The sequence below is a fragment of the Ranitomeya imitator genome, chromosome 4, assembly GCF_032444005.1.
Source record: "Ranitomeya imitator isolate aRanImi1 chromosome 4, aRanImi1.pri, whole genome shotgun sequence".
Classification (NCBI taxonomy): Eukaryota; Metazoa; Chordata; class Amphibia; order Anura; family Dendrobatidae; genus Ranitomeya; species Ranitomeya imitator.
Window position 1 is genome coordinate 385,998,201 of NC_091285.1, and position 72,089 is coordinate 386,070,289.

The 72,089-nt window shown below is 41.7% G+C and overlaps 2 protein-coding genes across 4 annotated transcripts in view; both read right to left on the reverse strand.

Moving 5' to 3' along the window:
- Positions 1-3,702: 3,702 nt before the first annotated feature.
- PROSER2 (proline and serine rich 2) lies at positions 3,703-45,881 on the reverse strand. Its single transcript, XM_069765222.1, has 4 exons — positions 45,764-45,881; positions 18,166-18,363; positions 7,502-7,727; positions 3,703-7,208 (listed from the first exon to the last, which is right to left on the reverse strand). The coding sequence occupies exons 2-4, from the start codon at positions 18,295-18,297 to the stop codon at positions 6,205-6,207; spliced, it is 1,362 nt and encodes a 453-aa protein (XP_069621323.1). The 5' UTR covers positions 18,298-18,363; positions 45,764-45,881; the 3' UTR covers positions 3,703-6,204.
- Positions 45,882-57,536: 11,655 nt separating this feature from the next.
- Positions 57,537-72,089, reverse strand: part of LOC138676211 (oocyte zinc finger protein XlCOF7.1-like) — a 19,573-nt gene continuing 5,020 nt past the window's right edge. For all 3 annotated transcript variants that reach the window (XM_069765223.1, XM_069765224.1, XM_069765226.1), the window contains 6 exons: positions 66,843-67,010; positions 66,491-66,530; positions 66,216-66,364; positions 65,170-65,325; positions 64,144-64,261; positions 57,537-61,295 (listed from right to left, as the gene is read on the reverse strand). In XM_069765223.1, coding sequence (XP_069621324.1) covers positions 60,130-61,295; positions 64,144-64,261; positions 65,170-65,325; positions 66,216-66,364; positions 66,491-66,530; positions 66,843-67,010 — 1,797 coding nt within the window. In that variant the 3' untranslated portion in view covers positions 57,537-60,129. The remainder of the gene's footprint in view (positions 61,296-64,143; positions 64,262-65,169; positions 65,326-66,215; positions 66,365-66,490; positions 66,531-66,842; positions 67,011-72,089) is intronic.

Genomic DNA, 72,089 nt, shown 5'->3' on the forward strand with positions numbered 1-72,089 from the left:
CCAATATAAGATTTCACCTGATGAGCGCTCAAGTGCTTTGCTGGTTAGTCGGGTGATCAGCAGCCTGTTTAGACCTCACCTCTATCATGAAATAAATGTTCTTATGGTGTATAATAATCTCAAGGTGTAAATGCACCTTTATTCCCCAGAAATTCATTACCAATCTGATAGACGTTGCAGGGAGACAGTTACTATTTAGCATCTCTCCATGCACTTAGCTCCCTGAGCAGCGCTGAGAGTAAACTGCCAGTTCTAATTACTGAAGTTCCCGCTCAGCCCAGGCTTAGGCTAGGTTCCCATTGCGTTAGGGCAATCCATTTAGCGCATAGCGCAATGTATTTTTTGGGGTCTCGTTTAACGTATCTGGCCACCCTGGTGGGCTGCCACAGCCAGTGATTCATGCCATGTAACGTCTGTCGAAACTAGCCAGAGCCTGGTAAGCAATGGAAGAGCAGATGGGGGAGGTGGGGACAATGAGGGCGAGTTTGACCACTTTCTTTTTTTTTTTAAACCAGTCCAAGCCCATAAAATCTATCCTGTTTTTCCCCACTGGATATCTCCATTACAAACTGGAATGGACGATTGAAACAGCAATGGCAAGAGACACTGGAGTATCAGACACCAAAATAACACACTGCATTTACAATTAGTTTGTCTATAATGCAGATACAGTGAAGCCAGAAGTTGCACATGGGCGTTGCTCCTCTCAAAACTTGATTATTTCAGTCTTTCAACACATTCGTCTTTATTTTGTCATGGCAACCAAAATCCCTGAAATTCCTCCAACTCTGAGTGAGCTCTGCAACCAAAACATCCACTTTCTGCTTTAACTTTTATTTTCTGAATTCAGTGAGAATATTCAGCTGTAATCACATATGAAAGAAAAAGTATGTTCAATTATTAAGCAGGATGCATGTCTTCTCCTTCCACAATGTCAAACATTGATGACCTGCAATGGTGAGTTGGACCACATATACCCCCAGAGATACTTTATAACAATTAAAAGGAACCTGTCACCAGGTTTTGCTACCTAATTTGAGAGTAGTATGGTGTAGGTGCAGAGACCATGATTCCAGTGATGTGTCATTTACTGGGCTGCTTGCTGTATATTTGATAAAATCACTGTTTTATCAGCAGATTATTACTCCAGGACTAGTAAACCTGCTGTCAGGTAGTCCTCCATATTCATGAGATTTGCATAACTCCACCCCCATCACTGATAGGCAGCTTTCTGCCCATACACAGTGTACGCTGAAAGCTGCCAATCAGTGGTGTGGGTGGGATGTATAAAGTTCAACATTCAGAGAACAGGTAAATCTATATCAGATAAAACAGGTTTTAATCAAAATTCCACCAAGCAGCCCAGTAATGCTAGGTTCCCATTGCGTTAATGGGACAGCGCTAACGGACAGCGTTGCACGGCGAAATTAATGTCGTGCAACGCGTCCATTAGCGCGCCCATTGGCAGCAATGGGAACGCGCATCGCTAGCGCGTGCCATTTTCAGTGTGCGCTAGCGATGTGCCGGTGTTTTGTGACGCGCCTTGGACGCTGCTTGCAGCGTCCGCGGCACGCCCAGGGTCCGTTCCCCACTCTCGCAGATCGGGGATCTGCGCTAGCAGGGACGTTAAACGCGTCCCCGAAAAAGACATTGCGTTAGCGCAATCCACTAGCGCTTAGCGCTAAACGGATTGCCCTAACGCAATCTGAACCTAGCCTTAGGGACACGTTGCTAGAGTCAGTGACTCTGCCCCTCCACCATGCTGCTCTCAGATAATTTACCAAAAACCTGTCGACGGATTCCCTTTAAAGTGATGAAGGAGGCACTAAATTAGCATAGCTGGCCTGGGAAAATACAGGAAGATATTAGTAACCATGCGACACATCCAACCTAGTTATGACCTCTTTGGATAAGTCCCACCGTCACTTCATGACTTGGCTAATTATATTACTAAAATGCTGTGATGAAGCCAATTTATTACAAAAAATGTGAAACATTTTCAATCTTTATGAGCTGTGTATAAAAACTCAAATGACATGCTATGCTTCCCATAGTACTAACTGCAATTTGAGATAAATCGGCACCCCTTGCTTGTAAAATACAATATACGTCATGTGTCAACAAGCACTGTCAGAAGATCCAGATCCGCTTAGTAACCGAACAGAGACTGCACACAGAGTTAGACATATTTATTTAGATACTTTTAATGTGAGTGTAATAGCATTTATCGCAGTACCACATTATAAGTGCAGACCTCTCAAATTAGGAAATATCACTGCTTGACAAACCCATCATTTTTAACCATCCAGCGTTTGTTTGTTTCAGCCCTGGAGTGGTGCTACTAATCCAAGTTCCTTGACCTAAAGGTACTGTCACACTAGACGATATCGCTAGCGATCCGTGACGTTGCAGCGTCCTCGCTAGCGATATCGTCCAGTGTGACAGGCAGCAGCGATCAGGCCCCTGCTGGGAGATCGCTGGTCGGGGAAGAAAGTCCAGAACTTTATTTCGTCGCTGGACTCCCCGTAGACATCGCTGAATCGGCGTGTGTGACACCGATTCAGCGATGTCTTCACTGGTAACCAGGGTAAACATCGGGTAACTAAGCGCAGGGCCGCGCTTAGTAACCCGCTGTTTACCCTGGTTACCAGCGTAAAAAAACAAACAGTACATACTTACATTCAGCTGTCCCTTGCCGTCTGGTTCCTGCACTGACTGCTGGCCGTAAAGTGAAAGCAGAGCACAGCCACAGCGGTGAGTCACCGCTGTGTGACTCACCGCTGTGCTGTGCTTTCACTTTCACTTTACGGCCAGCAGTCAGTGCAGGAACCAGACGGCAAGGGACAGACAGCTGAATGTAAGTATGTACTGTTTGTTTTTTTACGCTGGTAACCAGGGTAAACAGCGGGTTACTAAGCGCGGCCCTGCGCTTAGTTACCCGATGTTTACCCTGGTTACCGGGGACCTCGGGATCGTTGGTCGCTGGAGAGCTGTGCGACGCTGCAGCGATCCGGATCGTTGTCGGTATCGCTGCAGCGTCGCTAAGTGTGACGGTACCTTTAGTCTTATACTTACCGGTCACTATCTTTAGATCTTCCTAGCAGCATTCCGGTCCCGCACCACTATCTTGTGACTTCTGACTGGAAGTCAAAGGTAATGGTCACAAGCTCTCTACGCAAGTCTATGAGAGCTTCATTCTGGCTTTGTTCTGGCTCTCACAGATTTACATTGAGTTATGACTTATGGATCGCCCAGCAAACACTGGAGCGACCTGACAGGTCACAACATGCAGAAGACAGGAGCGCTGCTGAGAACAGATGAAGAAGGCAGTTGGTGAGTATAAACCCGGGGGCAAGGAACTTAGATTAGTTGCACCACTCCAGAGGTGCAATAAAAAAAACTCCAACACTTGAGTGGTGTTTTAAACATGGCTGCTGTTTCGATAAGTGACTCAAGACACAAAATATACTCTTGATTTACTGTTCCAGGCAACCAGAATTTAAAACGTCTTCAAATACTGTTGTATTAAATTAAAATACGGTTTGCAAGTCCCTAATCTAGAAGTTGTAGATGAAACAACATCCAATAAACCGCAGCTTTTTTATAGAATTTGAAAAAATGCCATTTTGTGAAACACTGCTACAGAAAATAATAACATATATTTATTGACTATAAAGGTAAAAAATAGGCCAAACGTTGATGTATAAAAAGTTAGATAAACATTTTTATTGCTTTTTGTTTTCCTACATTTCCATATTTGCTTGTTATTTACAAGTCATTACACAATATTGTCAAATGCCACGTCGTCCAAAAAGTGTGTCGCCTTGTAAATTGTTACTCTAATTTTTGAAGAGAGGGTCCATGAAATCCTCATATTTCACACTATAATAACATTACATTTTGCAAGGGGCAAAAAAAAAACGTTTTTGCATGAAAATGATTTGGTCGCTATCACGGCTGCTCCCCTGAACTACAACAATAGGTGTAACAAAGAAAGTCAAGGAAAATCCTATGCTCAATTTTCAAGTCCCTTAACAGGGACTAAAGCTACCTACCGTATATGGTATTATTCGATTTTTCTCAGCAAACTTCACAGAAAAAAAATTGAATGGATGACATTTTGTAGTATACATTAAACTCAGTGTAGGCTAAAAGTGGCACAACAGCTGATATATGTGCTGCTATTGACACTAATTATAGTGATTTTTCACCAATAAATCTGTAAGGACAAGTCCATTGTATGTATTTCAAAAGAAAAACGTGAACATCTTAGTTCAAAAAGGCTTCGTCTCATTTTACCTTATACAGGTAAGTGTTGCGTTCAAAGAGCAAAGTGTGTCAAACCCGACATTTAAACTGGATTACGTATATTACACAGACGTGTAGGTGCCTGAGACGTTTCCATGAGATTACTAATAATCCAGCATTCATCTTTAAATACCTGCCATGGAATTAAGAATAACATGAATGATCGGAGCACATGTTCCAGATAACATATCTCAGTGCAAATGACAAAACAGAAAGATCTAAGCATCAGTTACAAATGTAATGAACATTTTAAGGGTTTATTGACATGTCAATAGAAAGAATATGCAGAAGTATGGAGTTCCGGATATACCGGATCCTGAAGGCTTCGCGTGGTATTTGGCCATGTCTACCAGTTTACATTCTCTGATGGAATTCTTCCAATCTGGTGATTTGTGTTTCCACTGAACACAAGGTTGCTAAAGGCATCAAGTGAATTATTAATCTATCTGAATACCGACATTCTTCAGATTCTGCTATCCTTGATGAAGTTTATATGAAACATCTGTGAACACAAACATTTTCCCACTTCTTTGCATTTCGGAATGTCTTGGAGAAGGATATCTGTTATAGGGTCAGTAAATCAAACGTAAATGGGCCGGGGCTGTGCTATTTAATCTGTACGGTTAATAATTCTGTCTTCTTTTATGGCCAACTAAAATAGGAACCTCTGCAACACTGACTTAAATATAAAAGGTATATATTGTTCCACTACAAATAATAATAACAACTATCTACTTTGTAACACTAATTATGTTAAGTATTCTTCAACTATTTTCCAACTATTGCCTTATAATGATTTTCTTTCCAAAGATAAAGGAAAAGGTACAAGAGTTGTTTCCAGCTCAAAGAGTTACTAGAAATATAACATGAGGCATATACTTTTCTAGAAGGTATTCAACTCTAAATGTGGCCATACATATTACATAACTGTTGGTCTGAATCCTTAGGCAGTGGCTTATTTTCAGTGAGAAAGAAAAGCATAAGGCATATTGAAATCTGGCATGCCAACCCAACTCTCCTCTGACATCTGATGAAATTGGTGATGCGCCCATATACATAGGATGAGCCACTTGTGCCCACTAATGGACATATGAGTTCAGAAGGTATGCACCACAGTCAGGATGGCTGTATAGGCCTCCGTCCAACATATGAACTCAATGTATACTGCAAACTATACATTTTCTCCAGGGGCTGTCTTTTTGGGAAAGTGCAGTCTGCTGTGTTTTCTTATATGGTAAAACAAACAGTATACAGATGCATACTGGCCAGGGGGAGGCCAAAAGAACAAACCTTTAGCTTCTATTGACTGGGGGACCTGCAGGAAAAGTTCCCAAAGTATACTGTAGGCTAAGTGCACATTCACTGTGTGCAATTAGATACAGACACGTCTAAATGGGAGTCTTCAGCTTACATTCATCTAATGTTTATGGCTACATTAAGCACCATTATGTTTCTTATCAAGTTTATAATGAGATGCAAAAAGTCAATAAATAGGAAAATAGCTCTTCATATATTACAATTATTGCTCCCAGGGAACAAAAAAAAATGAAAATCCCAGCTAAAATAACAAAATCAATTAATTGGTGAATTCTGCTAACATTTTTAAGAAATTTATAGTCATGAGAACATAGACTTGTTCTGTCCTATGAATCCACATAGTTAAATACATGTTGCATTTGCAGTGGTAGGTTTAATATCTGAACCTATACGTATACTATAATATGATTACATTTTGAATATAAAAAAGGTATAACGGAAATATATACATGAAACATGCTATACATATAAGAGGCAAGTTCATTCTCTGTTCTTATATGTTTTTGAAACATTGGTCTCCTTATGCGATACAGACATCTTAATTGTATGATAGAAGTGTCCTGGAAATGTGGAATTATTTCAGTGCCCCGACAGCAGGCCAAGTCTTCTCAAAGCGTCTTTTCTAGACTCCTCTGAAGAATGACGTCCAGAGAACTGCACTGTGATCCCTTGAGATCGTAAACCTGCAGGTCTTGGCATAGAATAAGTTCTTTTGACTTCCTGATGGTTAATTATCTGTTTTTTCTCTTGTGCAACTTGTATGCTACTATGTGGCTTGTTCCTTTCTAAAGAGGATGTTGGCTCACCTTTGATAAGAACAGTTTTCCCCAAAGAAACAAAGTTGCTTGGTTCATTCATCAAGATTTTGCTGATACTCTCATGCTCATTTGACTGATGTCTCTTTGTTTCTGGAGGCAAAATCTTTGATAAATGATCACCATTTGAGACTGGAGATTTGCAGACATCAGGTGAAGGAATTTCAGCTTGAACAGGGATTTCTTTAACCAAGCCAAGCTTAGTGAGAGCCTCGTATCTTGTCTGCTCAGATGGCACATGAAATGAAGGCCTCCGTCCCAGTTGTTCATGTCGATTTTTTGAATCAAATTCATCAGCAAGCAATCCAGGCCCATGTAAATTAGCCAGCATTTGAGCTTTGCGCTCTTGTACATTGACAGCTGCCTTAGCAATAGTTTTGTTATACTGTTTCCCAACTGGTTTAATAATTATGTTGTTTGGAAAACGACTGAGTTTGGCATTTGGTGATCCGGGAAAGATAAAATGTCCTTCATCGATAGGTGATGTACCTACACTTTTTTTCGGCTCAGGTGATTTTTCATCTTTCGGTGACAAGGGTGACATATTTATGTTGTCAGTTTTCTTCTCCAATATTTTTTGAGCAATAATGACAGGTGTTGGAACAGCACAAAGTAGTTTCCGATGTTCAGTGGGTTGGTCATGAAGATGCTTCTCAGTGTCCAGTTGTGGAACAGTCACAGGTGAACTTGCTGTCATGGTTGATTGTGAGGTCCAAGAGTCTTTTTGAGTATGATTCCAGCTGTTAAGGCTTAGTCCAATTCCAGAGTCTATAGAAAAAACAAGACATTTATATGTGTCAGTAAATTCCTGGACACTACAAAAGGATCAAAGTGAGGAATTGACAAACGTCCAGGGCTGAAGCCACCAAGCACATATTGTAAAGAGTAACCTACATTTACCTGGCTCCATTTATGAAAACTTGAATACATACAAGTTTTACTAACGCTTATCTGAGTAGCCATCAATAATTTACATTAAAAGAACTGAATAGTTCATTTTAATGTTGCTTATTATTTTAAGAATATAAAAGTAATTTAGGAAGAATATTTCAACAGCTTACCTTCTGCTGAAGACTCGATGTGGTTATGCTCAGTCTGCACAAGATCGATGATGTCATCAGCTTCAGAGTGGCTATCTTCTGCTGACCTTGGAGAGTAGTAACCAATACTTGAGTTAGCTGAAAATGGTGGTTCTTCAAAGTCATCTTCGAAAGCATCTAATGTTTCCTCCAAGAACATGAGGGCATTCTTCTCTTCATTTGTTAAGTATTTCATGTTTTCGTCTTCCTAATGAAAAAATAAGACAGAACTGATAGCAAGAGGCATCATGGTAAAAGTACACATCTTCTTGTCATGTTATAGCTTTGCTAAGGATGGTCACTGTTAGAGCTTATAATGACAGCTTATAAAACACAATAATGCAACTCATTGAATTTTATATACAATATACAATGGGTGGTACAAAGAAGGAAACATTCTCTACAAAGGAGACAGTTTATGCATTGAAGTTTACAGATAATTATTAAAGAACTTTACGTATGATTTCCTACCTCTTTAACTCCTTCTCCCCCAGCCCATCTTAGTCCCTATGTCAGAGGTTTGTTAAATCCTGTCCTGTCTTAGATAACAGGCTAAGTAATTAAAATTAAAACAAAAAAAGTCATAAAAAAATCCTACATTCAATTATCCTGCACCTGCACGAGATAACTGTTGTCCAGAACCTACACAAATGCAGATGACGGTCATGGTGTGTTTGTATGGAGGAGGCTGTATGACTTGTCTGGTCACATACTCCTAAAGCTACAGCCATCTTAGGAATGGGATTGTCATGTGAACGGCAATAAAGTTTGGGGGAGGGGTGGAGGTGGTTGGGTGGCTTCAGGAAAAGAATATAGCACAGAACTTAAAGAAGCACTCCCATCAGAGTTTTTATCTTCTTAATATATTGCAATCATCATATTATACAGTACATAACTGTATACTTAAAACTTTGCCTTTCTACTCAGTTAGTTTTTTTGTTTTCTATTCGTAAAAGACATCACGTGATTAAGACTAGTTGAACTCTTCTAACCTCTATGTAGAAACAGGAAGTTCGTTTTCCCTGCATGAGTCATCATTAGAACTACAATTCTATACCACTGAAAAGTCTCTGGCAGCCCAGCTCCACCTCCTCTTAAACTACTGACCCAGCTACTCCATTCCTCCCCCCGTGAGGGAATGTGTAAGTACACAATGCAATATAATAATATTATGGTTGCAATATATTAAGGCTATGTGCACACGTTCAGGATTTCTTGCAGAAATTTCCTGACCAAAACCGGACATTTTCTGCAAGAAATCCGCATGCGTTTTTTGAGTGTTTTTCTTGTGTTTTTACTGCATTTTTGGTGCGTTTTTTTTTGCGGATTGTTTCGGAGGTTCCCAATGCAATAATATAGTGGGAAATCCACAAAAAATTCACAAAATTAATGAACATGCTGCGTTTTTTACCGCAATGCGTTTTTTTGGTGGAAAAAACGCACCATGTGCACAAAAATTGCGGAATGCATTCTAAATGATGGGAAGCATAATGTATGCTTTTTTGTGTTTTTATAGCGAAAAACGTGAAAAATCTGCAACATGTGCAAACAGCCTAAAAGTTAAAAACTTTGATGTGAGTGCTTCTTTCAAAGATGGATATATTAGTAAGTGGTTATTGGTTAACATTAGCCATAACATGATCAATTATTTCAAATTCAAAATTCCCCTGGTTTCCTATTTCTATAACAATACAGATGACCTAACACATCAGATTAACGTCAGATGAATTTGCTGATTTAGGCAGGGACTAGGTAGCTAATGTGTATGGGGGTGTCCTAACTGTCCCAACATACCCAATCCTTTGTTTCACTTAGGCTAAACTAGTGCCAGAAGTAGTTCTGCATGTGTCTGGGGAAGCCTGGAGGAGTAGCGGGTCAACCAAATTACCAAAAGGTCAATACCTATCTAAGATGTATGGCCAACTCTAGATATGTCATATTAAAAAATGGAGTAAACTAAATATGTTTGAGAACAGACACGAAGAGGACCAACTTCTTAAAATAATAGACAAATAACCCACTTCTTTCACGGCTCTCCACATAACAGATTGGGAAAGAATGAAACACTTTCTGCCGACTGTACTACAATTACCAACAGAATATATTGTTGACTTTGCCACTGACTGCATAGTGAAGAAAACATTTTCTAGTAGAGTTGTTAGGTCATAGTCAGTACTGGTGCAACATTGTTTCTCCTGATCCAACTCACACTACACCCTACCAATGTGCTTGTGCTCAACAGTATCGGAGCTATAGCCATACATAATTGTTAGCGCTCACTCACATGAGCGTATAACATGGGTGAGTGCTATCGATGTTTTATCGGATAGCACTCAGCCCAATGTTATACTTTTGGGCAGTGCTGACTAAAAAATTAAAAATCGCGGCATGCTGCCAGTGCATCATAAATGGACCATGTGCACCCATAGAAATCTATGAGTGCGTATAAAACATCGGGCTGCACTGCTGACACAAAAAATGTATAAGATGGAGAAATTAAGTTCTCCATCTTCCCCACACTGTGCTGTGATTTTCTCATGGAATCGAATCACAGGAAACTGACACTCAATACAAACTCTGACCAGAGTTTGATCAGAGTGTCATTACTATACTTGGCACGAATCTTGCATTAGAGAAGATAGCAAGGCTGCTGTCAAACTGCTCTATTTAACACTCAAGTGATTTCTGGCCAAGTTGTGCAAGTTTTCCTATTCTGTTGTTTGGTTGAGTTAGGCCTGGCTTGTCACTCTCCACAAGAAGAAATGTTACCCCCTGGATCCCAGTCTTGCCTCTCACCTAGCAAATTCAGATTTGATACTTTGCACTGACAAGGGGCAAAGCCCTGAAACACAGTGTCTGCAAATTTAGATTCCGGTTTGGCTTTTATTCCAAGTCATATGGCAATACTCGTTAAAGGGTCGATAATGACTTTTAGGATTGCTATTTCCAATAGGTGGCACTAACATTAAAGTCCTCTTCCTATCTGATGAGGCAATTTGCAAGTGCAAAATTTGCCAAGCAAACATGAAAACATTGGTTTGTAATATACATTTCAATTAATGTCACCACAATAAATTAAAAACTGGAAGAAAAAGAGATCTGATAATTTAGCATTGAAAGGACAGAGAGAAGGAAGTAGGGTAATAAGTCAGGAGGCCTCCAGCCTGTGACAAGTGGAAGAAAACAGTGTTTTACAGCACAATACGAGCCATGTAGTGCATTTTGTTAATTAGTGGCTAGGGTTGCACATTCCTTTTAAGGCTTTGTTGTTACTCTAAGAACAGTGGTTTATCACGTACACACAATCTGGATATCACCGGTTATTTAAAGCTAAATTCCATGCATAGGTGAGCGACAATGACATAACTAACTAACGTGTCTCATTATTCTTATTATGAGTAAGCAAATGATTACCAAATGATTTACAAAACTCATGATTAAGAATGGCATATACTTGGGTTGGTTGTTTGGGGGGGGAGTTGGGGTTCAAGTGTTTTGATTTGGATGCCTTCTTACTCTTTTCTGTAAAATGTTTTAAAATCAATAAAATGTAAAAAAAAAAAAAGAATTACAAACTTTGTGAACAAATCTTCATAATTACGGTAGCTCTTGGCATTTATAAAAAACAAACAAATCTTCTTAACGTACACACAGCGGATTTCACAGCAAATCTACGGCAAAATCCGTAACATAAATTGTTATGCTACAGATATAAAATTCATGGATGACTTCCTGCAGTGTGTGGATAAGATTTGTTAAAGTCCTATGCACTTTGCTACTACTGTAATATGCTTGAAATTTTCTGTCTGCAAATCAGGATTTCGATCAGCCTTATGCCGTTTTATATGGCTATGTCCTTTTTTTATATTTAGTTTAAACTATAGCATAATTGATATTATAACAATAATAACATTACTGAATGCAAGACTAAGCCATTATGCAATGTTAATTTATTCCATTATACAATCATTAAACGTCAGAAGGTCTAATGGCGGTAGGGAAAAAACAGGTTATGCAAATGTAACTGTAAATCAATGTCAACTGAAGAAAATGTAAGTCACCTTGTATTCTATATATACTATAAGTGAATAAAATGGATAGACATTCTCCAAGAAAAACTTATATAATAACAAAAAATGCTGCTACTATACTAACCAGTCCAGAATGTGAGATGGAGTTCCTTCCAAAGGCCAGATCAGTGAAGACCCCTGGAAGTAAAATACAGGGAGGGCCCCTGAGCCATATGATACATAGCTAAATGATTTCGGACATAAACATTATCCATTGTTTGCTCAACCTCAGGATATGTTTTTGTTAGCAGCACAAGCAAATGCAGTGGGTCCATACAGGAGAAAAGATGGATGTCTCTTAAGATATACACATTTCATCAGTTGATGACTGAATGTTCGCTTGACAGGCCAGTCTTGCTCCCGACGTCTTCATACAGATGAGCTAAGTGTACCTATGTTCATGTGTTGACAACAATAAGGAAGGAGATAAGTGATGCCAAACTACCTTGATAACAAAAAGGTTGGCCACTGTAAGCTATCTGCCGAGGGTGAGTCCAGAAACCCTTATACACATAAGGCAGTCAAAAGGTCCTCCGAGAATCAGCAGTTTGTCCAACTTTCATCTATATTTGAGCAAATATATTAATAGGATATATATACCGTATATACTCGAGTAAAAGCCGAAGCACCTAATTTTGCCACGGAAAACTGGGTAAGCTTATTGACTCGAGTATAAGCTGGGTATGTATTGTCCGCTCATCATCCCTGTCTTGCTATGTGTGGCTCCCCCTATCCTGTCCTCTGTGTGGCTCCCCCTGTTGTACGCATGGTTCCCCCGGTCCCCTCCTTGTATGCATGGCTCCCCACTGTTCCATCTTGAATGCATGGCTCGGCTCCCCCCTTCCCATCCTTGTATGCATAGCTCCCCTGTCCCATCCTTGTGATCATGGCTCCTCTGTCCCATCTTGTATGCATAGTCGGCTCCCCCCCATCCAATGCTGTATGCATGGCTTGGCTCCCCCCGCCCCATCTTGTGTCCATGGCTCGGCTCCCCCATCACAACCTTGTATGCTTGGCTCCCTCGTCCCATCTTGTATGCATGGCTTGGCTCCCCCCGCCCCATCTTGTATGCATGGCTCGGCTCCCCCGTCCCAACCTTGTATACTCGGCACCCCCCCATCCCATCTTGTATGCATGGCTCGGCTCCCACCCCCGTCATACCAACCCTCCTCGCGTGGTCGCTGCACATCCCTGCATCTCTGTTGTCCCAGTGTGGCAGCTATTCCTGTACTGAGCGGTCACGTGGTACCGCTCATTAAGGTGATGAATATGGACGCCACGCCTATGGGAGTGGAGACGCGTGCATATTCATTACCTTAATGAGCGATACCACGTGACCGCTCAGCACAGGAAGTGCTGACGCAGCGGGACAACGGAGATGCAGGAACGTTCAGCGACGGAGTGAGGAGGGTGAGTATGATGTCACAGCTGCCGGCTCCTGCCACTGACTTCGCCGGTCCCCTCCCCCGCTGGCTTTCTGGGCCATAACTCGCGTATAAGCCAAGGGGGGTGTTTTCAGTACAAAAAATGTGCTGAAAATCTCGGCTTATACATGAGTATATACTGTATATATATATCCATAGATATATACACATAAATTTGCACAGCACTTTATATCTGTAGAATGGAAGCCCAAAGGTGCAAGGCTCTCTCCCCTCTGTACCTTTCTGTCACGGTTCGTTTGTTCACCATATTTTACATTTGTATTTTATATGTAATCCCTTCTCTTGACAGCACCATGGAATCAATGGTGCTCTAAAAATAAATAATAATCTTTTAACCTAGTTAAAAAAAAAAGAACAAATAACCTGCAGCAAGCAAATAAATAAAAAGCAATAGGTCAGCTGACACAGTGAGGTGAACTACAAGAGTTACGTAGCATACTGATTATGTACACCTTGTCGCGGTGGGATGGCTTTTATGCTCTTTTGATCAAAATAGTGTCTACTAAGTGTCCTATGTTATTTACATGTACTATTGTTATTTATATGTTTGCTTACTGCAAGTTATTTTCTCATTTAATTTTTATCGGGCCCGACAGTAGTACTAAAATTAACTTAATTTTACGGTGTCCCCTTGCCACCTCCCTACTTTTTTTGTGTGCAAATAAAAATAAAAATGCATCCAGCTACTTGGGAAAGGGGATAACTATTCTGGATGCACAGATTGCACATTACAGAGGGAGGGGGGGATAAATATCTGGATGCAAGTTGTGCACATTATCCTCCCTCTTATAATCTTATAATATGCAAACGTTGCATCCAGATATTTATCCCCCCCCCCACAGTAACGTACAAACTGTGCATCCAGATATTTAAATCCCCTCCCCCCAGTAATGCACAAACTGTGCATTCAGATATTTACCACCCCCCTGGTATACACACCTCTGTAAAAAGCTTGAAGGGGATAATGTGCAAAAAGTGCATCCAGCTATTCACAAGGGGGACGATGCTCATGTGCACCCAACTATTAAAGGGGCGTTAATGTGTAAAATGTGCATCCAGCTATTTACAATATGCCTGTCAACCCTGTTCAAGTGTACAGCACTCTGAAATTAAAGGGATTGTTCAGTCTTTAGCTACAAGTCTGCAGTCACTCTATGGAGTTGCAGACTTGTGAATTCTCACATCGTGTGCACTGCGTGCTGTGAGGATTCTCCGGGAGTGGGTGGGCACATAACCACAAGTATGCGATTGGAATACATGCCATCACAAGCCATCTAGATGAGTGTTGCCTGGCTCAATTCAAGTGAATTGAGCGCAGCTGGACACAGTCTAGTCAGAATGTGGCCGGGAGTATGCGTAGCATATACTTACAAGCATATGACTACTCTAATTAGAAATAAAAATCTAAATTGTCCATTTCAGGGCAATCTCTTTCTTGGATAATCTTTGGCCTATAACTAACGCATGCATGCTTGAAATTAAGAGCACCCGTTGATTATTTTATTATTATTGGATCTTATTTTTGAGATGGAGGAGGGGGGCTATTCAGAAGACTTGTGCTCTGGGGCCTAATGATTTCTCTGGACTCCCCCCCCCTCCCCCGCAGATGAGTGTAGCTGGGTCTCACTGGTTGCTGCCAGTTCTGGGCCGATGGCACTGCTGGACATTTTTTGCTTTCTAATGGAAGTAAGCATGATGCGTCTTTCATCTGCTTCACTAAGTTCCCTTGGCTGACCAATGCATCTAACGTTCTCACCTTTGCCTATTTTGAGTGTGTCTTCAAAATAATTTGAACAGCTCATCTTGATTCCCCAAGCCTGGTTTGAAAAACGTGCATGGAGAGAGACATTACTGATGTAGTATAACTACCTCGTGACTCATTGCTGTGCTTGGTCTTTATCTGATGTATGAACTGTGGCAAGACCGTCTTCCACAACACAACTTTTCAATCGTAGCAAGTATTGGCTGCTCCACATATACATATATATATATATATACACACAGTACAGACCAAAAGTTTGGACACACCTTATTTAAAGATTTTTCTGTATTTTCATGACTATGAAATTGTAAATTCACACTGAAGGCATCAAAACTATAAATTAACATATGTGGAATTATACACTTAACAAAAAAGTGTGAAACAACTGAAAATATGTCTTATATTCTAGGTTCTTCAAAGTAGCCACCTTTTGCTTTGATGACTGCTTTGCACACTCTTGGTATTCTCTTGATGAGCTTCAAGAGGTAGTCACCAGAAATGGTCTTCCAACAATCTTGAAGGAGTTCCCAGAGATGCTTAGCACTTGTTGGCCCTTTTGCCTTCACTCTGAGGTCGAGCTCACCCCAAACCATCTCGTTTGGGTTCAGGTCTGGTGACTGTGGAGGCCAAGTCATTTGGCGTAGCACCCCATCACTCTCCTTCTTGGTCAAATAGCCCTTACACAGCCTGGAGGTGTGTTTGGGGTCATTGTCCTGTTGAAAAATAAATGATGGTCCAACTAAACGTGAACTGGATGGAATAGCATGCCGCTGCAAGATGCTGTGGTATCCATGCTGTTTCAGTATGCCTTCAATTTTGAATAAATCCCCAACAGTGTCACCAGCAAAGCACCCCCACACCATCACACCGCCTCCTCCATGCTTCACGGTGGGAACCAGGCCTGTAGAGTCCATCCGCTCACCTTTTCTGTGTCACACAAAGACACGGTGGTTGAAACCAAAGATCTCAAATTTGGTCTCATCAGACCAAAGCTCAGATTTCCACTGGTCTAATGTCTATTCCTTGCGTTCTTTAGCCCAAGCAAGTCTCCTCTTAACAGTTGTTGTAGAGAGGTGTCTGCTTCTAGAACTCTGTGTGGCATTGACCTGGTCTCCAATCTGAGCTGCTGTTAACCTGCGATTTCTGAGGCTCGTGACTCGGATAAACTTATGCTCAGAAGCAGAGGTGACTCTTGGTCTTCCTTTTCTGGGGCGGTCCTCATGTGAGCCAGTTTCTTTGTAGCGCTTGATGGTTTTTGCCACTGCACTTGGGGACACTTTCAAAGTTTTCCCAATTTTTCAGACTGACTGTCCTTCATTTCTTAGTAATGATGGCCACTCATTTTTCTTTACTTAGCTGCTTTTTTCTTGCCATAATACAAATTCTAACAGTCTATTCAGTAGGACTATCAGCTGTGTATCCACCAGACTTCTGCACAACACAACTGATGGTCCCAACACTATTTATAAGGCAAGAAATCCCACTTATTAAACCTGACAGGGCACACCTGTGAAGTGAAAACCATTTACGGTGACTACCTCTTGAAGCTCATCAAGAGAATGCCAAGAGTGTGCAAAGCAGTCATCAAAGCAAAAGGTGGCTACTTTGAAGAACCTAGAATATAAGACATAATTTCAGTTTTTCACACTTCTTTGTTAAGTATATAACTCCATGTGTTAATTCATAGTTTAGATGCCTTCAGTGTGAATGTACAATTTTCATAGTCATGAAAATACAAAGAAATCTTTAAATGAGAAGGTGTGTCCAAACTTTTGGTAATATATATATATATATATATATATATATATATATATATATATATATATATATATATATATATATACATACATACAGTATTTAAATGAAGGTCTTTATTATTAAGGGCAAAAGAAATCCAAACCTACAGGGCCTTGTGTGAAAAAGTGATTGCCCCCCAATGACAGCTATCATATGTGCCATGGAAACATGAAACCTCATGACCACAGTGACAATGCGCATATGCCGCCTAACCAGCCTATAGGATGCAGGAGACATGTAGCCTGGAGGACTGATACTTATGTGATAAATACTGCTTTACTACTATGTAACATTCCTGCCTCTTTGTAGCCAAGGAAACATCTGCCGTCATATCCTGCTATACATAGCCCTGTAATTAATATGGCATTGCAGGTGCTTCATTACATAATTATGTGGCTCCTAAATCATTATTAGTTTTATACTATTGCAAGTTTTGAATGATTATTATATCATGATTTAGAAAAATCAGCAATGAGTACTAAGGCAATACATGCTGTAATGCTGAAAATAATACCATTCTAAATGAAAAAATAAAACAAAACTGAAATCTAAAAGTGCTAATAGTAAAATAACTAATGACATAAGGACACTATGAGCATTTGTAGATACAGACCAACTGCAAGAGAGTAGATGGTCCGCTCTCTAAATAGTCAATAGCTTTTATTGGAAATCATAAAAAAAAAAAAAATCAGGAAATGAACACTTTCACTTGACCAACTGAAAGCCATAAAGATCTCTTACTTCTTTCTCTTTAGGGTATGTACAAATCACATCTTTTCCAAGGAGCCTAAGCCAACAACATTTTAGGTGGAAACTGCTTCAATAAATGCCAGTGTTATACTGAAGGATACTGTGCGTTTTTCCTATGTTTTGTGAAGCAGTTTGTAAACTGCTGGCATTTTGATCTGCTTTATAACACACTGCCTGCAGATTGGAATGGATTTTCATGGTTATACGTTGCCTTTAAGCAATGAGTTTTGTGGATGTCTTTTTAGCATTCTCAATGACTTGTATTGTAAGTATGGAGAGTCTTCCAAGTGGAAAATGCCGGAAGTATGGTCAAATCACTCGTTTTGACTGCTGTTGATGACTACCACCATTAGTTAACCAAAGTTTAAAACTTTATTTTCATATTAATTACACAAATAATAAGTCAATAAAAAAAGTTCATACTGAAATGAAGACCATTAGGTGAGTACATGATTAAGTCAATGTTTCACATGAAAGGTAGTAAGTGCACATGGTAAGAACAACAACAAAACTCAATAGATGATCAACTTAATCTATATAACAGATAACATCTAAAGGATAAGTGCAAATATGCATATAATAGGTAATAATAATGAGATTCTCCATAATAAGAGCTATCATACAGACCACGTGTAATCAGTCATATAATAAATGATGGGTATAACCATAGTACAGAGTAATCATGTGAATAAACAAGCCCTCTGGTTGTAGGTATAAAGTACACAATGCATAAGTAATGTGTACGTATCAATTGGCAGGTATCACCCATAGTCACGAGTCATTTTTATTGAAGATTTATTTAATGTAATGTACAGTACTTACAAAGTTGGAGCATCTAGACCTTGAACGTTGGCTGCTTTGGCTATCAAAACTCCCACTTCTCTCAAAGTCACTGCGGTTATGGAAGTCTAACTCCATGCTTGAAGAACTCAGTTTCAAAAGGTTGCTCGGCATTCTCTTAACAGGATACTTTTGTGCTTAAAGGAACTGTGATTCTTCACACTGAACCATGCCCTTACTCTAAAAATAAAGAAAATAAATACATGGCATGAATGAATAAAGAGATAATGCAATTTTCTAGTTTTGTCATGTATTCTTTGGACACTCAAAAGGGTTGTCTCATTGTTTAGGAGAGCACGGCTTCTCTGCCTCCCAGCTTCTTGCTTGGCGGGGGGCAGTGTGCTCCTGATTGACAGTCCGGACCAGCATCATAGCTGCTCTCTCCGATGCTGCAATCACAGGCAACATTGCGTTTGCAGAACTGGAGGAGTACGGGGGCACTGAACCTGGCCAGATCACTGGATCAGCGCTTACAAGCTCTAAAGGAAAAAGTTTGTAAAAGCCATGGTCCTTGCCTAGGAGTATGGCTACCACCGATAGGCTGCTGCAGTAGCCAGCGACCTAGGGAATGAGCACAACAAAATAAAATTAAAAAGTCTCTCCACTCTTGAGAATAGAGATGATTTTTAATGTAAATGTAAGAAAATAGCAGAATTGCCCCTTTTTAGCTATTAATGATATTTGGAAAAAAAAAATCAAAGTTCCATAGATCTTTCTACAGAACACAGTCAAGTAAGCCTCATTGGTTATGAGGGCACATTTACTATGTAAACACAAAGGTTTGAGCGGGCACCATCAAAATATTCCAAAGAAGTGGGATCACCACATGCATACCAATAAACAGTAGCAACAAACAAGAGCAGGAGTATGCATAGAACCAGGGATCACCACAATGTTTATAAATGGAAAAAGATCTTTATTCACAGGACAACGTGTACAAAAACATTTAAAAACATCTAAAAACAAAGATACAGCAATGATGGGTCCACCAAAATAACAATATAGATGTTGACAAAAACATGCCACCCACACAGCAAGTACACATAATCACTCAGTATATAATATAAAGTGCAACTGATACCGACCGCACACACAAAACCTGTGTGCACATCCTAGAAATGTAGGTATTGCAAATCACTGGGCAAATAAATGATTACTCATCGGCCACAAACTGCCAAGGTACCCTACAAGCACCTCAAACTAGTGGGGATCTAGATCCAGAGGGGTTTACTGTTATAAGATGACCATGATAGTTACCCCACTACGTCCGCCTCAGTGGTCCACAAACAGATCCTGCCCAGTCCTCCTGCCAATACCGCTATAGACAGTCTTAAGCCAGCAGGCCTATAATGTCGGATCAGTCAAGCTGTGTGGGTACCAAGACCCACGCGTATCGACGCTCAGGGCCACACTGACCTTGAGGAAGACTCCCTGAGCGTCGATACGCGTGGGTCTTGGTACCCACACAGCTTGACTGATCCGACATTATAGGCCTGCTGGCTTAAGACTGTCTATAGCGGTATTGGCAGGAGGACTGGGCAGGATCTGTTTGTGGACCACTAAGGCGGACGTAGTGGGGTAACTATCATGCATTGGTCATCTTATAACAGTAAACCCCTCTGGATCTAGATCCCCACTAGTTTGAGGTGTTGTAGGGTACCTTGGCCGTTTGTGGCCGATGAGTAATCATTTATTTGCCCAGTGATTTGCAATACCTACATTTCTAGGATGTGCACACGGGTTTTGTGTGTGCGGTCGGTATCAGTTGCACTTTATATTATATACTGAGTGATTATGTGTACTTGCTGTGTGGGTGGCATGTTTTTGTCAACATCTATATTGTTATTTTGGTGGACCCATCATTGCTGTATCTTTGTTTTTAGATGTTTTTAAATGTTTTTGTACACGTTGTCCTGTGAATAAAGATCTTTTTCCATTTATAAACATTGTGGTGATCCCTGGTTCTATGCATACTCCTGCTCTTGTTTGAGGGCACATTTACTATTAGGATCTAGGGGACTGACACAAGGACCTGATTTTCCTTTTAAGGCCCCAGTTCAACCATGCATGATGGCTACTATTATTTAAACATTGTACAAAGATCAGATAGGAACCGGTTAGTTCTCTTGATATCTGGGTGTATCAAGTGTTAAATTCCGACAGACTTAACTTTTATGGCATGCCATTTCTGAAAGGTCAGTTGCTGGAAAACTCCTTTAATTTAACCATTTGATGGTATTTTATGGCTGTATTTAATAAACAGCAAGAAAAATAACAGCAAAATCTGTATTTAGTTTTCCCGTGGCGAGTGCTGACATTTGCGTATAATATAGTTCACTGGGGTTGAACATTACAAAAGGCATTCTAGACTTCCTATCTCACACAACAAAGCACAGATGGAGTTGCCTATAAAAACAAGCCATTGTTTATGATGAATGTCCAAAAGTGAATCATGCTTCAATAATTATATAGAACTAACATATTAATATGCAGGTGTGTTTATTGAAACCACACAGCTAAATGTATTTGACATGAACCATGAAAAAGAAGTGCCTATCCCAGCCAACAATACACAAAAGCCCAAAAGTCAGATGCTTCAAACTACACAATGGTTTACATGTTCCTCTTACTGTATAGAAGCTCTCACAACTAGTACAAAAATATGCATCCTCCATGTCCTTCAGAGCTGCGAATAGCTGGCATTCATGGGTTTAGTATTGTGAACAATGATCTCGGCAGGAAAACACAGAGTTAATAGATGGAATGCCAGATATTCACAATGAAAAAAATACAACTAAAATAACTCAGACCTGTTTGCCTTATAGTCAACATCAGTAAGAATTATAGAATCTATGGTCATCAAAACAGAAATATGTTTCTTCTCATACTGGGTGATCAATTCTCAAGTGTATAGGTGTCAAAATGCCTCTGATAATCCTAATTATTATTCTCAAACCAAACGTGACAATAAATAGACAACTCTACATGCCATGTTTTACAATTACATAAAGCCTCTCTAAACTTTCAAAAAACGTCTCACATCTGATATTCACCACATGTCAGAAGCTTTCTTTGTGGGGGTTTTGGCCATGAGACCTCCCTCAACTGATCAGTGAAACAAGGGGGTAAAAGCACTAAGCTGATCCAGGTTATATTCGTAGAGCAGAGTATGGACTCATAGACAGACCATGGTACTGCAGAAAGGTGGCACATTAGTAGGGTCAATGACAATGAAGAATGCCACCTCCTTCGTGGTCAGTTTGATTTTTGTGTACTGGACAAAGCGGCAGGGATAATAGCTACATAAGAGCCATATTGTGTCTCTCCACCGATTATTCTGTACACAGCACTACATACAGTGGGGGAAATACTGTAAGTATTTGATCCCTTGCTGATTTTGTAAGTTTGCCCACTGACAAAGACATGAACAGTCTATAATTTTAAGGGTAGGTTAATTTTAACATTGAAAGATATAATATCAAAAATAAAATCCAGAAAATCTCATTGTATAAATGATATAAATTTATTAGCATTTTGCAGTGAGAAATGAGCTTATGATTCCCTACCAAACATTAAGAGTTCTGGCTCCTACAGACCAGTTAGACACTCCTAATCAACTCATTGCCTGCATTAAAAACAGCTGTCTTACATAGTCACCTTTATAAAAAGACTTCTGTCTACAGACTCAATTACCATATATTTTTGTGTATAAGCCGAGTTTTTCAGCATTTTTTTGTGCTGAAAACGCCCCCCCATGGCTTACACATAAGTCATTGTCCCAGAAAGACATCGGGGGAGGGGGAGCAGCGGGAGACAGAGGCAGGAGCTAGCGGCTGTGGCTAAAGCCTGTGGCCACTGCTAAAGAGAAAAGAATATTCACTTCTCTTATAGCGCTCACAGTTAAAGCGGCAGCCGCCGGCTTCCAGCACACATCCTACTTACCTTCCCTGCACGCCCTCGTTGCATCTCGTTCCATGCCAGCAGCTCTTCTGGTTGAGCGATCACGTGTCCCCTGCTCATTAACTCCTTAATCCCATATGACGTACTATCCCATCGAGGTGACCTGGGACTTAATTCCCAGTGACGGGATAGTACGTCATATGCGATCGGCCGCGCTCACGGGGGGAGCGCAGCCGATCGAGGCCGTGTGTCAGATAACTATCACAGCTGACATCCGGCACTATGTGCCAGGAGTGGTCACGGACCACCCCTGGCACATTAACCCCCGGAACACGGCGATCAAATATGATTGCAGTGATCCGGCGGTACAAGGAAGCATCGCGCAGGGAGGGGGCTCCCTGCATGCTTCCCTGAGACCCTCGGTACAAGGTGATGTGCTCACCTTGTACCAAGCATCTCCTTCCTGCAGGCTCCGGATCCAAAATGGCCGCGGGGCTACATCCGCGTCCTGCAGGGAGGTGGCTTTCCAGCCCCTGCTCAGAGCAAGCACTGGTAAGCCTGCAGCCCTGCAAGTCAGATCGCTGATCTGACACAGTGCACTGGAAAGTGTCAGATCAGCGATCTGACCCTATAACATGATGTTCCCCCCTGGAGCAATGTTATAAAGTAAAAAAAAAAATATTCACATGTGTAAAAAAAAAAAAATTCCTAAATAAAGAAAAAAAAATATATTGTTCCCATAAATACATTTCTTTATCTAAATAATAAAAAAAAACAATAAAAGTACACATATTTAGTATCACCGCGTGCGTAATGACCCCACCTATAAAACTGTCCTGCTAGTTAACCCCTTCAGTGAACGCGGTAAAAAAAAAAAGAGGCAAAAAACAACGCTTTATTACCATACCGCCGAACAAAAAGTGGAATAACACGTGATCAAAAGACGGATATAAATAACAATGGTACCGCTGAAAACGTTATCTTGTCCCGCAAAAAAACGAGCCACTATACAGCATCATCAGCAAAAAAATAAAAAAGTTATAGTCCTCAGAATAAAGCGATGCAAAATAATTATTTTTTCTATAAAATAGTTTTTATCGTATAAAAGCGCCAAAACATAACAAAAGATATAAATGAGGTGTCGCTGTAATCGTACTGACCCGAACAATAAAACTGCTTTATCAATTTTACAAAACGTAGAACGGTATAAACACCTCCCCCAAAAAGAAATTCATGAATAGCTGGTTTTTGGTCATTCCGCCTCACAAAAATCGGAATAAAAAGCAATCAAAAAATGTCACGTGTCTGAAAATGTTACCAATAAAAACGTCAACTCGTCCCGCAAAAAACAAGACCTCACATGACTCTGTGGACCAAAATATGGAAAAATTATAGCTCTCAAAATGTGGAGACGCAAAAACTTTTTTTTGCAATAAAAAGTGTCTTTTAGTCTGTGTCGGCTGCCAATCATAAAAATCTGCTAAAAAACCCGCTATAAATAGTAAATCAAACCCTCCTTCATCACCTCCTTAGTTAAGGAAAAATAATAAAATTAAAAAAATGTATTTATTTCCATTTTTCCATTAGGGTTAGGATTAGGGCTAGGGTTAGGGCTAGGGTTAGGGCTAGGGTTAGGGTTGTGTTTGGATTAGGGTTTCAGTTAGAATTGGGGGTTTCCACTGTTTAGGCACATCAGGGGCTCTCCAAACGCGACATGGCGTCCGATCTCAATTCCAGCCAATTCTGCGTTGAAAAAGTAAAACAGTGCTCTCCCGTGCGCCCAAACAGGGGTTTACCCCAACATGTGGGGTACCAGCGTACTCAGCACAAATTGGACAACAACTTTTGTGGTCCAATTTCTCCTGTTACCCTTGGAAAAATAGAAAATTGGGGGCGAAAAGATCATTTTTGTGAAAAAATATGATTTTTTATTTTTACAGCTCTGCATTATAAACTTCAGTGAAGCACTTGGTGGGTCAAAGTGCTCACCACACATCTAGATAAGTTCCTTAGGGGGTCTACTTTTTAAAATGGTGTCACTTGTGGGGATTTCAATGTTTAGGCACATCAGGGGCTCTCCAAACGCAACATGGCGTCCCATCTCAATTCCTGTCAATTTTGCATTGAAAAGTCAAACGGCGCTCCTTCCCTTCCGAGCTCTGCCATTTGCCCAAACAGTGGTTTACCCCCACATATGGTGTATCGGCGTACTCAGGACAAAAGTGGGAAATGTTACTTATTAAGTACTTTGTGTGACATATCTCTGTAATTTAAGGGCATAAAAATTCAAAGTTGGAAAATTGCGAAATTTTCTAAATTTTCTCCAAATTTCCATTTTTTTCACAAATAAACGCAGGTAATATCAAAGAAATTTTACCAGTACCATGAAGTACAATATGTCTCGAGAAAACAATGTCAGAATCATCAGGATCTGTGGAAGCGTTCCAGAGTTATAACCTCATAAAGGGACAGTGGTCAGAATTGTAAAAATTGGCCCGGTCATTAACATGCAAACCACCCTTGGGGCTTAAGGGGTTAAGGTAAGGAATATTCACCTCTCTCCAATCCCATAGGTATGGAGTGAATTACCTTAATGAGCCGAGACACGTGATCGCTCGGCTGGAAGAGCTGCTGCCACGGAACGAGATGCAGCGAGGGCATACAGGGAATGTAAAGTAGGTTTTGTTTTTTGTTTTTTTTTTATAGGAGCCATGCATACAAGGACAGTTATGGGGAACCATGCATACAAGGACAGGGATGCGGAGCCATGAATACAAGGACAGGGATGCGGAGCCATGAATACAAGGACAGGGATGCGGAGCCATGAATACAAGGATAGAGGATAAGGAGCCATGCATACAAGGACGGGGAGCCATGCATACAAGGACAGGGATGGGGAGCCATGCATATCAGAATAGGGATGAGGGGACAGTGCATACCAGGATAATGATGAAGGGACAATGCATACTAGGATAGGGATGATGGGACGATGCATACCAGGATAGGGATGAAGGGACGATGCATACCCGGGTTATACTCAAGTCAATAAGTTTTTCCAGTTTTTCATTGCAAAATTAGGTGCTTCGGCTTATACTCGAGTATATACGGTAATCAGTCAGACTCGAACCTCTACAACATTGGCAAGACTAAAGAGCTTTATAAGGATGGGTAAGGATGTCAGGGACAAGATCATAGCCCTGTACAAAGCTGGAATGGGCAACAAAACCATAAGTATGACGCTGGGTGAGGAGACAACTGTTGGTGTAATAGTAAGAAAATGGAAGAAATACAAAATGACTGTCAATCGACATCGATCTGGGGCACCATGCAAAATCTCACCTCATGGGGTATCCTTGATCATGAGTAAAGTGACAGATCAGGCTATAACTACACAGGTGGAACTTGATAATGATCTCAAGGCAGCTGGAACCATAGTCACCAAGAAAACCATTTGTAACACATTACACCATAAAGGTTTAACCCCTTAACAACTGCTAATACACCTTTTAACAGCGGCAGTTAAAAATACTTAAACCACAGCGCCGCTTGTTAATGAAATTTTTTCTATTGGTTCATTTTGATCACTGTGATAGACCCTATCACAGTGATCGAAATAAAAAAAAGTAAATAAAACCCCCCTTTATCACCCCCTTAGTTAGGGAAAAATAATAAAATAAAAAATATATATTTATTTCCATTTTTCCATTAGGGTTAGAGTTGGGCTAAAGTTAGTTGGGCTAAAGCTAGGGTTAGGGTTGGGCTAAAGTGAGTTGAGCTAAAGTTAGGGTTAGGACTAGAGTTAGGGTTGGAATTAGGGTTAGGGGTGTGTAAGAATTAGGGTTGTGGTTAGGGCTATGGTTTGGATTAGGGTTGTGTTGGGGTTAGGGTTAGAGTTGGGATTAGGGTTAGGGGTGTGTTGGGGTTAGGGTTGGAGTTAGAATTGGGGGGTTTCCACTGTTCAGATTCATCAGGGGGTCTCCAAACGCAACATGTCGCTACTATTGATTCCAGCCAACTTTGCGTTCAAAACGTCCAATGGTGCTCCCTCCCCTCTGAGCCCTGCCATGCACCCAAACAGTGGCTTTTCCCCACATATGGGGTATCAGCGTACTCAGGAGAAATTGCACAACAACTTTTGTGGCCCATTTTCTCCTGATACCCTTGTGAAAATAAAAAAAATTGGCTCCAAAGTAATGTTTTTGTGAAAAAAGTTAAATGTTCATTTTTTCGTCCACATTGCTTTAGTTCTTGTGAAGCACCTGAAGGGTTAATAAACTTCTTGAATGTGGTTTTGTGCACCTTGAGGGGTGCAGTTTTTAGAATGGTGTCACTTGTGGCTATTTTCTGTTATATTGGCCTCCAGTCACTAGAAACGTGAGGTTTTTGTAAATTTTGTTGGAAAAATGGGAAATCGCTGGACAACTTTTAACCCTTATAACTTCCTAATAAAAAAATGTTGTTTCCAAAATTGTACTGATGTAAAGTAGACATGTGGGAAATGTTATTTGAAAATTACTAAATTTTCTAAATTTTCACCATATTTCTGTTTTTTTCATAAATAAACGCAAGTCCTATCGAAGAAATTTTACCACTAACGTGAAGTACAATATGTCATGAAAAAACAGTCTCAGAATCAGTGGGATCCATTTAAGCATTCCAGAGTTATAACCACATAAAGTGACAGTGGTCAGAATTGTAAAAAATTGGCCCGGTCATTAAGAACCAAATTGGCTCTAAGTTACTCTGTCACTAAGGGGTTAAAATCTTGCAGTGATCGCAAAGTCTCCCTGCTCAAGAAGGCACATGTGCACACCCATCTGATGTTTGCCAATGAACACATGGATGATTCTGTGAGTGATTGGGAGAAGGTGCTGTGGTCAGATGAGACAAAAATTGAGCTCTTTGGCATTAACTCAACTTGACATTTTTGGAGGAAGAGAAATGCTGCCTATGACCCAAAGAACATCGTCCTCCCTGTGAAGCATGGCGGTGGAAACATTATGTTTTGTGGGGGGTTTCTCTATTAAGGGCACATGACTACTTCACCACATCAATAGGAGAATGGATGGAGCCATGTGTTAGGGCTAGCGGAACGCACCGAGAAAATAGAGATGTTTATTATAAATGGTGCGTTCGCAGCCCGGGGTCCACCGTGCAGGAGGAACCTGCTGCTAGCAAATGGCGGCACTGTTAGGCGGTATAGACTAGCTCTGTTACTCCACAGAGTAGCTGTGAAAGGGAAGCACTGCGCCCTGTTAGCCTCACAGGAGCACAAGCTTACTGCCAAGCTGATAGCAGTCAGTGGTTATGCAACATGCAATCTCCTCACCGGAGGTGCCGGTATTCTAGGGGCTTATTTCAGCCGGGTCCCTGAACACACTCATACATAACCACACTGGCGCAAAGCACATATATGAATTGATACTAGCGCATGGCCGTGCGGCCATGCGAGCCTTAAATAGTTGCAGCACGTTTAGCACCTTTCAAAGAAGGACTAATGGAGAGCTGCAGTACCTGAGCATGTGACCCCAGATCTGCACTGAGAGATCTTGCCCTGGGCATGCTCAGAGTGCAAAGCAGGATTTAGTCCTATCACCTACAAGGACCTTAGCTGCAGCATCTGATCATGTGACCCTCGATCTTCACTAAGAGATCTTATTCTGGGCATGCTCAGAATGTAAAAAGCAGGACTTAGCCCCAGAAGCGTCCGCTCGCCGCTGCCCAGCACTGACTTCAATGGCAGAAGCAGGAAATGCAGCAGTAACTCTTAGCACAGAGTCAGACTGAGCGAGACGCTGGGATCGACGTCTCCGCTGAGCAGGCTCCACTGCGGCAGGAGAAGAATGGGAGAGCGCAGCGGAGATGGCCCGAGATTCCCCCTGTGCAGAGGCAGGAACTCGACCCCTAACACCATGGACCGTAAAATCCTGAGTGACAACCTCCTTTCCTCTGCCATGACATTAAAATAAAAATGGGTCGTGGCTGGGTCTTCCAGCAAGACAATGACCTAAAACATACAGCCAAGGCAACAAAGGAGTGGCTCAAAAAAAAAGTAAATTGAGGTCATGGAGTGGCCTAGCAAGTCTCCAGACCTTAATCCCATAGAAAACTTATGGAGGGAGTTGAAGCTCCGAGTTGCCAAGCGACAGGCTCAAAATCTTAAAAGATTTAGAGATGATCTGCAAAGAGGAGTGGACCAAAATTCCTCCTGACATGTGCACAAACCTCATCATCAACTGCAAAGAATGTCTGACTGCTGTGCTTGCCAACAAGGGTTTTGCCCATATTTCTCACTGCAAAATGCAAATACATTTATATAATTGATACAACGTGATGTCTGGATTTTATTTTTGATATTCTAGCTCTCAATGTTACAATTAACTTACCCTTAACCCCTTTCTGACCTCGGACGGGATAGTACGTCCAAGGTCAGATCCCCTGCTTTGATGCAGGGCTCCGCGGTGAGCCCGCATCAAAGCCGGGACATGTCAGCTGTTTTGAACAGCTGACATGTGCCCGTAATAGGTGCGGGCAGAATCGCGATCTGCCCGCACCTATTAACTAGTTAAATGCCGCTGTCAAACGCAGACAGCGGCATTTAACTACCGCTTCCGGCCGGGCGGCCGGAAATGACATCATCGCCGACCCCGTCACATGATCGGGGGTCGGCGATGCATCAGGATGGTAACCATAGAGGTCCTAGAGACCTCTATGGTTACTGATCACCGGTGGCTGTGAGCGCCACCCTGTGGTCGGCGCTCACAGCACACCTGCATTTCTGATACATAGCAGCGAACAGCAGATTGCTGCTATGTAGCAGAGGCGATCGAGTTGTGCCTGCTTCTAGCCTCCCATGGAGGCTATTGAAGCATGGCAAAAGTTAAAAAAAAAAGTTAAAAAAAATGTGAAAAAAATAAAAAAAATATAAAAGTTTAAATCACCCCCCTTTCGCCCCAATCAAAATAAATCAATAAAAAAAAATCAAATCTACACATATTTGGTATCATAGTTACATAGTTATTAAGGTTGAAGGAAGACTATATGTCCATCTAGTTCAACCCATAGCCTAACCTAACATGCCCTAACATGTTGATCCAGAGGAAGGCAAAAAAAACCCATGTGCAAAGAGTAAGCTCCACATTGGGGAAAAAAAATTCCTTCCCGACTCCACATACGGCAATCAGACTAGTTCCCTGGATCAACGCCCTATCAAGGAATCTAGTGTATATACCCTGTAACATTATACTTTTCCAGAAATGTATCCAGTCCCCTCTTAAATTTAAGTAATGAATCACTCATTACAACATCACACGGCAGAGAGTTCCATAGTCTCACTGCTCTTACAGTAAAGAATCCGCGTCTGTTATTATGCTTAAACCTTTTTTCCTCCAACCCGTTTCAGGTCTATGATTAAAAAGATCATCAGAAAGGTCTTTGTACTGTCCCCTCATATATTTATACATTAAAATAAGATCACCCCTTAGTCTTCGTTTTTCCAAACTAAATAGCCCCAAGTGTAATAACCTATCTTGGTATTGCAGACCCCCCAGTCCTCTAATAACCTTGGTCGCTCTTCGCTGCACCAGCTCCAGTTCAGCTATGTCTTTCTTATACACCGGAGACCAGAACTGTGCACAGTATTCTAAGTGTGGTCGAACTAGTGACTTGTATAGAGGTAAAATTATATTCTCCTCATGAGCATCTATGCCTCTTTTAATGCATCCCATTATTTTATTTGCCTTTGTAGCAGCTGCCTGACACTGGCCACTGAATTTAAGTTTGTCATCCACCCATACACCCAGGTCTTTTTCATTGACGGTTTTGCCCAGAGTTTTAGAATTAAGCACATAATTATACATCTTATTACTTCTACCCAAGTGCATGACCTTACATTTATCCCCATTAAAGCTCATTTGCCATTTATCAGCCCAAGCTTCTAGTTTACATAAATCATCCTGTAATATAAAATTGTCCTCTTCTGTATTGATTACCCTGCAGAGTTTAGTGTCATCTGCAAATATTGAAATTCTACTCTGAATGCCCCCTACAAGGTCATTAATAAATATGTTAAAAAGAAGAGGGCCCAATACTGACCCCTGTGGTACCTCACTGCTAACCGCTACCCAGTCCGAGTGTGCTCCATTAATAACCACCCTTTGTTTCCTATCCCTGAGCCAGCTCTCAACCCACTTGCACATATTTTCCCCTATCCCCATTATTCTCATTTTATGTATCAACCTTTTGTGTGGCACCGTATCAAAAGCTTTTGAAAAGTCCATATACACTACATCCACTGGGTTCCCTTGGTCCAATCCGGAACTTACCTCTTCATAGAAACTGATCAAATTAGTCTGACATGAACGGTCCCTAGTAAACCCGTGCTGATACTGGGTCATGAGGTTATTCCTCTTCAGATACTCCAGCATAGCGTCCCTTAGAATGCCCGCCAGGATTTTACCCACAGTAGATGTTAAGCTTACTGGCCTATAGTTTCCGAGTTCAGTTTTTGTTCCCTTTTTGAATATTGGCACCACATTTGCTATACGCCAGTCCTGTGGCACAGACCCTGTTATTATGGAGTCTTTAAAGATTAAAAATAATGGTCTATCAATGACTGTACTTAATTCCTGCAGTACTCGAGGGTGTATCCCATCCGGGCCCAGAGATTTGTCAATTTTAGCGATTTTTAGACGCCGCCGCACTTCCTGCTGGGTTAAGCAGGTGACATTTAATTGGGAATTTTTATCACTAGACATTTTGTCTGCCATGGGATTTTTCTTGTGTAAATACTGATGAAAAAAAGTCATTTAGCATATTGGCTTTTTCCTCATCCACCATCTCACCCAGACTATTTTTAAGGGGGCCAACACTATCATTTTTTAGTTTCTTACTATTTATGTAGTTAAAGAATATTTTAGGATTATTTTTACTCTCTCTGGCAATGAGTCTCTCTGTCTCAATCTTTGCTGCCTTGATTTGCTTTTTACAGAATTTATTAAATTTTCTGTATTTATTTAATGCCTCCTCACTACCTACTTCCTTTAATTCTCTAAATGCTTTCTTTTTGTCCCTTATTGCGCCCCTTACAGCTCTATTTAGCCATATTGGTTTCCTCCTATTTCTAATATGTTTATTCCCATACGGTATATACTGTGCACAGGTCCTATCCAGGATGCTAATAAACGTCTCCCATTTTCTCTGTGTATTTTTGTGTCTCAGGATATCGTCCCAGTTAATTGCACCAAGATCCTCTCTCATCCGTTGGAAATTTGCCCTCCTGAAGTTTAGTGTCCTTGTAACCCCTCTACTACACATCTTTTTAAAGGATACATGAAAACTTATTATTTTGTGATCGCTATTTCCCAAGTAACCCCCAACCCTTATATTTGATATGCGGTCTGGCCTGTTGGTTAATATTAGGTCTAGCAGTGCCCCCCTTCTTGTTGGGTCCTGAACCAGTTGTGAAAGGTAATTGTCTCTCATAATTGTCAAAAACCGATTACCTTTGCTGGAACTGCAGGTTTCTGTTCCCCAATCTATTTCAGGGTAGTTGAAGTCCCCCATAATAATGACTTCTCCTTGAGTCGCAGCTTCATCTATTTGCTTTACGAGGATATTCTCCATTGCTTCCATTATTTTTGGAGATTTATAACAAACCCCTATCAGTAATTTATTATTTTTCCCCCCTCCCCTTATCTCCACCCACAGGGATTCTACATTTTCATTAAATTCACCTATATTATCGCGCAGGATGGGTTTTAAGGATGATTTTACATATAGACACACCCCTCCCCCTCGCTTATCTGTACGGTCATTTCTGAACAGGCTATAGCCCTGCAAGTTAACAGCCCAGTCATGGCTCTCATCCAGCCACGTTTCAGATATCCCCACCATGTCATAATTATGCTCCAACAACATTAGTTCTAATTCGTCCATTTTGTTGGCGAGGCTTCTGGCATTAGTATACATGCACTTTATGTTCCTCTCTGTACTTCTATTTCTTAAATTATTAACTGTTCTGACCCCACCCCCCATGCCACCGCCACCCCCAACTTCCTTATTTGTGCCCAGGACTCTGTCTGCACTATCTTCCCCTCCTATAAAATGAATACCCTCCCCCCCAATTCCTAGTTTAAACACTCCTCCAGCCTTCTAGCCATTCTCTCCCCCAGCACAGCTGCACCCTCCCCATTGAGGTGCAGCCCGTCCCTAGCGTAGAGCCTGTAGCCAACTGAGAAGTCGGCCCAGTTCTGCAGGAACCCAAACCCCTCTTTCCTACACCAATTCTTGAGCCACTTATTAACCTCCCTAATCTCCCGTTGCCTCTCTGGCGTGGCACGTGGTACCGGCAGTATTTCGGAAAATACCACGTTGGAGGTCCTTGCTTTCAGCTTGCAGCCTAATTCCCTGAAATCATCTTTAAGGACCTTCCACCTACCTCTAACTTTGTCATTAGTGCCAATGTGCACCATGACCGCTGGGTCCTCACCAGCCCCTCCCAATAATCTGTCCACCCGATCAGCGATGTGTCGGACTCGAGCGCCAGGTAGGCAGCACACCATTCGACGATCCCTGTCTTTGTGACAGATTGCCCTATCTGTTCCCCTAATAATTGAGTCGCCCACTACCAGCACCTGTCTGGCCTGCCCTGCTCTCCTATTTCCCTCCTTACTGGAGCAGTCACTCCTCCGGCTTTCAGAGGACATGCCTGGCTGCAGCAGTGCTACCCCTGTACTGGCACCCCCCTCATCTGCCAACTTAGCAAACTTATTGGGGTGTTCCAGATCAGGACTAGCCTCCCTGGCACTCTTCCCTCTACCCCGCTTCCTAACTGTCACCCAGCTTGCTACTTCATTGTCCTGCAGCTCCATGCCACCATCCCCCCCTCATCTGTCCCATTGAGCGTCTGCTCCGTGAGCAGAAGACTCCTCTCCATGTTGTCTATGGATCTCAGTGTTGCCAGCTGCACATTTAGAGTCAGAATCTGGGTTTCCAAATGCACAACGTGCTCACATCTCGCACAGCAGTATGCACCCTCGATCGGCTGCTCAAGGACTGCATACATGTGGCAAGATGTGCACTGGATGGCATTAACAATCGTGGAGCACATTTCCTAATGGGGATTGCACCAGACAGAACAGTTCAATATAAAAAAAATATATATATATAAATAAATACAAAGTATTAATAAAAATCAGACAGCAATTCAGTAATTCCTCCCCTGAAAACTCCCTGACTCCAAAGTCACTGAATCACAAGTCACACTTACCGCCGTCCACACTTACACTCAGCTCACACTCAGCTCGCTCTGCTGAAGATTTATAGAGATTTTTTTTTTTTTTTTCCTAGTTCCCCTCAACAGCAATCAACCTTGCTGTTCAAATGCACTTCCAAAAAGGACTTGAGCCCCAAACAGCTGCCCCTTATAAACCCTTAACTATGAGCCCCCACCCTAAGTTAACCCTTATGAATATAGCTACCCCCAATTCAGCAACTCACACCAATTCACACAGGTATTTGTTAAAGGCTTTCCAAATACCTCTTCACTGAATCACAAGTCACACTTACCGCCGTCCACACTTACGCTCTGGTCACACTCAGCTCGCTCACACTCGCTCTGCTGAAGATTAATAGAGATTTTTTTTTTTCCCTAGTTCCCCTCAACAGCAATCAACCTTGCTGTTCAAATGCACTTCCAAAAAGCACTCAGAATCGCCCGATCTATCAATTTAAAAGAAGCATTAACCTGATTGCTAAATGGCGTAGCGAGAAAAAAAATCGAAACGCCAGAATTACGTTTTTTAGGTCGCCGCGACATTGCATTAAAATGCAATAACGGGCGATCAAAAGAACGTATCTGCACCAAAATGCTATCATTAAAAACGTCATCTCGGCGCGCAAAAAATAAGCCCTCAACCGACCCCAGATCACGAAAAATGGAGACGCTACGAGTATCGGAAAATGGCGCAATTTTTTTTTTTTTAGCAAAGTTTGGAATTTTTTTTCACCACTTAGATAAAAAATAACCTAGTCATGTTAGGTGTCTATGAACTCGTACTGACCTGGAGAATCATAATGGCAGGTTAGTTTAGCATTTAATGAACCTAGCAAAAAAGCCAAACAAAAAACAAGTGTGGGATTGCACTTTTTGTGCAATTTCACCGCACTTGGAATTTTTTTCCCGTTTTCTAGTACACGACATGCTAAAACCAATGATGTCGTTCAAAAGTACAACTCGTCCCGCAAAAAATAAGCCCTCACATGGCCAAATTGACGGAAAAATAAAAAAGTTATGGCTCTGGGAAGGAGGGGAGTGAAAAACGAACACGGAAAAACGAAAAATCCCAAGGTCATGAAGGGGTTAAAATTTTTGGCGTGTTCATGTCTTTGTCAGTGGGCAAACTCACAAAATCAGTAAGGGATCAAATAATTATTTCCCCCACTGTACTACACATGATATAGTCTTATGAAGATATTGTTGAATTAGAATTGTAAAAATGTCTTAATGATTTGTATTTTGTTGTCTGATAGCATAGAAAAAACTGTTGGTGAGTCCAGATTCCTGTCCTCGAATACCCCATGTCAGAAGAAAATGAGTGCAAAATATTACACATTGGGTGACTAGAAGTTTATGGTCTTTATCTATCTGATTACTTTATGTGTATGCATACCACTCAGAATTAATTTAGTCTAGCATTCCTCAAACATGAGATGTAGCCTAGTACTATAAGTTTCGCTCAGGTCTGCCAAATGCACAAGCAAAATACTATACTTATCACCTATAGATACACAGTGGATAAAACACAATGAACTTTAACTTACAAGGCTTTCGTCAGATCTTTGCTGAATACAAAACAACAAATCGATTCTCGGAATATTCAGCAGTATGTTCCCAGCCAGTCCTCAACAGTGATAAGGAAGAACAGGCGCAAGAAACAATTTATACAGTTTATTAAAGGTTGTCTGAGGAATGTTCTGAGATTCAGAATGCACTTGGGCACACAAATCATGAAGATTCACTGCTGGCAGTTCCCTTTTGCAATTGCTGACAAATGATAGCTAAGCCAATGCAGGACTCATTGGTGAAGAGGATAGTCCTCCATTCCAGCCTTCATTGTCATCTTGCTCTACAGGCCCGGGCTCAGGTTAGCTCTCCCATCGAACAGAAGGCAGAATCAGTGGCCCCATTTCTACTGTAATATATGTATCACAGCCCCCATGTCTTCTGTGATGTCTATGCTACAGAACCATGTCTTATTCGAAGTCTATGTCGCAGGCCCCATGTCTCTTGTAATGTACAGGTCCTTCTCAAAAAATTAGCATATAGTGTTAAATTTCATTATTTACCATAATGTAATGATTACAATTAAACTTTCATATATTATAGATTCATTATCCACCAACTGAAATTTGTCAGGTCTTTTATTGTTTTAATACTGATGATTTTGGCATACAACTCCTGATAACCCAAAAAACCTGTCTCAATAAATTAGCATATTTCACCCATCCAATCAAATAAAAGTGTTTTTTAATAACAAACAAAAAAAACATCAAATAATAATGTTCAGTTATGCACTCAATACTTGGTCTGGAATCCTTTGGCAGAAATGACTGCTTCAATGCGGCGTGGCATGGAGGCAATCAGCCTGTGACACTGCTGAGATGTTATGGAAGCCCAGGATGCTTCAATAGCGGCCTTAAGCTCATCCAGAGTGTTGGGTCTTGCGTCTCTCAACTTTCTCTTCACAATATCCCACAGATTCTCTATGGGGTTCAGGTCAGGAGAGTTGGCAGGCCAATTGAGCACAGTAATACCATGGTCAGTAAACCATTTACCAGTGGTTTTGGCACTGTGAGCAGGTGCCAGGTCGTGCTGAAAAATGAAATCTTCATCTCCATAAAGCATTTTAGCCGATGGAAGCATGAAGTGCTCCAAAATCTCCTGATAGCTAGCTGCATTGACCCTGCCCTTGATGAAACACAGTGGACCAACACCAGCAGCTGGCATGGCACCCCACACCATCACTGACTGTGGGTACTTGACACTGGACTTCAGGCATTTTGGCATTTCCTTCTCCCCAGTCTTCCTCCAGACTCTGGCACCTTGATTTCCGAATGACATGCAAAATTTGCTTTCATCAGAAAAAAGTACTTGGGACCACTTAGCAACAGTCCAGTGCTGCTTCTCTGTAGCCCAGGTCAGGCGCCTCTGCCGCTGTTTATGGTTCAAAAGTGGCTTTACCTGGGGAATGCGGCACCTGTAGCCCATTTCCTGCACACGCCTGTGCACGGTGGCTCTGGATGTTTCCACACCAGACTCAGTCCACTGCTTCCTCAGGTTCCCCAAGGTCTGGAATCGGTCCTTCTCCACAATCTTCCTCAGGGTCCGGTCTCCTCTTCTCGTTGTACAGCGTTTTCTGCCACATTGTTTCCTTCCAACAGACTTACCATTGAGGTGCCTTGATACAGCACTCTGGGAACAGCCTAGTTGTTGAGAAATTTCTTTCTGGGTCTTACCCTCTTGCTTGAGGGTGTCAATGATGGCCTTCTTGACATCTGTCAGGTCGCTAGTCTTACCCATGATGGGGGTTTTGAGTAATGAACCAGGCAGGGAGTTTATAAAAGCCTCAGGTATCTTTTGCATGTGTTTAGAGTTAATTAGTTGATTCAGAAGATTAGGGTAATAGGTCGTTTAGAGAACCTTTTCTTGATATGCTAATTTATTGAGACAGGTTTTTTGGGTTATCAGGAGTTGTATGCCAAAATCATCAGTATTAAAACAATAAAAGACCTGACAAATTTCAGTTGGTGGATAATGAATCTATAATATATGAAAGTTTAATTGTAATCATTACATTATGGTAAATAATGAAATTTAACACAATATGCTAATTTTTTGAGAAGGACCTGTATATACTGCATCCCTCATGTCTCCTGTGATGTGATGTATATACAACAGTCTCGAGGGCTCCTATGTGATGTATACACAGCAGTCTCAGTGTCTCCTATCTGATGTATACACAGCAGCCTAAGTGTCTCTTATGTGATGTATACTGCCTAAAACTTTTGCAAAGTAATTATATATATATATATATATACACACACACACACACACACACAATATTAATTAGTATAGTCATTCAACTGTCATGAAACAATCTATTACATATTTAGTTTATGGCTATATAAAATGCCTTATTTACATCAGTAATTTCTTCTTATTGTACAGGTGTGGTCCTGGGAAGACTTACATTATATAATTTATTTGCCAATGTATGGAAACACCTGCTTACCTGAACTGGACAGTTTGTATGTGTGGAGACAGTTCATGATCTTTTAACCTTTTCATACAAAGGCACGCACCTCTACAACATCTTTGAATAACTAGTCTCTGGGATTTTAACCCAGTGAAGACTTGTTTCTTTGTTTAAAACATTCATTCTATAGTATCTGCAGTTCTGCTTGAAAATCCAGTATGACAAGTTGGTGAAGAGATAAGATTGGCTGAACAGTAGTTTATTCATGAGTGACTCAACTAGTTGTCAGCTAGCCTTAAAGGGGTTGTCTGGTCCCAAACTCTGCAGTCGCTCTATGTGACTGCAGACTTGTGAATCCTCACATCGTGCACACTGCGAGCTATAAGGATCCTGCGGCTCTGGGAACTTCAGTCAAGTGACTATGCCACTACATATACAACCACAATGTTTTACATACGGACTGATGTTCTACAAGTAACAAAAAAAATCACAGCGTGCACTGGTCTGATCTATTTTTGGGTGAGATTCGCCATGTGGATAACACATAGACTCCATCCACAGGGCATCTGTTTTTTACAGATCCATTGCAATTATTAAAGGAATGTTCTATTCTTCTGTCTTAAGAAGAAGCAGACTAATCCAGTGACTACTCTCAGCTGTCCGGTTCACAGGAGGGTATATTCCTGATGATTGACATTTCAGGCCAGCAAGCCGTTCAACTTTGGAGCAGCACTTGCCAGCAATAAACCATAGCATCTGAAGAATGGAGAAGATTTTTAACAAGAAGCTCTAAACTTCCTTGGTTTTACAAGCACTTTCCAATTTTTACCATTTAATAACTTGAGACAACCCCCTTGACATAGAAAACTTAATTTGGACTTTAAATTTGTCCATCTGAACCTGGCCTTATGCCTCACTGAGACATCCATTTTTATGTACCATCAGTGTTTATTATGGATAGAAAATGTACCCATTACAGTGGGCAGTTCGTATGTTCATGTTTTTCCTTTGTTTTTCCTTTTTTCTGCGGAGTGGAGATACGTCTGTTTTTTGATCCAAAGCATAGATCAAACTCAAGTCTATGGTTCCATGAAACACATGGATAGCACCTGAATGCCATCCACGTTACCTCCACTTGGTTTCCGTTTTGCATGTTTGTTTGATAGGAGAACCTACAGGAATCAGTTTTTTTCATGCATACAAGTAAACCTGATACAACAGTAATAAAATAGAAACTGACGCACTGACACTAAACTCATGAAAGGTCCATAAAATCATTTGGTGTACTTTTAGAAAGTGTAGTGTTAGTTTACACCACTTACGACTCAGCTTAGGCTAGGACTAGACTGCTTTTGTAATAATTGTCAGGCGCATACGCTCACAAGGTGTGTCCCGACAAAGGCCATTTTTAGGATAAGACATCCATCCACCAAAAAGTTTACTGCAAGGTACACGGTAATTTTCTTTGCAGTGGGCCTCAGTACAGGAACGACTAGTCTGCTGTGCCTTCCTATACAGTTAAACCAATGGTATGCCAACACTAACCGGTCAGATAAGAGGCCAAAAGAACACATTTTTGGCCTCCGTCTGACGAATGGCCATCTATGGCAATATTACAATATATTTTTGGAAAAGCTACTCACAGATACCGTAGGCTAAGTGTACTACATGCCTACCTTACTTACACGCAACCTTCAATCCCCTCACAAGATCTCCTTCTCTATTCCCCTCTTATCTTTTCTTCCCACAACCGCATGCAAGACTTCTCCCGTGCTTCCCCCATACTCTGGAACTCTCTACCCCAACACATCAGACTCTCGCCTACCATAGAAACCTTCAAAAAAACCTGAAGACTCACCTCTTCCGACAAGCCTACAGCCTGCAGTGATCCTGAAGTTACTGAACCGCCGCACAACCAACCAGCTCTACCCTCTCCTAGTGTATCCTCAACCATCATCTGTAGACTGAGCCCTCGTGGGCAGGGTCCTCCCTCCGTCTGTACCTGTTAGTGCCTTGTTTTTTACTCATGTTTATTGTATTTGTCTATATGTGCCCCTTTTCACATGTAAAGCACCATGGAATAAATGGCGCTATAAAAATGTATAATAATAATAATAATAGATGCAGTACCTAGCCTTACTTTGTATCAGAAATTTGCCACCAAATTTTGACGCACAGCCCTGCTCCGATAAAGTAATAAACCCATGGGTCTATGTTGGATGAATGACAGACAGCATCTAGTGCACCTAATAAATGTAATACAAGGCAAGTAATACAGGTTTTTAGCGCAAACTATACCAGAATTCTTGTTGATTTAGGTTGTTTCAATAGAAAAAGACAATACTAAAAAAAAAAGGAAGAGCTTCTAAGTCCAAGTTGCAACTCTGCCTCCTGCTGTAGAAAGTCACAATTGGCGGACACCAGACACACCGCCAGTTTAATATTCTAGGCAATTGCTAGTTATACAATCACTAATGAACGATCGTAAACTTTGGGCTTTAGGGTATGTGCACACATTGAATATTTGCAGCAGATTTTTCTACAGCAAAAACAGAATGTTGGCAGAAAAAAAATGCTGCTTAAAAGAACGTATGTTTTTGATATATTATTTCCTGCGATTTTACGAGTTATCCCCTATTCATTTGAAACGCTGAAAAAAACACTGAAAGAGCTGAAGTGTCGCAGATTAAAAAGCGCTATGATAGTTTAAATCCGCAAGGAAGGAAGAAACAGCATGAGCGGGATTTTTCAGAAATTTCCTGGTATTGTAAAATCTTGCAAAAAACATGCAAAAAAAAAAAAAATGGCAAAAACGAAGAGATATTGCAGGAGAAGCAATTCCATAAGGTGTTTTCTGTAGAACATGAGATTTCCCTCTGCGGATCTGTCAGGAGAATACACGTAAGGCTACGTTCACATTTGCGTTGTTGGGCGCAGCGTCGTCAACGTGACGCAACCAACAACGCATGTGCACAACGCTGCGTTTTGCGACGCATGCGTTGTCATAAGAAAGCACAGAGCAGGAATTTTGGCGCAGGGAAAACGCTACAAGTAGCGTCCTCTGTGCCCTGTCTGTGCGTCTATATGACGCATGCGTCGTAAAACGCAGTACAACACATACTGGCGCATGTCCATGCGCCCCCCATGTTAAAGATAGTGCCGCATGACGCATGCGTCGGTATACGTTGACGACGCTGCGCCCAACAACGCAAATGTGAACGTAGCCTTACTCACACGTGTGTGTATTATGGAGCGGCACAATGTAATGTCTGCTGCCGGCCCAGGGAAGCAGCTAGAAGAATAAAATCTCCATGCTGCCCTGCGCTTTTTCTTTGTAAAGGAAAAATATCATTTATTTTCAATTTTTACTAATTTATTTGTTTTTAAGTAAATGCAAATTCTTTAATCTTAGTCTCTTGTCAAACAAATAACAGTATGATATCATGCTCCGGGGTGAAAATGGCGCGGGGAACCACTGTAACAAACACCTGCTGTGTGTACACATGACACCTTCTATCCTGCGTGAATGGGAAGCAACAGATAGAGTTAGGGCTCATACTCACTTGCGAGCAACTTGGATGAGTCTCGCACGGCAATACCCAGCCCGGTGCTCAGGAGCGGAGCGTGCGGCTGCATGTATTGCTATGCGCCGCACGCTCCGATCTGAGTGCCGGGTATTGACGTGCGAGACTCATTCGAGTTGCTCGCAAGTGAGTATGACCCCTAAATGGAAGACTGACCCCAGAAACCGCAGACACATCTATCTCCTGCAGATTGGAATGCCATTTGCACAATCTTTCTAATCTCCTTATCTCCAGTAGGTTTTCTTCAGAAGTAAACCATCAGGTTATTCAGTGATAGCAAGAAACAGAAAATTGCTATTTTCCAGTTTTTCAGCGGAAAATATACCAGACCACTGTCTGTACGGAATTCACGCTTGACAGAATGTTCTGTATTTTATAGGCTTTTATGTATTTTTTGCACTGATTGTGCTATTCTGTTTTTTGCTAAAAAAAACACCCACTCTTCATAATGTGAATTATTTTAATGTATTTTAAAGTTACAAACAGGAGTAAGTAAAAAAATAGAAGAGTTTCAGATCTTTCCATTATAGTTTTCTCTTGGTTTATAGGTAATCCCTCTATTTGTTGTGGCTGTCGAACAGCCATGGGACATGCATCTGCTGGGACTCAAATATATTTTTCGAGCATAATGAAGACACTCAGTTAGCACCCGAGCATGCTCAGATAACACCTTAGCCAAGCACATTCGCTCATCACTGGGTTCCCATTGCGTTATGGGAACGCGCTTAACGGACAGCGTTGCACGGCGAAATTAACGCCGTGCAACGCGTCCGTTAGCGCGCCCATTCACGGCAATGGGAACGCGCAGCACTAGCGCGTGCCATGTTCGGCACGCGCTAGCGACGCGCCGGTGTTTCCTGGCGCGCCGCGGACGCTGCTCGCAGCGTCCGAGGCGCGCCCGCGGTCCGTTCCCCGCTTTCGCAGATCGGGGATCTGCGAGAGAGGGGACGTTACAGCGACCCCAGGACGCGGCCCCATTAAAAACATTGCGTTAGCGCAACCCGCTAGCGCTAGCGCTAAACGGGTTGCACTAACGCAATGTGACCCTAGTCTAATAATTATCTAAGGGCTATATCAGTTATAATTTTTTCTTGTATGAATGCGATCTGTGTTTTTCACAGATATCACTTGTACCTAAGATAGTCTGTATGGGATGGATTCAAGCTCCTCGGATTCTTGGTCTATTTCTATTTCAGAGTGCGAACCCCACTAGCACTTGGAGCTCAATCACATGTCTGCTTTTCACGGATAGCACTTGTAAATGTAATAGTCTATGGGGCCATGCAAATGTCTGTGATTTGTCTGCCATTGATCAGCGGAAAATTGCGGGGACATGTCTGATTTTGATCTGGGGTTGGATCAAATATGGCAATGCAAGTTAATGGGTCCATGAAAAAAAAAAAAAATTGGTCCACACTCGAATAGCATCCAAGTGTTGTCCAATTTTCACGGACTGTCAGAAAGGAGAAGGTGGAGAAACTTTTTTTTTCTCCACATATGAGAAAAACTAATAACACTTGGAGCACACGCTGATCAAAATAATCCATTTTTCTAGTATGAGGAATTTGTAAGATTTCTACAATAATGGACCTGAATCCGGTTTGCCATGATCGGCCTTGTGGCGCAAAGAGCCAAACTTACTATGGTACAACCTCAATGACCAACTCCGATGGGAAAAGTCATTTTAACAAGTGTTTCTAGCCCTCATTTCTCTTAATAGAGTGATGTAAAGTCTTGACCACTAGTGCTGAATTCACGTGTCCGTGGTCATTTCCGGTTTTCTTAGGCTGGTTTCACATTTTCGTCTGTTTACGCAGCGTTTCAACCGCATTGATCTGCATGCATCATGTGTACTTATCTTTAACATGATGTACGCATGGAAATGTGTGTGCATGCTTTTGCGTCATTTCGAGGTGGGTGGCAGAGTCCGGCGAATGCAACATGTTGCATTTTTGGAGGCGTCAAAATTCCGTCAAATATGCGCACGCGGATGAGTGCATTAAAAAACGCATTACTATCTATGGGAATGCATGCGTAGCATGTCCTTGCATACGCATGCGTTCGATGCGCTTGCGTACTTCGGACTGCGCACGTCCAGGAACTGATTGAGACACGCCCTCCTGGAAATATCGAACGCATGCGCATCAAAACGCAAACGCAGGAAAACAACGCATGCACAAGTATGCGGTTTTTTTGCCGTAATGCGTAAGCTGATGCAGATAAAAAACACTGCGTAAATACGCGTTTCTATGCGTTTAGGCATGCGTTTGCGCTTGCAGATGATACGCTGTGCACATATACGCAGAATACAGAACATGACAGGTGTGCCACAGCTGGGGCATCAATGTGTCTGACAGACTCTACTGATCATTAATGGTGTCCTCTAATCCAACAATGACCCTAGTCATATCTGGATAGTGCCATCACGTTTCTAGCCAGAAATATTTTACTAATGTTTAGATTCTAGGGTCAACCGACAATATAGGATTGGACCAGAAGACGACTTAGTTATTACTCATCAGCTACACCCATACATTTGCTTGAGTGAGCTTACGGGTGCCGTTTAGCTTAGGCAGTTTACTGGTGACTTCCATTAGGCCGGTTTCACACGTCAATGGCTCCGGTACGTGAGGTGACAGTTTCCTCACGTACCGGAGACACTGACTCACGTAGACACATTAAAATCAATGTGTCTCTGCACATGTCAACGTGTTTTCACTGACCGTGTGTCCGTTTGGAAAACATGGAGACATGTCAGTGTTCGTGGGAGCGCACGGATCACATGGACCCATTAAAGTCAATGGGCCCGTGTAAAACACGTACCGCACACGGATGTTGTCCGTGTGCAGTCCGTGTGCTGTGCAGGAGACAGCGCTACTGTAAACGCTGTCCCCCCCGCGTGTGGTGCTGAAGCCCCATTCATTTCTTCTCTCCAGCAGCGTTTGCTGGAAAGAAGGAATGAATAATCTTTTTTTTTTTTAATTTATTTTTGTTTTTAAAATAAAGTTGCCGGTAATCTGCCCCCCCCCCCCCCCCCCCGTTAGCATTAAAATACTTACCCAGCTCCCTCGGCGCTTACATCCTCTCAGCGTCGCTGCTTGTCCTGTATGAGCGGTCACTTGGTGCCGCACATTACAGTGATGAATATGCGGCTCCACCTCCCATAGGGGTGGAGCCGCATATTCATTACTGTAATAAGCGGCACCACGTGACCGCTCATACAGGAAGAGCTGTGACGGTGAGAGGATGTAAGCGCCGAGGGAGCTGGGTAAGTATTTTAATGCCGGGGGGGGGGGTGTGTGTTGAGGGCGCACAGGAGGTGGGAGGGGGCAGATTACCGGCAACTTTATATTAAAAACAAAAATAATTTTAAAAAAAAGATTATTCATTCCTTCTTTCCAGCGAACGCTGCTGGGAAGAAGGGATGGATACCGACTTCAGCACCGCACGCAGGGGACAGCGCTTAACTCTAGCGCTGTCTCCTGCACGGTCCGTGTGGTCCTCAGTCGGCATACGGCTGCCGCACGTGTGCCACACTGATGTTCAACGTAAGCACACGGACAATTCCGGTACCAATTTTTCTGGTACCGGATTTATCTGGACGTGTGAGACTGGCCTTACAGAGGGCTATGGCGGCTTGTGATTGATTGACGCCATTACTATATGGTCAGCTCAGCCAAATATTGTCCAGACTGAGGATCAGCTCAGGTCCATGTGTGTGCACGATCCGCAGTACAGTCATAAAGTGGAGCAGCCGACCAATCTACACCACATGGGCACAATTGTTTGTCTTGGCACAAAGTTTAAACAACTCAAGTAATAAATTTGGTGTCACAAATGCATAATAAAGACAATTCAGGTGAATTCTTGGGTGATTCTACTGCCATTAAGGTTCTGCTCGCATCATACCAGATGTGTGCCCGTGATGGAAGGCTCGGACATATGCCACTCTATAGGAAGACAGTCACTTACAAGGAAAAAAAAGTTTCTATAAAGTAAAAAAAACCCAGATGTAAACAGTCTACAAAACTTGTTTCTTTTTTCTCGCCACCTCCAAGAAAAACGGATCCCACTCTGATCCGCATGATCGGAATATTTTTCTCAGACGGAGATGGAGTCACCCTAGCCTTAGAGGAATTCGCCTGTTCTGCATCTGCACATATAGGATTCTCATTTATTCCTAACTGGGCCGAACCTTTTACAATAATATATATGGGGCCTATGAGGTTTTAGAGGTTGTACATGAAATATAGTTTACAGAATTCTTTAAAAAGCATGGCCCATAAGATAACTTCTATACCTCAGAATGGGGTTGTGTCGCAGCCAGCGCAGCCTCACACAGGTAGAACGCTGCGGTGTGAACAGACCCCTGCACGTATACATCTAGAGAGATGCTACTAGCGAACGAAAAGGGAAAGCGTCCGCGTTATTATCTAATCTAATGATGGAAAGTCAATTTATTACCAGCCCTGAGAGGTGCAAAATAATGGAAGAGAAGTCATACTCGCAGTCAGGATGGAGGCAACATAAGAGTTTTAGCACTAGTAGTCCCCCTGACAGGACAGCAGTACTACCACTCCCATTCTGCAGCAGGGGAGGATGTCTCTGCGGTAAGAGCAGGGAAAAAGAGAAACATTCCTAGGTGATCCTTGCATTAAATGAATTTCAATGACAGGACTAGGTGAAGAAGAGGTTAAATTCTAGCATTATTATACAGCCTGGATACACTGCAGGTACAGCACAGCTCCCTGCCAGGAAACAGTGGCGCCAAAGCACTTTAAGAACTACAACTCCCAGCATATCAGTGGTAACTGAAGACAGTGCACACTGTGGACTTACCTATGAGGCCAGGAGGTAGCTAGTCTGTGCTGAGGGACTGGGAAATGTGAGTGTGCTGCCCAGCGGTACTGGAGGTGAGTGTAGCAGGTGTAACCGGGTGAGGTGTGCAGTGACAAGTGACAGGGCGGGGGCACATTACACGGGAGGGGCGCCCGCAGCATTCCTACCTGACGGCAGCACACGCCAGGTGATCCACCGGCAGAGAGGACGCCGCTGCCATCTAGTGCTAGTGTGCCAGTACTGCAACAGACGGAGCCTGGCTGTCATAGCACGCGGCAGGCAGAGGACACATCGTGTAAAGTGTGAAGACGTTTTATTATTTTTATGAGGTCTTATTATTTTTATTATAATTATAACCTTGTCCTTTTAATTACTGCTTATTCACCTTTCTTTTTTGAGTGTACATATGATGAGGAGTTATAAGCATCAGGGCTCACTCACACTGGCGTATAACACGGCGGCGTGCTATGTGTTGTTTTATTGGATAGCACTCAGCCCAATGCTATACTATAGGTTGCAGCGATCATTTTCTTATACCGACTTGTCATGAGAGAACAATCACAGCATGCTGCGAGTGACTCCGCTCTTCAGATCACGAACACCCATACCAGTCTATGCGAGCGTGTGTAACATCGGGCTGCACTCGGATGTCGTGTAAGTGCAGTCCGATGTACACTCAGAGATAATGGAGAAATTAGGTTCTCTGTTTTCTTCGCATCTGTGCTGCGATTTTCTCATGCAAGAGACTCGGATCCCAGCAAGATGACACCCAGTTTAATCTCTGACAGATATTGAGCAGAGTGACATTAGCCTAATTGTCCCGATTCCCACGCATGAGAGAATATATGCCAGTGTGACTGAACCCTTTGGGCACATGCCCATCACTGTTAAAAAAAAAAAAAATCCGATAAGTGGGATGAGTGTCCTGCGATTTTCATAAGAGTACAAACTGATTTTTATCACTTAGCATCTGATTTACATCAGATTTCCATGCGAATGCAATCTCATTGCAACGCGATTTTAACATGAGCTTTTACTCAAAAGATAAATATTCACATGTGTAAAAAAAATAAAAAAAAATTTCTAAATAAAGAAAAAATATTGTTCCCATAAATACATTTCTTTATCTAAATAATAAAAAAACCAATAAAAGTACACATATTTAGTATTACCGCGTCCGTAATGACCCCACCTATAAAACAGTTCCGCTAGTTAACCCCTTCAGTGAATGCAGTTAAAAAAAAAAAAAAAACGGGCCAAAAACAACGCTTTATTATCATACCGCCGAACAAAAAGTGTAATGACACGCGATCAAAAAGACGGATATAAATAACTATGGTACCGCTGAAAACATCATCTTGTCCCGCAAAAAGTTATAGTCCTCAGAATAAAGCGATGCAAAAATAATTATTTTTTTCTATAAGTTTTTATCGTATAAAAGCGCCAAAACATAAAAAAATTTGATATGAGGTATCGCTGTAATCGTACTGACCCAAAGAATAAAACTGATTTATCAATTTTACCAAACGCGGAACGGTATAAACGCCCCCCCCCCCCCCCCAAAAAAAAAAAGAAATTCATGAATAGCTGGTTTTTGGTCATTCTGCCTCACAAAAATCGGAATAAAAAAAACCAAAATATGGAAAAATTATAGCTCTCAAAATGTGGAGACGCAAAAACTATTTTTTGCAATAAAAAGCATCTTTTAGTGTGTGACGGCTGCCAATCATAAAAATCCGCTAGAAAACCCGCTATAAAAGTAAATCAAACCCCCCTTCATCACCCCCTTAGTTAGGGAAAAATTACAAAATTAAAAAAAATGTATGTATGAAGAAAGGTGCATAATGACCAAACATAGTCTATAAAAGCACTCTATATCTCTAATCATACAGTAGAGGCTATTATATACAGAGGGGATAGATCATACCGCTACCAATGGCATATATAAATAAATACAAAGCCTAAAACCAAAGAGGCTATCAACCCTCGAAATAATATTCCCACCAATAGTAGAAAATGGCTGGGAACAGAATCGCACACCAGTGCCCGATCTGCAGTACAATGTTCATTGCAGACCAGACCACAGATAGTGATTCAATAAAAAAAGATGGTAACTTACATACTAATGTACTGAGTCCTGCGTGACCACCAGTGACCCCGACAGCGCCGTTTCGCCTTGTGGCTTCCTCAAAACAGGGGCATGTTAGCGTGCTGCCTGAACGCTCTTTCAGCCATTTTCTACTATTGGTGGGAATATTATTTCGAGGGTTGATAGCCTCGAAAGGTCATTATGCACCTTTCTTCATACATAGGTAGTATGCAGTGCTCTTTATACAGTCTTATTTGAATGTATATTTATGTATTGGTTCTGCTGACCATCAGTTTATTTCTTTTATTCATTGTACTTTTCTTTTATTTATTGTCCTTGTCTTGATTGTATATATATGTTTCAATAAAATATATTTGTTTTATATATGTGCCTATGCCTCATTCTCACCTGCATACTGGTATGGTGTTTGTTATATAATGATCTGAGACTAGCCTGAATTTTCTGCTTAACAGGTAGTATATCACGGTGTCGATTGCTCACTTGATGGCCAGGCACTCTTTTTCTATGATAGCGTAGTTCTTTTCACAGGAGAGTTTCCTACTCAAGTATATAACTGGATGTTCCTCCCCATCCGTTTCCTGGGACAACACAACTCCCACCCCAACGTCGGAGGTGTCTCTCAGGAGCACAAACTCCTTAGTGAAATCCGGTGTGACCAAGATCGGCTGTCTGCACAGGGCTAGCTTCAACTCCTGGAATGCCATCTCAGCTTCAGAGGACCATTTAACCATCGACGACTTTGTGCCCTTGAAAAGATCAGTTAAAGGCCGGCTTCACACTCAGCGTATGAAAATACGGTCCGTATATTACGGCCGTAATACTCTGAAATGTCCCGAAAATAGTGGTCCGTAGCTCCTCCGTAGGCAGGGTGTGTCAGCGTTTTTTGCGCATGGCATCCTCCGTATGTAATCCGTATGGCATCCGTACTGCGTGGTTTTCTCGCAGGCTTGCAAAACCAACATACCGCTATAGAAGTGATCCATGTGTCCCAAAAAGAAAAAAAAAAAATATATATATATATATATATATGTCAGTAGACACATATATGTATATATATTAATATTTTTTCCAGCGCTATACAGCTTGAAAGCCGGTAATTCAATTACCGGCTTTTTCCTTCTCCTTCCTAAATCCCGACATGATTTGAGACATGGTTTACATACAGTAAACCATGTCTTCTCTCCATTTTTTTTGCAGATTCCACACTACTAATGTCAGTAGAGTGTATCTGCAAAATTTGGCCGTTCTAGCTCTTAAAATAAAGGGTTAAATGGCGGAAAAAATTGGCGTGGGCTCCCGCGCAATTTTCTCCGCCAGAGTAGTAAAGCCAGTGACTGAGGGCAGATATTAATAGCCTGGAGAGGGTCCACGGTTATTGGCCCCCCCCTGGCTAAAAATATCTGCCCCCAGCCACCCCAGAAAAGGCACATCTGGAAGATGCGCCTATTCTGGCACTTGGCCACTCTCTTCCCATTCCCGTGTAGCGGTGGGATATGGGGTAATGAAGGGTTAATGCCACCTTGCTATTGTAAGGTGACATTAAGCCTAATTAATAATGGAGAGGCGTCAATTATGACACCTATCCATTATTAATCCAATTGTAGTAAAGGGTTAAATAAAACACAAACACATTATTTAAAATTATTTTAATGAAATAAAAACAATGGTTGTTTGAGTATTTTATTCTACGCCCAATCCAGTCACTGAAGACCCTCGTTCTGTGAAAGAAATAACATAATAAACCAACAATATACTTGGACGTTACAGATCTGCGGAGGGTAAGTATATTGTTGGTTTATTATGTTATTTCTTTCACAGAACGAGGGTCTTCAGTGACTGGATTGGGCGTAGAATAAAATACTCAAACAACCATTGTTTTTATTTCATTAAAATAATTTTAAATAATGTGTTTGTGTTTTATTTAACCCTTTACTACAATTGGATTAATAATGGATAGGTGTCATAATTGACGCCTCTCCATTATTAATTAGGCTTAATGTCACCTTACAATAGCAAGGTGGCATTAACCCTTCATTACCCCATATCCCACCGCTACACGGGAATGGGAAGAGAGTGGCCAAGTGCCAGAATAGGCGCATCTTCCAGATGTGCCTTTTCTGGGGTGGCTGGGGGCAGATATTTTTAGCCAGGGGGGGGCCAATAACCGTGGACCCTCTCCAGGCTATTAATATCTGCCCTCAGTCACTGGCTTTACTACTCTGGCGGAGAAAATTGCGCGGGAGCCCACGCCAATTTTTTCCGCCATTTAACCCTTTATTTTAAGAGCTAGAACGGCCAAATTTTGCAGATACACTCTACTGACATTAGTAGTGTGGAATCTGCAAAAAAAATGGAGAGAAGACATGGTTTACTGTATGTAAACCATGTCTCAAATCATGTCGGGTTTTAGGAAGGAGAAGGAAAAAGCCGGTAATTGAATTACCGGCTTTCAAGCTGTATAGCGCTGGAAAAAATATTAATATATATACATATATGTGTCTCACTGACATATATATATATATATATATATATATATATATATATACCTATTCTATGTGTACACATTTATTCTACCTATTCTACTGTAAGCTGTCAGTGTGATTTTACTGTACACCGCACTGAATTGCCGGCTTTTCTCTCTAACAGCGCTGCGTATTTCTCGCAAGTCACACTGCTTGTCCGTGTGTAATCCGTATTTTTCACGCTTCCATAGACTTTCATTGGCGTATTTCTTGCGCAGTACGGTGACAAACGCAGCATGCTGCGATTTTGTACGGCCGTAGAAAGCCGTATAATACTGATCAGTAAAATACGGCAGATAGGAGCAGAGGCATAGAGAATAATTGTGCCGTATTTTTTGCGAGTTTTACGGACGTAGTTTCTGCGCTCTTACGTCCGTAAAACTCGCAAGTGTGAAGCCGGCCAAAGGGGCGGCTATCATGGCAAAATTCTGGATAAATCACCAATAGTATCCCACAATTCCACGAAACACCCTGACCTGCTTTTTGGAGACCGGTTGTGGCCACTTTTGGATTGCCTCCACCTTGTCTATTTGCAGCTTTATCTCACCCTATTTTACCTCTCCTTTCCCCATGGCACAATTCTTTGGGTTTATGGTAAACCCTGCCTTCCTCAGTGCTTCCAGGACTGCCTGGACTTTCTGCAGGTGACTTCCCCAGTCCGGGATAAATATTACAATATCATCCAGATAAACTACATTAGCTATTGTGAGGGGCTAGGAACCAGTCCATGGCTCTCTGGAAAGTAGCTGGGACTCCCTGATATACCGACAGCAGCCATCAGGTGTAGAGAAGGCAGTCTTCTCCTTGGCACTTGGGGACAGAATTTGCCAGTACCCTTTCGTTAGGTCCAGGGTGGTGATATATCTAGCTGACCCTAGCCTCTCAATGAGCTCATGGACCCGGGGCATTGCATACGCGTCGAACTTGGACACCTCGGTCAGCCTCCTGTAGTCATTACAGTTCTGTCACTCTGTGTCTGGCTTTGGAGGACAATAGAGGACCAGCAGTTCTTTGACTCCTCGATGACGCCCAGGCTCAACATTCTTCAGGTATGCGATACGGCTTTTGGTTCACCCTCACATGCAGTTGTCAGTATTTCATGCTCCACAACCTGAATACAATCTGGCAACTCTGAAAACAAGTCCTAGTTCCACTGGAGCAGCTCACGACATTGTTGCTTCTAAGCTGGCGACAGTGTCTCTGCCACTGTGATATCCTCAACCCTGGCTTCAAGATCGACCCCTAGACACATTGCTTCTATTGGATGCCTGTCTCGCCACGGTTTCAGCAGGTTAATGTGGTACACCTGGTATGGCTTTCTTCTCCCTGGTTGGTAGATTTTGTAGTTGAAGTCACTCAATTTTTTGACCAACTCGTATGACCCTTGCCACTTGGCCAGGAACTTACTTTCAACTGTGAGGATCAACACCAACACTCGGTCTCCTGGCCTAAACTGTTGCAGTCTTGCTGACTGATTGTAGACCCTTGCCTGGGCCTCTTGGGCTTGAAGGAATGCAATGTTCTGAGTTGGGTACTATGAGGGCTTTACATAACTCTCTCATTACCTTGGACATGAATGGTGTTCCTTGGTCTGTCAGAATCTCCCTCGGCAAACTAGCTCTCGGGCTTTATTGCTGGCTGAGTTCCTCAGTGGTACCGGCTCCGGGTATGGTGTCGCATAGTCCATGATCACCAAGATGTATTGGTGGCCTCAGGTGGACTTAACTAGGGGTCCTACCAGGTCCATGGCAATCCAGTCAAAGGGGCGCTCTATAATGGGTAACGGAACTGGGGGACTGCAGGAGTGGGATACGGGAGCAGTTAGCCAACAGGTAGGGCAGGATTGGCAGAAATTTACAATGTCACCCAGGCCAGTAGAATCTCTGAAGGACTCACTCTAGGTTTTATCTACACCTAGATGCCCTCCCAACACACGAGAATGTGCCAGATCTAGTACCCTAGAGTCGGTAAGCCAAAACCTCTGACTCCTCAATTCCCATGACACCAACTCCGATTCCCTCATGTTTAAGTTTAAGTGATAAATTTACTGTAGTAAAATGGTAACATCAGGCTTTTAATCTTTATTATGATATAATAATCAAGCCTTTTAGATAAATATATTTTATGTTCTTTTGGAATACAACTTTAGAACAAAAACCTTTGCATATTTACAATTTTTTATACACTCTGCAGTAAGTGGAAAAAAACAGTTCTCAACAAAAACGTGCTGAACAACATTTGTGCAGTCTATGAATTTGTTCTGAGAAATAGTATCGCCTCCATCAGATCCTCCTCCATAGATGACCTCACATGTGACCTAATTATTTTAAGGCTAGAGAACAACCTCTCTACACTAACTTGGGTTGGTGGCAAAGCAGTAACTACATGGGCAACATCTCTAACAATTTCAGGGTATAAAGGAATTGCCTCGTGCACAGTCAGTTTTGATGAACGATTGAACTCTTCTACTTCTTTGAGAGCAAGTGAAAAACTTTGCTGAAATATGGTCAGTTTTCTATGGGAGTGGAATCGTTTTCCTTGCAGTAACGCTTTGCCTGCCCCATGTCTTCCAAATACGTGTCGAAATCAAACTCCTCATCTGATGAGGATGAAGGAACGTCAGCAGCAGCACTGGTAGGACCCGAGTCCTCTTGCTCTTGGCCGTCCTGTAGCCCACATGTCTTCCAAATACGTGTCGAAATCAAACTCCTCATCTGATGAGGATGAAGGAACGTCAGCAGCAGCACTGGTAGGACCCGAGTCCTCTTGCACTTGGCCGTCCTGTAGCCCACTCATCCTTACTGCTACCTCAATCAAAGCTTCTTTTCCTTTAGTAAGCTGTTGATCATCCAGCAATATACGATGACTCGGGTCCACATAAACAGCTGCCAGAAGAATGTTATTTTCTAATAGCAGTGTCTCTCTCCGTTTCATTGAAGCAGCAATGCCATCTGCGATTAAACCTCCTCTTTGGGACAGGCAAAACAACAAGTTCTTCCACTCCTTTATAAAGAATGGCACTGTAAATGGGTGATGAAGCAATTCCTTCAATTCAGCCACCTGTGTCCATTGACCTTCATGTAGTGTTACCTGAGGGTTGGCCATATCTAAAAGGAAGGGTTTCAGATCAAGTGATCGCTCAATCATTAAATAGGTGCTGCCGCACCGAGTGGCTTGACCCACAACTGCCCCTTTTCCAGCACGTCTCTTCAAGATGGAATCAATTTTAGGGGTTCTGGGAGCAATAGCCAATTTCATCACTTTGCTAATCAGAGTTCCATCATGTCCCTTTTACAGACTATCTCTTAATGCCAGCTACAGCGTGTGCACAACACAGTGCCTGTGATGAATAGGAAAGAGGTGTGAAGCAGCTTCAACAAGATCATCTAATTGTAAAGAATCATTTTGCTGTTCTTCAGTAGTAATATCTGTTTGTTCCTCTGTTATGGGAACAGGACTGTGGCCTTCCACCTCCAACATACTGAAAGTGAAATGTTCTTCTAGCTGCTGTTCACCTTCATTATTCTCATTCATCAGTTTAATTGTACTTATGTTTAAAGCATTATCAGTTACAATAGCAAGAACCTGTTCTTTTTTGAGTTCATAATCTTGCAGAACTTTTTCCACAAAGTTTCTGAGAAATTGGCTGCTGTGATGAGCTTTAGTATCTTTTACTGCCAGTGTCTTAGTAACAATTTTTGTTGTTGTCACAAACACAAACATATCGACCGTTGATAGCAAAATAGTTCACTCTGTGACACGTGCAGGCATCCATTTTAAGAAATACAAAGTGTCTCTTGATTCTTTAAGATCTTCCTTTTGGTTAAGGGCTTCTTCAATCACTAATTTTCTAATACTCTCGCTGTCCAGAGAAACACCAAGTTTGTAAGCCATTTCTCCATTAAAAGCTGTAAAAGCTGGTCGTGCAAATAATAATGGTACACATTCCTTCACAACAAGCTCGAGGAGCTGTCTTTTAAACACATCTGCTGTCATTGTTACAGTAACTTTGTCGCTTACAAAATATCTTGTAACTGACGTTTGAGACGCTCTTTCCTCCTCCTTTGCCTGGCGGGAAGTTCTGGTCTCTGGTTTCTTGTTGCTGCTGTGATCTTTTTCAGTCACAGCTTTGTAAACTTCTGGGTGGCAGCGTTGTAAATGTCTTTTTAGATTGGAAGCTCTTGAAGGAGCATTTTTACCACTGCCTGAGTATGCACTGATTTTGGCATCACAGCATTTGTTTTCATCTAGGTCACTTATACACTGACACACAAAATGTTTATCTTGAGTCACTGTGAAATGCTCAAATACAGCTGACTTCATAAGATGCTTCTTAGACATTTTGTAAATTCACTCTCAAAATAATTTTGTCCTGTAAAAAAAAAAGCATATTGTAATTCTTGCAGGAATAGGGAATCATGTACTGTATAATTTGGGATAGAAATAAAACAATCTTTGCATTAATCAATAGGACACATGATAAGTATAAAGTTTGTAAAATGTGCTGTTAAATAGCTTTACTCTGAACTTTCAATGTCAAGGCTTGTCTCAGCAGGGTACAGCTCACTAAATGCTTCAGATCATATTTCTTCACAGTCTATGGAGAGGGGAGGAGGGAGGGAGCATGTTTGTGCTGAATCATACTCCAGAACACAGACACACAAATATATAAGTCCTCATCGATCCTGTTACTGTATTTCCAAATTTGAGATGTTAGAAAACATTTTTTCCCTTATATTCTATGTATAGTGTATACAAGTCATCAGATCAGCTAATTTCTCCAAACATGAGCTAAGAGGAAAAACAAACTAAAACATCAAGCATACAGAGACAACATATACCGGACTATTGATTTATGCACAGTTTATTGAAAGTTTAGTTATACTTTAGCTGTACTTACCTTCTTTAATCCTGCTTTCCTGTTCACTCCAGAAATTCTGAAATGACTGTAGGCATTCCTTCCCTGTGTGTTTGTTATTTTTTCCCCTTATCTGTAGAGGAGGAGCTTCTCTACTTATCATGAACACAAACTGCAGCACACATTCATCTCCGCTAAAAGTCTAGACCTTAGATCAGGAATAGGACAGACATTTATAGGACATTTCATAACTTTCCCAAATTCTTATGAAAAAAATATTCCCCCACAAACTGCATTGAGCTACTGTACCCAAATTATTATATATTTTAGGAGTCTGTCCGTTTTACACCGACTCCAACTCCCGACTCCACAGCCCTGGTTTCATCAGGGTTGAAGAGGCTCCTGTCTGCATCATTTGGTATCCCTGCCTTTCCCCACAAGTCTCAGAACAGGCTGAAGTCCCACCTGATTAGATGCACATTAGAACATTAGATGCTCAGCTTATTCTACCAACATCAGTAAGTTCAGCTAATGAATGACAATCATTATGGCAAAATAGGATATACTGAATATTTTAATGTGGATAGGGGCAGCCAGTAGAGGACAGCGTTTCTCAACTCCAGTGAAGTACCTCCAATAAATACATAAGCCCTGTAAATCTTTACTCCTGTTTGATCCTCAGTTTTCCCTAAAGGTAAGTGGCAACAGAGCTGTAAAGGAACAACACATGCATGCGCTCATTCTCTAATGGAATCTGAACTTATTTTTGACAATTAAAAATTCAGAAAATCAGAATTGTATATGGATCAAAAATTCAGTGTTTTGCTTGGTTATAAATTTTAACCCCTTACCGGCATCGGAGGTACTATACCGTCCGATGCCGGCTCCCCTGCTTTGATGCAGGGCTCCGCGGTGAGCCCGCACCAAAGCCGGGACATGTCAGCTGTTTTGAACAGCTGACATGTGCCCGTAATAGGCACGGGCAGAATCGCGATCTGCCCGCACCTATTAACTAGTTAAATGCCGCTGTCAAATGCAGACAGCGGCATTTAACTACCGCTTCCGGCCGGGCGGCCGGAAATGACGTCATCACCGACCCCCGTCACATGATCGGGGGTCGGCGATGCTTGTGAATGGTAACCATAGAGGTCCTTGACCGATCTATCAATTAAAAAAAAGTATTAACCTGATCGCTAAACAGCGTAGCGGGAAAAAAATTCGAAACGCCAGAATTACGTTTTTTTGGTCGCCGCGACATTGCATTAAAATGCAATAACGGGCGATCAAAAGAACGTATCTGCACCGAAATGCTATCATTAAAAACGTCATCTCGGCACGCAAAAAATAAGCCCTCAACCGACCCCAGATGATGAAAAATGGAGACGCTACGAGTATCGGAAAATGGCGCAATTTTTTTTTTTTTTTTTTTAGCAAAGTTTGGAATTTTTTTTCACCACTTAGATAAAAAATAACCTAGTCATGTTTGGTGTCTATGAACTCGTAATGACCTGGAGAATCATAATGGCAGGTCATTTGTAGCATTTAGTGAACCTAGCAAAAAAGCCAAACAAAAAACCAATGTGGGATTGCACTTTTTTTGCAATTTCACTGCACTTGGAATTTTTTTCCCGTTTTCTAGTACACGACATGCTAAAACCAATGATGTCGTTCAAAAGTACAACTCGTCCCGCAAAAAATAAGCCCTCACATGGCCAAATTGACGGAAAAACGAAAAATCCCCCGGTCATGAAGGGGTTAAAAAATAATGCTTTTGTTTTTGCTTTCTTTCTCTCCACTGCAGAGATATTCACAATTATTGCTTTTGGTGCGCAGTATGTGAAATCTCTGTTTGCAGTCTAATTGGCCATTTTTTCAGTCTTCTCTAGAGGCTTGCGCTTTCACTTCTCCCTAACAGCTGCTGCCAGTCATAGCTTGGTAGCACCTGAGACTGCTAGATCAGCTGCTGAGCTATGATTGCCAGCATTTGGGAAGACTGGCTGAAAGCACAAGCCCCCAGAGAATTGCGCTTTAGAATTTTATTCTGCCAACAGTTGCTGTTCTAGTACAGATGGTAAAATGTCATCGATTTATGGCCATCTGAATGCAATGTGAATTGTATCTAAGTATCGTCCAGCCAAAAGCTAACCGCAGACTCTTGTGCCTGTTTCTGGCTAATGCACACCATTGGGGGAAAACTGCATGCAATAAGCAAGTGTCCCATTTTCCATGCTGCACTGTAACAAAAAAATCCAGTTGCAAAGCATATATCTACAGAGGCAAATGTATAGCAAAATATTTATTTTATTCTGTTCCCAGAAACAATCAATAATGGTAACTTTACAAATAAGAATGCAGTCTAAACAGGGTTAAATGTGTTTGTGTGAATAATGTATTTTTTTTAAAAAATCCTCTTCTTACCCAATATTTCTAATAAAACAAATGACAGATTAGAAGAACATCACAGTGCAGCAGGGAGTATGCAGATATAGAGGGGTCCATGCAGACCACTGTGTATGTGCCATGTAGACCTATAGTGATCACTGTGAGGAGCTGCTCGAGCCTATACCATGTAATGGGAATGTTGCAATGCTACATCTCCAGTTTTCTAGAAGCACAAATTTATATAGTTACCACCATACTGAATTTGGGCTCAAGATTCTGTATTAATTCAGTTTTGGCCCCTTCTTTGCTGCAGCAGAAAAGAAAACCTTTGAATTGGACGATCCAGCTACTAATAAGGGACTTCAATCAGTAACATAACCCAAAGGTGGCAATTCTGTGGCTTTCATGTGTCTAAATTTTCGGATAGAGTCACACTACAGTATAAAAAATCGTTTAGAGTTGCATCAGGAAAAGAGATTTATTTCTCACTTTTCATCTGTGTGCAGTCCAAATGCAATCCGCGTTTTTACTCAGCAGCTATTGATCATCTACACTTTCCTATGTTACAGAATTGCAATGTATCTATAAAAATCGGATGCTGTAGTGGGCTCTGTATTTTCCACACACCCATAGACTTGAATAGGCGAGTCACATCAGGTTTTGGGGGGAAAATTATGCATGCTGCCATTTTTTTTCAATACAGATTCAGACAGTGAAAAAATGTGTTATCTGCACTGGCGATAGTGACGGTGTTACTGATGTATGCAGAACAGGGAGAATTACCTACACTGCATACAACTGCAGTAAACTCAGCTTAGTATACCGGGTCCAAGCGGAGATCTTGATATTAGGGGACTGAAATGCAGATTCTATTCCCAAACCCACCTTAGCATAGGAGAAATTACTATTGCCCTCACAACATGAAACACTGGTGATATGAAGGAGCAACAGCCACTTCAATGAGTTTTTTTTTTTTTACTTTAAAGTGTGTTTTTTTGGCTAAAAATTGTTTTTCTAATAGGGTTTCATTAAAAATTTGTCACAGTTTGGAGTTTATAGCCTCGATCTGAGGCCGCTATTGCACTTGCAACTGCAATGCGAGAAACTCGCGGGAGTCTCTTGCCTCATTACCCAGCACTGCCGCCGGCAATTGAGACCGGAGTGTATTTCTATGCAGCTGAACGCTTCAGTCCGAACCGCCGGCCAGGTATTAAGGCACGAGTTTCTCGCATTGCAGTTACAAGTGGGACACCGGCCTTACACTGCTTATTCCTGACTGCAGAATCAAATACCTGAAAATCCGTCCATGAGCTCATACTAGTGAACCAATGGGAGACTTTGCAACTCCTATAGGTCCATTTCTGAGCTGATTTATGACCACATCAAAGTTCAATGCGCAGGGAAACAAAAAAAAAAAAAAAAAATTTAAAATAGTCTATAAAATATGTGAGAGCTGCCCAATTCTTTTGGCTCTTGGTTTTTACGGTTCCTAACTTTTTCAATAAGGGGGTTGTCCATCTTGACAATTTTTTAATTTACTTAAATGAATGTATTTGGGGCGAAAAGTCATTTTTGAATGTGGTTTTCATGAAAAATGTTGCACAGTTTGACTTTTGCAGGCTCTTTTGTTTCCATGCACATTCATAATTATTGTGGTCTGTGTAACACATCAGCCAATAGGCACCCAGGGAAAGCCAGGCAAAAGAGCTACAAAATTTCCAATTGATCAGAATCAGCTGATTGGCAGATTCGATGTTAACTCATTCTGGAGAAATTGAGAGCACAACAGAGAGGCAACAGAAAGCAAACGCTGAAACATTGTTTATGAAACCAAATTGCAAAAATGAGATTTAGTCCCAAATACATGTATTCAAGTAATCGCCCCAAAAATGTAATAGCAGATACAGAGTTAATTCATACACCTATGTCTGCAGTATCTACATTGTAATGGCCGCACATAGTATGGACTTCATCATTATTAGATTTTAAAGTGCAAACTTTGCATAAGGTACCGTAATAAAACTGGAGTTGACCTACATATTTCTAAGCTTATCCAAAAAGCAAATATTTTAATATTCAAATGTCAAAACAATCAGCGGGTACTTTGGTGGCATGCCAGCAGACCAAACAAAGGTAGTAGATTTTTCCCTACTTTAGGCCAGGCTGCCAGAATAAATAGAAATGATAGGAGCCATTTGGCACATGGCCATTAAAAGCCAAGAAAAGACAAAACACATCTAATAAGATCACTAGTAACGTGATTATACACAAGCTGACGTGACTGGTTTCAGTACTTGTGATACATGCTCAAATGTGAGCAATTAACATTTTATTTCCGCTATGTAACGTGGGAAAGGGAAGAGGTTGCAATCTTATCTTAAGATATTACACAGTTTCTGTAAAGCTCTGCTTACACCAATACATCATAAATAAAATACACACTTGTTTTATGGAAATAAAACATTAATAATACTGTGTAGATGTATACACCAACTCAATGTACTTCTACTGCCTTATCTCGATGAGTCTTCTGATGGGAAATGAGATTGGAGTTCTGGTTGAAATTTCGGCCACAAATTGGACATGTGAATGGTTTCTCTCCCGTGTGGGTTATCTGATGTCTTACGAGATTAGAACTGTTTGAGAAGCTTTTACCACACTCAAAACATATAAATGGCTTCTCGCCCGTGTGAATGCTCTGGTGACGGACCAGACTGGAGTTCTTTGTAAAACATTGTCCACATTCTGAACATATGTAGGACTCTCCTCCTGTATGAATCTTCTGGTGTTCAGCAAGACTTGAACTCCGGGAGAAACCTTTCCCACACTCCGAACATACAAATGACTTCTCCCCAGTATGTATTTTCTGGTGCTCCACTAGGTTGGAGCTTCTGGCAAAACTTTTCCCACATGTTATGCAGGTAAACGGTTTCTCTCCTGTGTGAGTTCTCTGATGGTCAATGAGGTTGGAGTTCTTTGTGAAACTTTTTCCACAATCTGTGCACACAAAAGGCTTCTCTCCTCTGTGAATTCTTTGATGGTCAACAAGTGTAGAGTTGCTGGTAAAGCGTTTTCCGCAATCAAGACAGGCATATGGTTTTTCTCCAGTGTGAACTCGACGATGCGTTACAAGATGTGACTTTTTTGTAAAGTTTTTGCCACAAAGTACACATACATACGGTTTCCCTTGTGTAGGATTCATGCAGAACTCTGACGGCCCAATTTCACTATCTTCAGAGAAGTCCTCCTCTTTTACCACAGGTATTATTAGATCGCTTGTCTGTTTATGCTCGTGGGTTGAAGGGTCTGACAAACCGTTGACACTTTTGTACGCGTTATCAAATGAGCCATTATTTGATACATTTACATAATCATTTTTCTGCACTTTAGACTCGATTTGCTTGTTGTCATTAGTAAGAGATGCTTCATAGAAAATCTCCTGTTTTTTCACGGTGTGAAAAGGAAGAGGTTTCTCTTTCCGAGGGGAAAATTCGTTGTGTAAGAGTCTCACGGGCTTACTCTTCCTTTTGCTTACTTTAGCTTGTGTAGGCAAACTTGAAATATCAGGTCTGATAGATGTGCTTTCTTCTTTCACAGAGTCTACGCCTACAGACCCCATGTTATATTCGTCAAGACTATTTTTGATGTTCAACTTATCATCTGTATAAAAAAAAAAATAATAAAAGGAACAGTTTGTAATTAAAATCCACTTGGGGTAAGGAAACATTCACACTGCATTAGCTGTTTAGGTAGGTTTGCCATATGAAACGTCAAATAAGATCTATAGCCTCACATTCACATTATAAAAAGGAGAGAGTGTCCTTTGACTCATTAATATAGTATTAACATTTTTTCTGCTGTTTGGAATAGCGCAGTCTGCTCTAGTATTCCATACAGGAATCTATGCGGTTTGATATATATAGTAGGGTCCAGTATAAACTCATCTCTCTCACCCACAAAGCTCTCCACAGTTCTGCACCGCCTTATATCTCCTCTCTCATCTCCGTCTATCGCCCTACACGTGCCCTCCGTTCTACAAATGACCTAAGACTAACATCCCCCGTAATCCGAACCTCACACCTCCGTCTCCAAGACTTCTCTCGTGCTGCGCCAGCTCTCTGGAATGCACTTCCCCAGACGATCAGACTGATACCTAGCCCCGACCTATTCAAGCGCGCTTTAAAAACCCATCTCTTCAAACAAGCCTACCACATCAACTTCTCAGTAAACTAACTTTGCCCTGTTCCCTCCTTCCAAATATTATTCTGAATCTGCACCCTACTATTCATCTGTCTCCACACCCTCCATGCACATGATAACTGCACTTGATACTTGACTATTGCACTTAAACACACGGGCTGATGACCGGATCATGCAGCTTTATATGAAAATCCCTATTTATTATAAATTGCCAGACCTGAAATAACAAGCACTTTTCACCTATTGTGTCCCGCCATTTCCCTGTAGATTGTAAGCTTGCGAGCAGGGACCTCACCCCTAATGTCACTGTTTAAATTCTTAACTTGTACTGAATTTATTGTCTGTACATGTCCCCGCTTAATTGTAAAGTGCTGCGGAATTTGTTGGCGCTATATAAATAAAAATTATTATTATTATTATAGGAAGTAATAGAGACTGGAAAGCTCTCAGCTGCTCAAGAGATTACTTGAGAATAACCATGTTAGGTTTGACTGCTTTATCCCTCAGCAAAAGAAAATTTGCACAACTGAACGTACCCTAAAAATCCAGCAGAAATGACAGGTTAAAAATAAATGGTATACTTAAGAAATGGACAGTTCTTTCTGCTCTAGATGCCCTAATCCTTAAAGGCCACAAAGGTTTGTTTGTATGCATTCTACAGTATCATCAGCTCCTAAAGCATCTCATGGCTCAGAACCCCTAAGGGTACCGTCACACAGTGGCACTTTTGTCGCTACGACGGTACGATTCGTGACGTTCCAGCGATATTCATACGATATCGCTGTGTCTGACACGCAGCAGCGATCAGGGATCCTGCTGAGAATCGTACGTCGTAGCAGATCGTTTGGAACATTCTTTCGTCGCTGGATCTCCCGCTGTCATCGCTAGATCGGTGTGTGTGACACCGATCTAGCGATGCGTTCAATTGTAACCAGGGTAAACATCGGGTTACTAAGCGCAGGACCGCACTTAGTAACCCGATGTTTACCCTGGTTACCATTGTAAATGTAAAAAAAAACAAACAGTACATACTTACATTCCGGTGTCTGTCCCTTGCCGTCTGCTTCCCGCACTCACTGACTGCCGGCCGTAAAGTGAAAGCAGAGCACAGCGGTGACGTCACCGCTGTGCTGTGCTTTCACTTTACGGCCGGCAGTCAGTGAGTGCGGGAAGAAGACGGCAAGGGACAGACACCGGAATGTAAGTATGTACTGTTTGTTTGTTTTTTTACGCTGGTAACCAGGGTAAACATCGGGTTACTAAGCGCGGCCCTGCGCTTAGTAACCCGATGTTTACCCTGGTTACCCGGGGACTTCGGCATCGTTGGTCGCTGGAGAGCTGTCTGTGTGACAGCTCTCCAGCGACCACACTACGACTTACCAACGATCACGGCCAGGTCGTATCGCTGGTCGTGATCGTTGGTAAATCGTATAGTGTGACGGTACCCTAAGTAACAGTATTTACTACGTGGATTAAAAGACCATGAATACAAATCTGCATTTTAAGGTTTTCTCTCTGACACCAGGAAATGCACTGTGCTCTGTATAATGCTTTATATGCACAAAGGGCCGCGCTTAGTAACCCGATGTTTACCCTGGTTACCATTGTAAATGTAAAAAAAAACAAACAGTACATACTTACATTCCGGTGTCTGTCCACCAACCTCAGCTTCCCTGCACTGTCAGCACCGGCCAGCCGTAAAGCAGAGCGGTGACGTCACCGCTGTGCTTTACGGCCGGCCGGCGCTCACAGTCAGTGCGGGAAGCTGACGGCGAGGGGACAGACACCGGAATGCAAGTATGTACTGTTTGGTTTTTTTTACATTTACAATGGTAACCAGGGTAAACATCGGGTTACTAAGCGCGGCCCTGCGCTTAGAAACCCGATGTTTACCCTGGTTACCAGTGAAGACATCGCTGAATCCGCGACACACACACCGATTCAGCGATGTCTGCGGGAGATCCAGCGACGAAATAAAGTTCTGGACTTTCTGCTCTGACCAACGATGTCACAGCAGGATCCAGATCGCTGCTGCCTGTCAAACAGAACGATATCGCTATCCAGGACGCTGCAACGTCACGGATCGCTAGCGATATCATTGTTAAGTTGTTCAGTGTCAAGGTACCTTTAGGGTGGTATTCTAAACTGACAGTGCTTGTTTAAAGGGATTTTTATCTTAACAAGCCCTTTCCATATGGCAGTATATGGATGTCATTCTGTTTCCCTTTCTGTGAGCCAAAGCAGGAGGCTTTTTTCAAAATCTTTAACTAAATTTGCTTATGAAAGCTTTAACAAATTGTCTTCTTACCAGGTGCCTTCTGGGTTTGATCATTGCACATTAACCCATCTTTAAAAAATTCTCTATACCCTTTTAAATATTCTTCCATCGTAGAATATACTTCAATATCCTCATGTCTTACAGGCATCTAAAAAAAATAAAAATAATAAAAACAGTCATGCGGGACTGAGAAAAATTCTAAACAATGCCCAATTCAGAAATGGGCATTACAAACCTGGATACTATTGGAAGCTGCTCAAAATCACTGGCATAAAATCCATATTGCTTCAAGGTTTCTAAATTGTCATCACCAAACACATTCCTAACAGACATAAAATACAGATTTACGTCTAGGGTCTTCTCTCTGGAGTATATGAAGGACTATAATGTGATTACCTCCAAAGAATAACATTGACTCTATATTCAGTAACTATTCTATACACATAGGGGCTGATTCATCAAAGCTTTTATGCCAGAAAAGTAGTGTAAAAGCTTTGAAAAGAAGCACACTTTTTGCGTAACATGGAGTTGCACCAAAAAAAAAAAAAAAAAATTGTGACTTTTGGCTTATTCACTCCATTTTGAATCAGGTTCGACCATTACATCTATTAAAAGTGTCAGCGTTTGGTATGGCAGAAAAACTATTCCAGTCCCCAACTGGAGTAACATTTCTGGCAAAGCACACAAAGGAGTACACCACTCAGAAGATGCACCAAATCCATTAAATGGTGTGCAGCTTTTAATGAATTCAGCACCATGTACCCCCAGAAAGACTACCATAGTGTGACATGCGCTACGCCAGTCTTAATGAATCATATCTGACCACCACTCGGGTAGACATTAAACCGAGGCGTGATCAGGCATGACCAGTACTCCTCCATTCACACAAGGGACACGGCACCCCCATTCTCATGATTAGTTTGTGGACCCCTACCATACACATACTTATTACCTATCCTCTGGAAAATGAATAAATATTGTTAGTGGGATAACCCCATCAAGAGTTTAATGTACACAGGTACATTTCTGTATTTCTGTGCAGCACAAAACACCTACCCGATCAGTTAGAATTGTAATAATTTTATTGGCAAGTGCTAAGACCTTCTTGGCCTTGTTTCTCTCCGATATCACCAAGCTGGGATCTTCTTCGGACACAGTGGAAGTACTGCTATCTGTTGTGGAATCATTATATTTTTTTACAACAATATAATCCTAAACGGAGAGAAATGTTAATAAGTAACTCACTGATATGAAATGAAAATATAGGTCACACAACGGTTCAAAGCAATTAATGGAGTTGTCTCTAGGAAATATGGGCTATTAAAGTCTTCCACTCAGGACCTCTCTAATACAGGAGACTGTACATGAAATCATACTGAACGATACATCAGTGGACAGATTATTCACATATAGCGGTGATCTGAGCAAACGTTTCAAATCAACTACATTACTAAAGGGAGTGTCTTAAGTTCATAAAATGGGTAACATTGCAAAATGTGTGTAAAAATGAGCAACTTTACAATTTACCCTTTCTTAAAATTCTCTCTGTTCTAACAAAGAAAGGAGGATTTTTTTTTTATTTTAGTGTACAACTCATTGCCTAAGTTACTGGCCACCCTGCAGTGCCTGCCTGCCCAATTACCTAGGCAAGGAGCGTGTGGCATGTGCAGGGTCTATGCTTTACAGCTGGTCTGAGGCTGGCCGGATCACTGGATCCAAACAGCCTCCCTGCATTTCTCCCATGCTGCAGATGCAGAGCTTCTTCAGCTACCAGTGTGGGAAAATGTACGCTTCGTACCAATGATGCGACCATGTTCCTGGTCTGAACTGTCAATCATCAGGAATGCACCACCCCCAGTAAAGCATGAAATGAGTAGGGGGTGCACTGCTGAAGATTCACCTTGAGACAGCCCCTGATTGTTTGGAGGCAAGCCAAGCATCTTTCTAACTTTATAAGACCGTATAAAACGTCCACTATAACAGATCACTGGAAGAAGCACAACAAGATTGCAGCTGCATACTAAAGACCTCTACTCTGCCATTTTGCCAGCATTATTTGGCCTGTAGAAGTCAGTACATGCCTTCTTTCCCTATCTGCTCACCTCTCCAATCAGAAGGTAGATAAGTTCCAGAGTATGGTTTGAAATTTTTCCAATCACCTGACTCTTGTCCTTGGACATCTTGTTCACCAAATTTACCAAATTAGTCAAATGCTCCGAGATTTGATGGTTATCGATATGAGGGTTGTTGCCTGAGGTAAGTAACATACACAACTAATGTTTGAGGTCAACGTTTATTAGTTAATTGCATTTATAATATCTCAGTGTAAATTGTGACTAGTAAGTCAAAGCTTTACAATAGTACATTGTGCACTTACCCTCCCGACTGCTCTCTAAGAAACCTGAAGTTCCAGACAACTATTGAGGAAAAGAAAATTCCAACCTCAGGAAAGTCCAAGAACCGTTAGATATGCACATTAAAAATGATATTATAAACAAGAACCCATCCCCAATTATTTATTTTTATAGTATCAAGTTATGTTGAATTGAAATCCATCCACATATGCAACGTAATCCAACACTACATCTATAGGGATAAACTAGGAAACATTTTTTTCTCTCACTTTCCTCTGTGTAATATCTGTGCCACACAGGAAAGGATGCATGACAATGGCTTCATCTCACATCAAAAAGTAACCATGGGGGCCTACTGATCGCCTGCTTGCTTACCTCTTCCTTAACCACGTGGATTATTTTGTTGGCTACATTCAGCATATTCTTCAACATCTGGTGGTCAAGCTTTATTTGTGGCATCGCCATGCTGGCAGAAGACATTTCTGATGCATCAGTGTCACCCAAAGTAGTTGAATCTCCATGTTTCTTCACAATTATATAATCCTAAATTAAATAAAGAGATTAGAATCACAAAGAATGACTGAACTACACATTCACACAGATAACGTGCAGAACTAGAAAACAACTAATAAATAAATAAAACAAATTGTGTATACAGAGGTCTGAAGTTGGAATGATGCTCAAAATCAAAGTGGAAAATAAAGTTGCAGGCTGATCCAACTCCAGTGGAAATGCCTCAAGACAAGGAAATGATGCTCAGTAGTGTGTGTGTGGCTTCCGCGTGCCTGTATGATCTCCCTACAACACCTATGCATACTCCTGGTAAGGTGGCGGATGGTCTCCTGAGGGATCTCCTCCCAGACCTGGACTAAAGCATCCGCCAACTCCTAATAGACAGTCTGTGGTGCAACGTGACGTTGGTGGATAGTGTGAGACATGATGTCCCAGATGTGTTCAATGGGATTCAGGTCTGGGGAACGGGTGGGTGAGTCCATAGCTTCAATGCCTTCATCTTGCAGGAACTGCTGACACACTCCAGCCACATGAGGTCTGGCATTGTCCTGCATTAGGAAGAACCCAGGGCCAACCGAACCAGCATATGGTCTCACAAGGGTCTGAGGATCTCATCTCGGTACCTAATGGCAGTCAGGCTACCTCTGGCGAGCACATGGAGGGCTGTGCGGCCCTCCAAAGAAATGCCACCCCACACCATTACTGACCCACTGCCAAACCGGTCATGCTGAAGGATGTTGTTACAAGCAGAAGATCGCTCTCCACTGCGTCTCCAGATTCTGTCACGTCTGTCAAGTGCTCAGTGTAAACCTGCTTTCATCTGTGAACAGCACAGGGCGCCAGTGGTGAATTTGCCAATCCTGCTGTTATGTGGCAAATGCCAAGCGTCCTGCACGGTGTTGGTCTGTGAGCACAACCCCCATCTGTGGACGTCATGCACTCAGACCATCCTCATGGAGTCAGTTTCTAACTGTGCAGACATGCACGTTTGTGGCATACTGGAGGTCACTTTGCAGGGCTCTGGCAGTGCTCCTCCTGTTCCTCCTCGCACAAAGGCTGAGGTAGCGGTCCTGCTGCTGGGTTGGTGCCCTCCTACGGCCCCCCTCCACGTCTCCTGTTGTACTAGCCTGTCTCCTGGTTGCGCCTCCAGCCTCTGGACACTACACTGACAGACACAACAAACCTTCTTGCCATAACTCGCATGGATGTGCCATCCTGGATGAGCTGCACTATCTGAGCCACTTGTGTGGGTTATAGCACCCGTCTCATGCTACCATGAGTGTGAAAGCACAACCAACATTCAAAAGTGACCAAAACATCAGCCAGAAAGCATTGGTACTGAGATGTAGTCTGCGGACCCCACCTGCAGAACCACTCCTTTATTGAGTGTGTCTTGATAAATGCAAATAATTTCCATCTGTTGTGTATTCCATTTGCACAGCAGCATGTGAAATTGTCAAACAGTGTTGCTTCATAAGTGGACAGTTTGATTTCACAGAAATTTGATTTACTTGGAGTTATATTCTGTTGTTTAAGTGTTCCCTATATTTTTTTTTGAGCAGTGTATCTACAGTGGGTACGGAAAGTATTCAGACCCCTTTACATTTTTCACTCTTTGTTTCACTGCAGCCATTTGGTAAATTCAAAAAAGTTCATTTTCTTTCCCATTGATGTACACTCTGCACCCCATCTTGACTGAAGAAAAAGAGTAAGGTAGAAATTTTTGCAAATTTATTAAAAAAGAAAAACTGAAATATCACATGGTCATAAGTATTCAGACCCTTTGCTCAGTATTGAGTAGAAGCACCCTTTTGAGCTAGTACAGCCATGAGTCTTCTTGTGAATGATGCATCAAGTTTTTCACATCTGCATTTGGGGATCCTCTGCCATTCTTCCTTGCAGATTCTCTCCACTTCCGTCAGGTTGGATGGTGAACGTTGGTGGACAGTCATTTTCAGGTCTCTCCAGAGATGCTCAATTGGGTTTAGGTCAGGGCTGTGGCTGGGCCAGTCAAGAATGGTCACAGAGTTGTTCTGAAGCCACTACTTTGTTATTTTAGCTGTGTGCTTAGGGTCATTCTCTTGTTGGAAGGTGAACCTTTGGCCAAGTCTGAGGTCCAGAGCACTCTGGAAGAGGTTTTCATCCAGGATCTCTCTGTACTTGGCCACATTCATGTTTCCTTCAATGACAACCAGTCGTCCTGTCCCTGCAGCTGAAAAACACCCCCATACCATGATGCTGCCACCACGTTTCACTGTTGGGATTGTATTGGGCAGGTGACGAGCAGTCCCTGGTTTTCTCCACACATACCGCTTAGAATTATCACCAAAAAGGTCTGTCTTCGTCTTACCAGACCAGAGAATCCTATTACCCATAGTCTAGGAGTCCTTCATGTGTTTTTTAGGAAACACTATGTGGGCTTTCCTATGTCTTGCACTGAGGAGAGACTTCCATCGGGGCTACTATGCCATAAAGCAGGGGTCCCCAACTCCAGTCCTCAAGGCCCACCAACATGTCATGTTTTCAGGATTTCCTTAGTCTTGCCCAGGTAATAATTGCATCACCTGTGCAATGCAAAGGAAATCCTGAAAACATGACCTGTTGGTGGGCTTTGAGGACTGGAGTTGGGGACCCCTGCCATAAAGGCCCGACTGGTGGAGGGCTGCAGTGATAATTGACTTTGTGGAACTTTCTTCCATTTCCCTACTGCATCTCTGTCAATCAGCCACAGTGATCTTGGGGTTCTTCTTTTCCTCTCTCACCAAGGCTCTTCTCCCACGATTGCTCAGTTTTGCTGGACGGCCAGGTCTAGGAAGACTTCTGGTGGTCCCAAACTTCTTCCATTTAAGGATTATAGAGGCCACTGTGCTCTTAGTAACCTTGAGTACTGCAGAAATTCTGTTGTAACCTTGGCCAGATCTTTGCCTTGCCACAATTCTGTCTCTGAGCTTCTTCGACAGTTCCTTTGACCTCATGATTCTCATTTGGTCAGACAAGCACTGTGAGCTGTGAGGTCTTATATAGACAGGTGTGTGCCTTTCCAAATTAAGTCCTATCAGTTTAGTTAAACACCGCTGGACTCCAATGAAGGAATAGAACCATCTCAAGGAGGATCACAAGAAAATGGACAGCATGTGACTTAAATATGAATGTCTGAGCAAAGGGTCTGAATACTTATGACCATGTGAAATTTCAGTTTTTCTTCTTTTACTAAATTTGCAAAAATTTCAAATTTTGGTTTTTTTTCAGTCAACATGAACTTTTTTGAATTTCCGAAATGGCTGCAATGAAACAGAGTGAAGCAACTAAAGGGGTCTGAATACTTTCCCTACCCACTGTACATACATATATACACAGTATATCACAAAAGTGAGTACATCCCTCACATTTCTGTAAATATTTAATTACAGTTATATGAAAAAGTTTGGGCACCCCTATTAATCTTAAGCTTTTATAAAAATAGTTTTTTTTTGCAACAGCCATTTCAGTTTCATATGTCTAATAACTGTTGGACACAGTAATGTTTCTGCCTTGAAATGAGATTTATTGTACTAACAGAAAATGTGCATTCTGCATTCAAACAAAATTTGACAGGTGCATAAGTAACTTTTTCATATAACTGTATATCTTTTCATGTGACAACAATGAAGATCTGACACTCTTGTAATGTAAAGTAGTCAGTGTACAGCTTGTGTAGTAGTTTTAACACAAAACTCAAAAAACTTATAATAAATTTGTAGCTAGGAGTGCAATTGTATACCTTCCCCTGTAACAGTGTCCAAATCTCTGGGACAACTCAGGGAACTCCAAAACACATATAACACAAGAGAACGGAGTAATAAAATCCCAAAAATCATGTTCATAAAATGGTAGAAATTTTATTTTGACCAATACTAACAAGTTATATCACAATACAAAACAGGCACATAGCCAGAAAATGGGGTGTAGAGGAAACTTATGGTATGCTTGGGGAATAGGAGGGAACAGAAACTATTACATCCCAGGTTCAGCCGGAAGATTACAACAGTCACATTAAGGACTTATGGAATCATTCCATAGTCCTAAATACCTCAATAGCATGTCCATGACAATATAAATGTAAGGTGCCACTGTGCAAATGAATATAGACACTGACAAAAATCAGACAGGCTTACCCATAAATAAGGATGATTCGCTCAGGTTGCACAAGCAGCCCCCTGACGCACGTTTCGCGGTCTGCTTTTTCAAAAGGGGTAGCTTGTGTAGTAGTGTAAATTTGGTGTGCCCTAAAGCAGTGAGTACACCTCTAAATGAAAATGGCCAAATTGTGCTGAAAGTGTCAATATTTTGTGTGGCCACCATTACACTGTGTGCAGAATTATTAGGTAAGTTGTATTTTGATCGCATGATACTTTTTATACATGTTGTCCTACTCCAAGCTGTTCAGGATTGAGAGCCAACTACCAGTTAAGTAAATCAGGTGATGTGCATCTCTGTAATGAGGAGGGGTGTTGTCTAATAACATCAAAACCCTATATAAGGTGTGCGTAATTATTAGGCAACTTCCTTTCCTTTGGCAAAATGGGTCAGAAGATAGATTTAACGGGCTCTGAAAAGTCCAAAATTGTGAGATGTCTTGCAGAGGGATGCAGCAGTCTTGAAATTGCCAAACTTTTGAAGCGTGATCACCGAACAATCAAGCATTTCACGGCAAATAGCCAACAGGGTCGCAAGCAGTGTTTTGGGCAAAAAAGGCATAATATAACCGCCCATGAATTGAAGAAAATCAAGCGTGAAGCTGCCAAATTGCCACCAGTTTTGCCATATTTCAGAGCTGCAACATTACATTGGAGTAACAAAAAGCACAAAGTGTGCGATACTCAGGGACATGGCCAAGGTAAGGAAGGCTGAAAAATGACCACCTTTGAACAAGAAACATAAGATATTTCTTGGCCCAGTCTTGACGTTTTATCTTAAGACTGAGTTTTTAAAGGTTTTATGGACTGATGAAATGAGAGTGACTCTTGATGGGCCAGAGGCTGGATCAGTAAAGGGCAGAGAGCTCCACTCCGACTCAGACACCAGCAAGGTGGAGGTGGGGTACTGGTATGGGCCAATATAATCAAAGAT

What these genes read in the sequence shown, in the direction of transcription:
- PROSER2 (XM_069765222.1), bottom strand. Translation starts at nt 18,297, where the DNA reads ATGCCGAGCAACCTTTTGAAACTGAGTTCTTCAAGCATGGAGTTAGAC. An exon ending in GGTCTAGATGCTCCAACTTT is followed by an intron (nt 7,728 to 18,165) that starts GTAAGTACTGTA and finishes TTTTTTCATTAG; the next exon opens with GAAGACGAAAACATGAAATA. An exon ending in CATCGAGTCTTCAGCAGAAG is followed by an intron (nt 7,209 to 7,501) that starts GTAAGCTGTTGA and finishes TTTTTTCTATAG; the next exon opens with ACTCTGGAATTGGACTAAGC.